At 27.1% G+C, this 65318-nt stretch overlaps 2 protein-coding genes across 3 annotated transcripts; both read right to left on the reverse strand.

Annotated features, from left to right (window-relative positions):
• Positions 1-11128: 11128 nt before the first annotated feature.
• Positions 11129-57969, reverse strand: LOC132921232 (enolase-like). 2 transcript variants are annotated; one of them, XM_060984132.1, is made up of 13 exons: positions 57540-57969; positions 36530-36610; positions 35342-35463; positions 35244-35272; positions 33395-33495; positions 33182-33263; positions 32934-33113; positions 32234-32388; positions 32041-32165; positions 31283-31520; positions 30989-31184; positions 30281-30514; positions 11129-11337 (listed from the first exon to the last, which is right to left on the reverse strand). In XM_060984132.1, the coding sequence occupies exons 1-13, from the start codon at positions 57599-57601 to the stop codon at positions 11248-11250; spliced, it is 1695 nt and encodes a 564-aa protein (XP_060840115.1). In that variant the 5' UTR covers positions 57602-57969; the 3' UTR covers positions 11129-11247. The 2 variants fall into 2 exon arrangements, with proteins under 2 accessions (XP_060840115.1, XP_060840114.1); XM_060984131.1 differs by lacking the exon at positions 11129-11337 and adding an exon at positions 29266-29707 and having other exon boundaries at positions 57540-57965.
• A 4087-nt stretch (positions 57970-62056) lies between these two features.
• On the reverse strand, positions 62057-64510 carry LOC132919129 (zinc finger MYM-type protein 1-like). The gene has a single exon (XM_060980475.1). The coding sequence runs from the start codon at positions 64508-64510 to the stop codon at positions 62057-62059; it is 2454 nt and encodes an 817-aa protein (XP_060836458.1).
• Positions 64511-65318: the final 808 nt, after the last annotated feature.

Consider the following 65318-nt stretch of genomic DNA (forward strand, 5'->3'; position numbering starts at 1 on the left):
TGTTTAGCAACGTACTGCAGTAGTAGATTAAGTGTTTCGATGAAAATCTCTCGGTGAATTAATATGTGTCAAAAAACTAGACACCTATTCACATTACAGTTTTATCTAAACTGATTTATGAGTTATGTTTAGAATAAATACTGTAAAGGAGTACACTCAGGCTAGCGTGGAAAAGTTAGTAGATCCTATTAGCTTGAGTTTGAGTCGATGCTATATGTATTATTAGAGATATAATATACTTTTAATGTAAAAATAAAAGAGAAATATAAAATAGCCGAACGAGGAGTAAAAAAAGTAGGCATTATATGACTTTCAGCAAAAAAATAAAGGGATCGATTTCAATTGTGTTGACCGGAAAGTTTGAAGTTTCGGAAATGTTACTTTGATGAGGTACATTTATTTAATATGTTCATGTTATTGCATATCATAATGAAATATTATTATAAATATAGTTCATAATATATACAGTGTGATTCCTTTTAAAGGTAACACTAAATAATTCTGTCCAGTGACATCGGATTAATATGCGGTTTTCGGGAGGGGATAGGGAATACATAAATACACATTTCTTGATGATTTTTACATTTTTAGATCTTTCCGTGTACGCATGCGTAATACAACTTGCATTTTTTAAATGGCAATAGGTGTTTTGAATACCAAATTCGGATAGACCGAATTTTTTTAAGTCGATTTGGTCCTTTTTACCATAGCTCTAAAAGTCTAAAATCAAAATTTACTAAATGGCAACCAGTCAAAGTTTCGATTAAAATTATTGAATTTTTCAACAATCGTACTAATTCCTCAAAATTAAATTTAAATTATTTAATAATAACTGCAAACCTACGGATACAAAAAAATACTTAAAATTTCATAATAATTCATAAAATTCTAGTACGATTGTTGAAAAATTTAATAATTTTAATCGAAACTTTGACTGGTTGCCATTTAGTCAATTTTGATTTTAGAGCTATGGTAAAAAGGACCAAATCGACTTAAAAAAATCGGTCTATCCGAATTTGGTATTCGTAAAAAAATGCAAGTTGTATTGCGTATGCGCACACGGAAAGATTTAAAAATGTAAAAATCATCAAGAAATGTGTATTTATGTATTCCTATCCTCTCCCGAAAACCGCATATTAATCCGATGTCACTGGACAGAATTATTTAGTGTTACCTTTAAGAGGAATCACACATGTATATTTACAATATTATATATTATGCAATAGTTGTAGAAAAGCGGCCATTTTATAGACATTCGATTGTTATGTTAATATATAAAAACAATAATATTAAAACTAAATTTAATCAAATAGAAAAAGAACAATTTGGTTTTTTAATTTCCATAGTTTTGTTTGAAATTTAAAACGGTTTTTGGTGCTTTTTATATTTTTCGTATTATTATATTATACATTATACATACTTATAATTAACTTTAAGTTATAACTTAATAATAAAGATATACTATAAAAAAAGGCAATTACTATAATATACTGTTATAAACAAGTAGTTATTAGTATACTGCCGAATGAATCTAAAGGTTAGGTATAGTTTATGTTACATTCATTTTTACAATAGTTAAATACGTATAGGTAGTTATATTAAAAACAATAAAAACATTAAACTATGTTAATTTGTATGAAATCATTTAGGCTATTCCCTTTATCATTAAATATATATCAAAAAGAAATTATTTTTTAGCCAAAGAAAACTATTATTGTTACCTGATATAAAAATAAAAAAAAGCGCTGAATAGTAAAATAATAAAATCAGAATTGTATGTATATGTATATAGGTATGTATATATATTTTCAAAAAAATATTATTATTAATTAGTTACACACTTAGTAAGTCTTGTATAACATAATCATTACTATAAATCTAAACTTATGATTCCATTATATTTTGTATTTTATGTAGTGTTTAATGTTTATCATTTGAAAAAAAAATGATTTAATAAGATTTGATTTTATAGGATTATCCTAATCCAATAATTATTATACCATACTTGATGTAAATTTTATTTATCATTTATATCATTTATATTTAGAATTTTTGGTCTTTTGAAGTCTAAAGTATGATGTAGGTACATTTACCTCGGATACAAATAGTAAAAAATACAAATTCATATTTGTGTATGTATTATAGGTGACCAATGATAATGTTTTGTATTATTTTTCTTTATACACGCGCCTATTGGGAAAAAATAAAATACTACTATACTATTATAATGTATAATGTGGGGAAAAATATAATTTTGTTTTGTAGGAAAGGGTCAGTAACATTCACTACCGCACATATGGGTGGACGACTTCAACCGATAAAATGTGATAACGTAGTATCGCACTGACACTGTGTCGGTTATCAGTGTTTTTTTCACATATTTGTAGTTTGAAACCTACCTATGTGACAATATTACGTTATTTAAATGTTCAATAGTAGAACATTATAATATGGTTAGAAGTTGTAATGATATGCAATACTCGTCGTTAACGTTATAACTATATTATGTCCATCTTTAGTTTTTAGTCTCAAAGCCTATAACTAGAATAATAGTCTTTACCCACGCATGTAGATTTTTAAGGTAGTTCATGTAAACATTTTACAGTAAAATAATATAATGCGCAAAGGACACATGATGCAAGTACGTCGTATTTTGTTTAAAACGATTACTTATAATATCAACGATAATTTTTAACCTCAAACATTGTTAGCGAGTAAAATAACAATAATATTCTGATATTGATAATACATACATACGTATATTATTTATGTACGGTGGACGAATTGACAGGGTAACGCATTGTAATTTGTATTAATGACTATTTACTAGGGAATTATATTTAAATCTAATATTTTAAAATTGATATAATACTATATTATAGTATATAATATATGGCATACACATATATGCATAATATGATGAGCTATCATTATCGTCGTATATTATATTATACATATTATTAGATGTTTAAAAATAATTTTCAATGCCGCCTCTCTTCTATATAAACAAAATATTATATATTATGATTTGTATCTTCAATTCTGTAAAAACTGTGCTTTATGTATAGAAAATTTAAATATCTCTTTATCAGAAACTCGTTATATTTTTAGTTAATGCGGTTCTGAATATATATGGAGAATAATTATTATGGACGAGAAGAAAACTATGTCGATTGCCGATCCACCATTGTGAACGATTGTTTTGTAAGCTTATGTTATAGGTAAGTATATTGTGTTCAAGTTTTAACCATATTATAAAGTGAGTACTTCGCATATTATCATAATACAAATTATTTAATTTTGTAATGTATATATTATGAATAGGGTTAGGAATTTTATGCACTAAAAAATGTATGAATATGTATGCACTTATGCATTAAAAACAGTTAAGTATGCATGACAATATTGAAAAATATGCATTAAAAAATAAAGAAATGTGGACAAAAAAAAAAATGCAATAAATACATAGACAAATCTAATTATTAATAGAATATAAAAAAATTGAGTCGGTACTATTTGTGTGTGTTCATTATATTACATATTTGAATATTCTTATTTATTATATAAAAAAAATATATTTTAAAAAGAGTTTCATTGAATAATTATTGTTTATTCAAATTTTCCGTTATAAATCTTCGTCTATTTGGTGCTAATACCAATATTACGTACTTTTACTTCGTATAACCATAATGAATTCCCAGCAATAAAAAGTGATAATTTGTAAAATACAGATAATCAAACTAATTTATTTCAGATTTGGTTAATAAAATATAAAATTATGGTATTTTTAGCATTTTGCATCGAAAACCGTCAAATATACGCTTAAAAACCGAAAAAATACAAATAATGCATTTATAAATAAAAATGGTAAAATATGCAATTATATGCAAAATAAAATTTTTATATTTTGGATATAGATTGAAAAATAAAAATGGAAGCTATATTGGATAACTTAAAAAAAATATGCAAAATCATAAACATCCTAACCCTAATATTATGATATTTACTAATTTCTTATACTATTTAGTATTTATATATTGATGATGAAATTTCACAAAATTGTCGACTCTTGACTTTAAATTACATAATAAAGCATAAAATATATATTTTTTAATAAATTTCAACTTTTATAAATTGACTGGGTTCTTAGAATAAAATTATTGTACGTTGAATAATTCACATTGTTAGTGCAAAGCTTAAAAATTTGAAGTTGATTGTTTATATAATATAGTCGTCTGAAAGTAAATCCAACTTGAGATTTAAATTGTAATAATTTAATATTCAGATATTCTTATATAAGTGACTATATGTGATAAAATTTAACGTGACTGGATCTTTTTCATTACGCCTTTGTGATTTCCTAAATATATTATACAAAAGCCATCAGTTGAGAGTGATCATGTTGATCTAATACATTTAACGTGACTATATGACGTGTACAGTACCTACACGACAGGATGAATTATACATACGTATATTTTTGGTCTGTGAAGCACGGTGTACCTACTATTTGAAAATTCAACTAATTACATAACATGGTATAGGTACTAATAGACCATATATTAAGTATAGATCTACTTGATGGGAAATGTTAAAAATAAAATAATTTTTATGTTAGACCGTAAGTCGTTATGATTATAGATGATTATTTTTTGTCAAAAATACTTAAACAATTTTGCTTATTTCAAATCTAGGTTAACTGAAATAATCATTTTATAGATATTATAAATAAAATAATGTATATACTATATAGTATTATTGGTGAGAGAACGCCATTGTGATTTTACAATGGTATGACGTATCGGTTGACACTTTTCTTGTACCAAATGCTACAAAAAGTTTAGGTGGTGGTTCTATAAATTGTTTTATCCAATATAAGCTTTACAAAATTTATAATTATCTACTTATTGTATATTATGTCAACTAGTTGTCTCAAAATTCAAAGTCTGCAGCCTGGTAAAAGAAAATAGGTTTCGTTATTTTAAATCACAAATAAAAAATTCACTATGCTCGTAATATAAGTACTCCAGACACCGAAACCAAATTAAATCAATTTGTTATTGTGTGATGTCTGCGATTTAATTAATGTTTGTCAAACAATCAATTTTTAATTTTTTAATTATCTTTAATTATCTTATAATAAATTTCAAAAAATATTGAATAATATTCATCGGAAGATAATTTTTTTTTGTAGATATTTTTTTTTAAGGATGATTAGAAATGGTATGTAAATTAATATTAGTAATTAATGATTAAAATAATAAATATATTTTGTCAACATTTTAATTATTTTTGAAAAATAACTAAAATCCGTATTTATATAATAAATATAAATTATAGACCACATATTATAAGTGTTTAGGATAGTATATTAGTATTTTTATTTTTATCTTTATCTTTAAATATTTATATCTATTTTTTGAAAAAAGATGTTTTGTATCTCTTCAAAACATTTCTTATAAAAATTCTATACTATTGATACTATGGTCTTAAGTATAGGTACTCAATAATTTCCAAAAATCAGAATTTAAAGAATTCCATTATCAAAAGAAAAATATGATTAGGGAATCACTCTGTATAATATAATATATATAAAGTCAATAATACATATTGTAACTGAAAAGTTAGATTTCTTATTAGCATATTTTAACTATAATGCAGAGATACATACATTTATGTTTTAAAAATGTTTTTATAATTTATGATATAAAAAAAAAAATAAAAAAAATATAGAATTATATAAAATATGTTATCTGATTTAAATTTCAAAATATTGTCGTCGAAAACTAAAGTATGAAAATTTGAAGTGGTTAGTTTCATTATTACATTTTTTTTTGTACTTGATATTATATTATAATATAATATATAGGTACGTCTTATGTGTGTGGAACGTTTCAAAATGCATTTTATATACTATATAAATATATAATATAGCTCAAAACAGCTGTGCCGTCTGGTTAGCATCAGTTCACGTCGATTTATTGAAAATAATTTTTGTTTCAAAATGATATTTTAACTCAAAATAACGCGTTTGTATAGTACCGTTCTTATACTTCTGAACATACACGCGTGCATATTGGTACCTACTTAAATATGTGTTAACTGTAATGCCTGTAACAAAAAACATTCTTTAGTCTTTAAACATCTTCATGCGGTTCGAGTCATTTGAATTAATATGTTATTACTACATAGTATTATTAAATTGTATATATATATATGTGTGTTTCTGTTTAGGTATTAAAAGTGCCAATCTCATTTTTTTGATCGATTTGAGCTTAATTTTTTTTTTTTTTTTTAGTTATAAAAACGCTTAACTCTATCATACATGACGATTAAGATACCATAGTTAATGTTGTAACACAATCAAATAAGTTTTATTTTAAAATGTCCAATCTGATAGGTAGGTAATTAGAATTAGTAGTTTCCTAAAACAAAAGTTGTAAAATATTAAAATTTGAGGTTGGCTCTTTTAAATCTATAGGTCACAGATATATATATGTTGAGGTCACTGTAATGATGTGTTCAATTTGAATTCAATGATAAATTATTGCATAAACATACAAACATACATACACAAATAATTCTGAGCAGGGGAAGAGTGACAGTTTCTATTTCTAATGATATTTTTTAACTTAATAATTGTAGAACTAAAAATTGGAAAAAAAGTAGTTATTTTTCGTAGAAAAATATCCAATTTGATCGAAATATGAACTTCAAAATGTTTATGATAAAAAATAAACTTAAAAAAAATGTTAACAATATAAATAGTATAATATAAAAAACAAAATATTCCATGACTTTATCAAAAAGAAAATCAATTTTGTCAAGAACTGATGTTGAATAAATATTTTCGTTTTTCTGTATTTTTTTCTTATTATTTTGATAAATAATTATAATTTTTTACTTTTGATCAAACCAATAGTACAAAACGATTCAATTTTTTACCTGAACTACTCTCAATATTGGAGTTGTTTTTTTATATATGTATACCAATAGTGAATTCAGATATAGGTACACACATCATCATTTAAACCTAATTTATTTGCGCTACGCTCAGAAACTAAAAGAGCATCATGTAAGGTAAAAGATGTACGTTAATTTAATCATATAGGTATAATTATTATACTAGCTCTTTATTGGTATTACAATATTACACTGTGTGTTTTCAGGTCATTGCCGTGCACGCGTGGCGTGCCGAGGATATAATATTATTACAATTTATAATAATATAATGTTTATATTAATTATTAGGCATCTATACTAATGCGTTGATGCGCGTATGGAGCGTCGGTAACAAATAAAAAATAGACGCTCAATCGAATTTTTTACGATTTTGTCACCTTGTCCTATCAGGTATATTATAGTAATGCGGTACCATAGATACTTACTCCGTTTGAATTAATTAGCACTTACAAGCACCGCTGTTTTTTTGCATAAGTAATTGATGGCACGAATGTACGCCTAACCTTATATTGTCACTGCCACTGATGAAGATACACCTTACCTATTACTATTGGGACATTATAATAAGGTTTCGAAAATAATGTCAACGTCGTCGTCGTCACCGGCTGCGAGATGTCACGCACGTCGCGTTCCATGATGCTAAAAACGATTGAAAACAAAAAAAGCACACAACAAACATTTGTGAAAACTTGAACGTATAAATATAGTAAATATACATTATGGCGAAGTTTCAAGTGAACTTTAGGTAGACGCGTTTACTATAAATATATTATATTATAATACCACACCTTGGAAAGTTGATTACAAACACGAAACACGATTAAGTAAGTACCTACAAACGAAATTATTAAAATATGTAGGTACCATTTAAAATGTTGTTAAATGGTACAGTATATTTCTGATAGGTGATACGAACACAATAATAATCCTTGTACTTTTGGTAGAAACTGTGGTAAGTAAGAGAATAATATGACGAATGACCATGTAACTTAATACCATGTAATATTTTTCCACTGATACCTCTTATAATGTGTGTTTATCAGCTACTGTGTTTGCTTAATAGATATAGAAATATAAATAAAACAGATATTATATGTTAGTCATTTAAATAAAAATGTGTACTCCTCATGTATATAAATAACCTGCATATTGGGTATATAATGGCTACGTCCAATGCTGTTATTTTAAATAATATTAAGGGGGATTGAAGTTATCCGATTTTTTTCGGCTATTTTTACCTATGTGGCTATATATTATAGTGAGGCAGTGAACTTCAAATATAAGTATTTGCTAGTCTTTGTGCGTTAGTTTTACGGCTAATCTGGCTATTTGTCAATGGAATTACTATTAGGTACCATAATTATTTATACTGCAGTATGTCGGTATATCATATATATTGTATGTACCACCTGCATACGATAATCAAACGACTCAATAGCCACCACATTAGAGCAGTCAACAATATTATAAAAAATAATACACTTAATTAAAGTCACAATTTATTAGAACGTTGAATTAAGTATATTATTATTATATACATAGGCAAAATATTAGCATGAACTACGAGTTGGGTTAAGCGCATTTCGAAAATTAAATGACAGTAATTAAAATATCACACAAATTAAAAAAAAACATTGATACAAAATTATTAGTTATATATTATGCGTTGCTTAAATACAATAATCTGATATTTTATTATTATTGTATATTATTATTTATCATCGAAAACGGGTCATTTGTCATTATAGCCATTAGAACAACCATCAACACATATACACAGTGATAATATATTATATGTTATTATATAGCTTTAAAATATAAATGAAAATATTGTTGTTATTATTATTACTTATTCTTATCGTGTGCTGGAATTGTTTGTTTTAATTATTTAGTTGGTCATGTGTATTTTTTTTACCGATTCCATGTAAAATAATAAAAAAATACATACATATTTATATATTACGATTATACGACGTTTCCTTTTGTTGTTTTAAAACTAATTAATATTATTGCGTCATAAATGACCATCCGAAGACAAATAATAATACGATACTTGTTCGATCGATTTTTGAATAGATTTAATTACTTTGCTCGTTACACAACAAGATTTGGACATTTTCAAAAAAAAAAATAATAGTTTATAAATTGTACGAATGAGTTAATCTTGTTTTGTTTTTACGTCTAGTAAATCTATGCATGTATATATATATATATATATATATATATATATATATGTATTATATGATTTATATGCATGTACAATACAATTGCTGCACGCGTATAATGACATAAAAACATCACTTAATGCGCAATAAATATTTTGTATTAAAACTTAAATAAAAAAAATCTATTGAAACCTAAGGAAAAAAATTAGATCGTTTACTGTGTTGTGCAGTGGAAGATCCTATAATATGTTCTGCAGTTACTATAATAGCTGGTACACCTTGTGCGCGTTTACTATTTATTATTTTCGTCAAAGACAATGGCGGTCTCCCGCGTTGAAAGTTGTATTATTATTATATATTATGATTATTATTATCGTTGTATAGAGTATAGACACACATACGCACCGTATTCAACAATGACGGTAAAATTAATTTTGTTTTTATCTCGTCTTATCAAATAGACCATATATTATCTATATTATAATACCATTCGACCCGATCAAAAGACGACGCGAATACTAATCATGATTCGAGTCATCATAAAAACACAATAATTATTGGGAACTTTTGTAGTTTGGTGAATTCCTCAATTTTTTGTTTTAATAATTACATTTAAATCAAAAATTTAATATTTTATATGATTTTGATTAATAGGGCAATTGTTTAATATAACTATAAAAAATATAAATATACATTAAAACAAGTAATTTGTTGTTTAAAAACTATTGTGTATAATGATCTATCTTTTGTTCAAATAGTTTTATTCGACTAAATCGACTAATAATAACTAAGAGGTCAAAAGGAAGTTTATTCCGTTAAAACTACGAACTGGTAGATACCTATAACAACACAGATGACAGATGTATCGATTGTGAAATAATTACTCAGACGAATTATAAGATTGCATTCTTAATATTGTGTTTTATGGTTGACATAAAAAAAATGAAATGTTTTAAGGGGCCGCTACGCCAGCATTTGTTTTCTGTCTATCTCCCACATAATATAGGAACAAAGATACTCCGTATTTCCACGATAACGACTCTCTGGTTCAGTTTAGGGCAAAAGCACCTACAATATATTTTATAAAGAAGAGTATTTCCTGTGCATTGACCGGATAGATTTTTAATATTTACAATTTTGGATAAATTATTAATGGTTAAAAATAATCGAAATTATTTTAAATTAAAACATATTTATATTTATAAAAAATGTAAATATTAAAAATTTACCCGGTCAATGCATAGGAAATACTCTTCTTTATAAAATATATAATAGTTGCTTTTGCCCTAAACTGGACCAGAGAGTCGTAATCGTGGAAATACGGAGTATCTTTATTCCTATATTATGTGGGAGATAGACAGAGAAAACAAATACTGGTGTAGCGGCACCTTAATTAAATAAGTATTATGTTTATATTTTTTTTTATCGATAAATATTATGGTTTGATTATTTTTATTTTCAGCTAGGTAAATTCAAATTATGTCATCTTTAATTTCATGTCTTCTAATGTAAAAAAAATTAGCTCTGCAATACTAATGTAGGGAACTATAGGAACCATTAATAAACAAGGTGTTTACTATGTAGAAATGAACAATAAATCATAGGTATTTTATTGAATAAAAATTACATTTATATTACATATCTAGTTTGCAAAAAGACTATTGATTTTGATTTTTTTTTTAAATATATTATTCATTAAATTTTTGTATATCGGGTCAAATAGTTTTAAATAATATATTTTAAAATTATGTTTGTCGTATGTTCCACGTAATGTAACCATTTTATTAAAATAAAAATATATATTTATTTATTTTTAATAGTGTTACAATAATTAACATGGTTAATATTGATAAACAATCAATAAGGTTATCAATGAACAAAGTGTTTCTTTGTTTATAACTTGTAAGATGAAATAATTTGTGTAGTTATTATTATTTTTTTTTTTAGAGTGATATTGGTCCATAAATTCGTGAAATGGTTGCATATCATTGTCCACTAGCATCTGTCATCATAGCTCGCCACAGTATAAATCCAAACAGTCTTGTTTTATTAGCTATATTGATTTAAAAATATCATATTGAATCGTCTATTTAACGTTTCACAACATCATGCGTCTGCCCTAAAATTTTAAATCGTGTAGACGGTCGCGTTTTTTTTCAAACAAGTAAAACTGGTTTTGCATCGGGTTTTGGGTGACACACTGACATTTCTGTAAAAATGAAATTATAATATCGGTAACACACACACTAATAAATAATACCTAATATAATATTATGTTGTTGGTAATATTTATTTTTATTTTTTTATTCTCAATATATTTTAGTGTATAACCACGAAGACGATCAAACGCTTTTAACAAATTTATAATACACATTACAAAACATGAGCATGTAACAAACTTCCTGGTTTCATTTTATTATTTATGAATAAAAAAATAAATAAATGTAATCAAAAAAATAACATCGAGGAACTCACTCAGTTATATATACAATGAATTTTGTAATTGAGTAGGTCACTATCCATTACGGACATGTTAAATTTGAAATTCGATTTCAATGATAAATAATTGCGTACAAAAAGCAATTCTGAGCAGAGACGTTTATCAGTCTATATTTCTCAAAATATTTCTCTGTACATTTATATTGCTTTAAGTTTTTTTTCTGTAAATAATACGGTAAACTAATTTTTGGTTAAGAACAAATCACACAGTATGTTATATAGGTGTTCCATAATATTATTTCGTACAATATTATTAGCTGTTAGTAACTATTATGTCGATAAAGACATCTATTTTTTAAGTACATTGTTTGTCCCGACAAACGTCAAACAGGACGTTTTTCGTTACGTTTTTAACAGATAGTCCCATTTTAAGCACTTAATCTCTATGTATTATATTTATAAATATAAAAGTAAAAGAAAAATCTGTACATGCAAAATAAAATATTTTACTGTTTTGTATTAAGTTATCATTGAAACCAAAGTTAATAGCTATAACTTATAAACAGCAGATTTTGTGTAACGAGCATGGATTGACGATGAACATTTGTTAACGTCATTAGCGATTAGTGCATGTCTTTTATTGATATAATACTGCTCAGTGTAATATATTTAATCTCCACAACGAGGTTGAAATGTATTATTTATAACAGTATTTAATATTTATTATAATATTTAATATTATTATTTTTGAATTAAAACAAATAATATTTTTGATTTTGTTAATAACTAGTTTAGTGTAAAAATTTCAGTTTTCCCCAAATTTATTTATTTATTTTTGTTTTTTTTTTCCAAATTATTTTCTAAATAATTGGGAGTTTTTACTTTCGTGTTTTCAAAAGTACCATTATTATATCTAAATTTCTACCAGAGTCTATCCTCATTACTTAAGTTAAAGGTCGAAGCATTTTTTCTACTATAAAATGTGTAAACTGCTTAAAAAAACCTCTTCATTGTAAATCAATACATTTATCGCTTCACATTGCAGAATCCCGTTGCTCAATGAAATTTGATGTTCTAAAATGTATGTTACAAATTTACTAAAAAAGTAGTCATGTATAAACCGTAGTATACACAATAAATTACTGTGATGAACGAATAATATTGATACGATCATTATATTTACATTTATGTATAATCAGTACCTATAATATAAAACTGCGTTTAAAATAAAACTAGTGGTGGATATAATAATAATATTTTTGATTATAAGTTAATATCATAATATGGTTCTTTCGTCCAATTCCCGTGTATGGTATTGTGGCATTTACGTATACCTACATTAATACATTAATACATTATACACGACATAACAGTTGTGTATTATTTTTTAATGGAAATGTTTGAAAGTGAAAGATGTAGTGAGTTATTAGTTTTTAAACAATATTTTGAGCGTTGTGTAACATTGAATCTCAAGAAAGAAAACAAATACTCGTAGGTAGGTAGTTACTATTATATATTGTAAAAGGAAATTTGCATAAAATACGAATTTAAGCTGACAACTAATTAGATTGAACATGTTAATTTTATAATAACTTGTTTCATAAAATTTTTTTCCAATAAAATATTTATTTCATCGCTTTCATATAATTTTAAGACAGTTATGTAATTTATACTCAAAGCATGTAGTATTAGTAAATAATATAACATGGGTTCCAATGTTATGTGAGCATTTTTTTTTCGGTAGATTGGAATCATGATACATTTAAATTATATGTGCATACAAAATGCAAGAAATGTCAAAGGAAAATTTTTTTTAGAAATATAATATATTGTTAAAGGCACATCGTTTGTAACTATCTATACTAACTTGTTTTTCATGATTTTTGCACACATTGGTCGTACTGTATCGGTACTATATGTATACGTTCCAAAACGCAAATCAAAAACATAATAAAATCTACGAGTATACGACTCAATTTACTGCGAAACGCCTCGTGTTCAGACTATGAATAAAATAAGTAGGGATACTTTTACAGCAAATTTGATAATATATGGCGTTATCGATATAATTGTTGTTATATTCAAACCACAGATTTAAAATATAAAAATACTAAAAAGCCGACAAAATGGCACAAATTATCTTATGCAAGAGCATTTTTATGTAACTGTGATTTAATTGTTAACTATTATTATTGTACATAAATGGGGTATATTATATTATTCGCTATTTGCAATAAATATACACCAATGACCAAACCAAACTGATTTTAACGATAATGACCTGATCCGCATCATAATTAATCAGCTACCTACACCGTATACAATTACTGGTGACTTTAATAGCCACAATGAGATATGGGTCTCTATATCAATCGATACAGAAAGGAAAAAAAATAGAGAAAATATATAACCGTTTTATAATGTAGCATTAATCCAGAGTCTAAATTAGACAGTCGTCACCGACATCTACAAACAGTGACTACATTTTAATTTTTATTTCAATAATACCAAGAAAATTCGACCCAAAAAATAACACAAGCTCAAGTTGCAATTTAAAACATCCAAGTTGTCAGCTATACACGGACACAATAGAAAGAGAAATACAAATTAAAAACTTAATAAACAATAATGTCACACCTGAACAACTATTTGAATTTTTCAAAAATTTAATTTAAAAACTACTGAAAGAACAATTGGGAAATACACTATTAATTATAAACCAAAAGCACTGCAATGGGGGAACGTAAAAATAAAAACTGCAATAAAAGTAAAAATAGGTCACTAAACCATTATAAAAAAACCCAAAAATTTAAATGATTTCATTATTTTCAAAAACTTACCTATATCCCATACCAGATATTTAATTAAAAATAGCAAAACTAATTCTAGGCACGATTTTACATCAAATTCAAACTTCTTGAATCAAATCAAATCCTTAAAAAAACTAAAACGTAACAACCAAATAAATATATTAAACAATGAAAACAGCACTATCATAACACATTATGAAACCTCAAAACAACTATGCGAAAACTACCGAAAAACAATATAGCAGGTAATTAAAACTTTAGTACCGAATTTAGAAATAAAAAAACGCTATGTCGAAAGCACACCAGTCTAATCCAAAGTCCATCCACACAACGTACTACACATAAAAATTAGAATACGGCGCAGAAACGTACTCCAACAAAAAAAACAATTTCTAAAAATTATAGATCCAATCCACAACACCTGTTTAGACCTATCAATTAGCACTTAAATCTAGCCCAGTTCAAATATTTATTTATAGCCATTTAACCTCCCCCTAAATCTGAAGCATTCAAATAGTTTTAAATTTCGTCGCAAAATTAATAAAAAATAACACCGAAACATTAATAAGGGCGACCGCCGACCGCAGACATTTTCAGCGGGAGGAGCAAAGTGTATAATATATTAATATTATACATATTTATATATATATCCAAAACATATAATACTATAGTATTTTATACTATTATAATTCATTAATGCTATGAAACAAAACAAACGTGAAATTTAGTAAACAATGATTTCTTTAATTGAAAAAATATAGCATTTAAAAATATTTATAAAAATATACCATAATAATATACAAACATTGGCAAAAAAGCGGGGGAGTGGGTATGGCCCTTCCCAGCCCTCCCTGTGGGGGTGCCTTTGAACATGAATATCGAACTACACTAAACAGTTAATCAGAAAAATAAAAATAAATCCTATTTTTCAAGTATAATAAAATATACTATCTGCCATTCAACTCTCATCCACGTGGTTGTTATGACAGCTCTTAAATACATCAAATATTGTTCAACAAGAATTAAAACATATTCACCGAATCTCTAAGCTCCATTATCAGCAACCAAAATAATTTCCACAGCAATGATATCGTAATAGATATCAAAAATTAAAAACCCAAAACCAAAATTTTCAGTTTATTTGGACATTAGGACATTGCAAAATACAAAAAAATGACTTAGCCAACCAATACACACACACAAAAAAAGTTATAGCAGTATCCGAACTCCGAAGTCCTGAAATTAAAACTTACAACAATTCAAAACACAAAAAATATCATAAAATTAACTATATGCATAATATTATCTGGTAAAACCACTGATCAAACAAAAAAACAAAATTACGAGAAATAAAATAAAAATCATTGGCAACAATTTTATGCAGCAAAAAAATCAGAAATAATAATGGACCTACTGATCAAAGGTTGTTCATCACGAGTCTACATTTTAATTTCGCCAAATTGTTATTTAAATCATATAAAATATAACTATAATGTAAACCTAATCGCCCATGTTGTCCAGGCTAGCGTTTAATTAAAAATAAAAATCATATTATTGTGGTTCGTATGAATCACAGATATTTATGATTCTCTATTTCTATTTTATCAATCGACGCACCATAATGCATCATACGTAAATAAATAATATGTTATGATATTAATTTATCATTGAATCGATATAGTGTTCGTTTACGTATGTTACATTATATTGTTATTATCATCGTTATTCACCCTATGATAGTGTATTTAATATTATTAGTTATTACTTATTAATATTGCTTTTTAAGCGGATATAATATAAGGTATAATAATATAATATATTATATATTATATGTACCTACCTATTCAAAAATGATAAAAATATCCAATAAAGTTTATTGAATAAACCGATAATATTATAGTGATGTACCTATTATTATTAAAATGTGCATTGTTATTATTCTCAATAATAACAGCTTTAATACAATATGGTGATTTAGCCCGTATTTGGATCCAATAGTTTTGCTCATCTGACGACGAAACACGCCCGACTCGCATTGGGACACGACGACACGATTGATTTCCATATCCGTTTTTTAAACATCAATTTTATAATTGTAATCTGGAAACGCTCGCGTAACAATATACAAAAATACTATGATTTATCCTATTACAGCAATAGGACGGATGTGTACCGTGTACACTATATCGGTATGATAGATACCTATAATATCGGGAACGACGTTTGAGAGTTTTTAACGCGTTACGTTTTTTTTTCCTTTTGTCGATACAAATTTTATTAGACAACTTTAAGAGATTACCGATGAGAATACGAACTGGTTTCGATATAACGCGCGCGTGGCAAAGACTAGCGCGCTGTGGATTCGTAATGATGAAATGTACGTATTGTGGCTGTGCTGCATTCGGTAAAGAATAGTATATATTTTACACGGGCACTTATGCAAATCAGAAATCGAAAGATGTATACGATGTGACATAATTATCACCGATAACAGTAGTATAGTAAGTTACTTTAACTACACAATGTACTGTAATATAATTTATAATCTCATGTATTATAAGTGCATGTGTGTACGGCGCATTACGCAGTATCAAAATATGAATAATAATAATTTGGGCATGTTTGTACATATTATATGTGTATAAATTATAAATTGTATAATACTTAAAACTACCATAACAAATCACAAACGTACATTGTGTTGAATAGTATTAAACTCACTGGTTTTTTACACAGTATAAAATATATTTCTTGAAAATATAATATTTATTTATTGATACATTGACGATGCTTTAATAATTTAGGAATGAATTAATACACAAGACAGTAAAATATTTTACAAAGTCCACGATTTTAAACCGTTAAGCATATATTTAATTTTCTGAGAAAAGGACACAATAGGTATTAAAAAAAAAAAAAATTATAAAACATACCATAGCCAAAAAATGGCCTAGTGTCTAGTTAATACATAAAGTGTATATATTTTGAAATTATAAAAAAGATAATATAGGTGTCAAGCATAATTTAGGTCATCTGTTTTTTTTATTGACTGATTATGCTAAAATAGTTTGTTTCATTTTTAGCACAGTTTCTCTAATATAGAAGAAATTATTTCGAAATCGAATTAAATGCATTTATATTATGTTACTTTAAATAATCGTTTTATGATAAACATAATAAAAGTAATTTATGAACATTGTCAAACCGATTACAGACACATGCGTGGCATTACAGTAACAGGTGTGTATTACATATGCGTGTATTTGTGTATTTGAATAAATACGTCAAAACATAACAACCCAAGTTGTACAAAACTTAATCAAAACGAAGTTTATATATTGTATTTTTTTTTTTTTTATTTTTTTTTTGTCAGCTTAACATTAATGTACAAAAAATAAAAATGAGCAGTTCTAAATTAAAATGAGCCGTTCTTATTTTAAATTCTGTACAGTGTACAAAAAATACCATACGGTACATAACTCATATGAGTTATGAATAATTTAAGCGGTTCATAATATGTTTTGCAAACTTTTAGGAATTGAGATTACTACGGTTGAGTGATTGTTGTTTGTTAGGTATTTACATCGATTGTGTTATTATTATTATTCAGTGTGCAGAATGCAGTTATATAATAAAATGGTATAATATATTTTAAACCATAGAAACAACTTAAAGCAATGTATGTTTGGGAACACGTGTTAATAATGTTGAACTTATTGTTTTTAATTATAGTGTGAATCTGGCTATTTATATTTTATTCACAAAACTGAAAACACAGTAACCAACGTTCTGGTAATTTTTCGTTTTTTAATAACAATATTATTACAATTAAATCAATTAAATACTGTGTATTTTCCAGTTTCACATCATAACCGGTCAAAATATTTAAATTTTTTTTTTTTGTTTTTAATTTTTGTTAACTCATTCGAATTTATGTTTGAAAGTTATTGACTTAATTATTTATATAATAAATTATTAAAACAATGTTCAATTGAATAAAAATATTATTATTTGTATTACTTAACGTTCTATTATATGAACGACTATCCCATTGCATGCGCAGTTGTTGAATCTCCTTAACTCTGTAAAACTCACTTAAGTATATTATAATATTATTATATTATTATAAAATATAAATCGCGTTTTGGTTGTCATCATAATAATGTGACGTAGAGTACGAAAACAAATTAAAAGAGAAACTAAATATACGCATACATGTATAATATGTTATTGTCCACCGCCGTCAATGCCGGTAAAGATTAGAAATTACAATAAGTGAGGTCGGTTATAAAAATTATTGAGCAGTCTTACTACACAACTATCGATGTTTGTGAGATTCAAATAATTTAATTGATTGCCGTTTTGAGTTAAGATATGCTGATTATTTTTCGAAGGGTTTTTTGACATAACGGGACATAGGTGTAGATACTATAAATTAAAAAATATCTTGGTATGAGTTTTCTCGTCAATTCGTGTTAAAACCTCTCAATCATTTGGTTATCGTATTCACATTTGAAGATTACATTATAATTATATCGTATTATTAATGGCACATAACATTCAACATAACCTACTGCGGTAAGTATATTATGTGCGATTTTGAAAAGATTGAAAATATTGCATATTATAGGTTACCTTGAACGGCATATCTGTCTTAGACTATTTTTTTGTAATATGTATAACGCAAGCCTTATTGTTGAACGACATAGTGTCAGTATCAGTGGATTGTGATCTACCTATTTTATCAAAGTATTGGAATCTGTCATTTATTTAGTCATCATATCGATGTAACCTGCATCAGGCTACAGTACTGTTCTATTATCTAAACTTGATTAAGAATAGAACTACTTCAGTGTAATACCTCCAACCTTATATTGGATTAACATTTGTTTAAACTCATAACAAATTTTCAATATTCTTCAACGAGATAAAACAAATATTTAGTCATTAATCACTATACAATGGTTGATAGGTACGTTGGATATTTAGTATTTGGCATCTTCCGGGTTTATTAATTTTCAATTGTCAATAACTGTTATAGACACAAGATTATTATATGTATTATAAAACGAAATTATATTATATTTAAATGAAAACCAATATTATTTTGTACACATATATTTTAAAATATACACGTGGGTTCTGTAAAGTATTGAAATTCAAAAATATTAAAATATATTGAATTTTTCAAATACTTGTATAGTTGTATGAAATTAATTTTAATAAGATGTTGTGTGATTTATTGCATCCAGTGATTAATTGTGTTTATTGATTGAAATGGTTCGATAAATTGTAGTAATTTTTTTTGTTTTAATCGTAACGAGGTTTAGAAATATAATTGATTAATATAATTTATACAGTAGTTATAAGTAATTTTTGGCCTATAAATAATGATAAGTATTTGAGGAGTACATTATTCATTTTAAAATTCTGATGAATTAAATTTTAAGAAAAAACCGTAGAAATCGCTCTGATGTATAATATATTATATAGTAGATGTCAATGTGTCATTGGAAATGAATATTCTATTAGTAGATAATACCGACTGGACGGTTGATAGAACTTATTTTTTCAAAAAAAAATCGCATATATTATGTATTATAATGATATTATATTTCTTATAATATTGCAAGCTGTCATCATCTTATGAGTCGAATGAATCGATGTACTGACATCATATACAACGGTGTAAAATATAAATTCGTAGTTGAAATGGAATCTAAATTTTTTGTACATTTCATTGCTTAAGTATTTAGTTATATTCATATCTAGTGGCAAAAAGTCTGTATTATTCGATAAAATAATATGTAGTTTTGGGTACTTCAAATTTGAAAACAATTTGGTTAAACTTATATAATATTACATGTATTATCACTAGAAAAGTTTTCCTAATAAATACGAATATTTAAGTTTATTTTAAAATTTCAATTTTCTCCCAATGGTGTTAATATTTTTATTTATTTTTTCGTTAAATAATACCTAAATTATTGCAGTATCACACTTTTTATTTTTTAGAATAAGAAGACTTTAGTAATGAAATACGTTAATGTTTTGTCAATAATATCTGATGTGTGAATAGCGTATATTATGCAGTTTTTATATTAAATTTTTGGTAAACGCTACAGTGTTAAATATTTTTTTTGTTTACAATCAGTGAAAATAAGAATCACACTTTATTATATAGTGTGTGTTTGACTTCTTAACATTATAAAAATTGTAAGGTAAGGTGATAGGTTTAGTGATAGTATAATAATTATAATACTTTATTTAGTATAAATACTTAATACCAATACGTCATAATATCAGATAATGTCCAGTGTTATACTTAGGTAGTACATAATATACTACATTACTACCTATATGGGCTATACTGGTATTAATAATAATTACCATACATTTTAATTTCGCATTATTTTGACAGAAATATTTTATATTGGATATAATATTTTGATTTGTCGCTGTTCGTTTCAGTGAAAACTAAAATAATAAAATAATAGGTATTGGAATTCAGTTTAAAAATGTTGAATGTCATGATATATAGATATATTATCGTACACGATTAAAGTATTACGTGACACATTTTTTCAGGGCTATTAGTTTGTCGTTGTATTGTATATATTATATATAGAATATATCATTGATTTTTAATATTTTTATTTTACGGACAGGGTTATATTGTTACAACTGTTACGACGTGTATTGTTATATCAATTCATAATTTTATTTCAATAAATACATTGAGATTTTATGGATAGTAGTTAAGCCGATAAATGGATGTGTATTATATCTAATATTTGTCAGAATGTCTTAAATATTTTCTGTTGTTTTTCTAAAACATTTAAAATAATAATATGCATTATGTTTTTAGATGAAAATACTTTATGTACTCGACGAAAGCTGACATGTAATTAGTAATTACAATAGCGCGTGTCGTATAAGAGTATAATAACGAGTTACTTTTGAAATAAGTATATGTTAGCTTTAGGTGAAAAGTATTTGTTTTTTAATACGAACGATGTGTAGAACTACGCCTAAATTAAAATACGTAAAGAAGACGAGAAACGTACCTACGATGATAATAAACTAATTATGTTATTAAACTATTTGTTTTCTTTTTTTAACCCATATGTAACATGGAAGATTTTCATTCTGCAGACCAAATTTTAATGTTGTGTATTATTAGCTTTAATATTAGAGTGAATAGTGCTGTTATCAAACTTAAAGGAAAAAAAAATTATACAGGCCACTTTTTAGGCTTTTGTTGATATATACTAATATTAAAATTGTTATATTATGACCGGTCAAAATATCTCCGACAAAATATATCCTGTTAAAAATGTCTCTTATGGAAATATCTCTCATGAAAATATTTTAATATTTAAAAATATGTTATTGTAATCATAATAATATGTGATTTTTAAAATAATATGTTATTATTATTATTTATTACAAGTACACAATAAATTATATATTATAATATAAATTATAATTCAGTGAGTTTTACATATTATATACAATAATGTTTCCACACAAAAACAGAAAATAAAAACTCATCACAAAATTAATATTACAACTTAATAAATATTAAATTATAATTTAAGGTTATGGACGATTGAGTAATGTAATAAAATTAAACTAAATTAAATAAATTAAGTAGGTAACTAATGTAATGAAAATTAAAAAAAATTAAATAAATGAATATATAATCGAATCAAGATATAAGTTAAAATGTAAGATTGTGAGAAATTCACATTATATTCTAAACATTATTACTAGAAAATGAACTTACGTCGGTAATCACTTTAGACATTAGTATTATTATAAATATAATATAATAATTATATTTTTTACCTACCTTTAATAATAATTAAATAATAAATAAAAATAAATAAAATAAATAAATAAATATTAAAATATTTTCGTGGGAGATATTTCCATTAAAGATATTTTTTACAGGAGATATTTTGTACTGGAGATGTTTTTTAAATCGGAGGTATTTTGACCTGTAACCAACGTAAGGGTAAAAACTATTTTTGGTTTTCTGATTTGGTGTATAGATGATATCTCTAACATATCAATTTTACATAACTGTCCCGCCTAGAGTTGCATTTTTTCAATCGATTAACCGATTATGTATCATTCGTTAAAAATAATCTATTATTCGAATAATCGATTAAATAATCGCACAGCCCTAAACATAATAAAGAGGTCATTGACTGGAATAAAAACTATTCTATCTTATGACGGAGATAAAATTACACATTGATCATAATTTCATCGAAATCGGTTGAGTATTTTCGGAATGTATCGAGAACATCATACTCGTCGAAAACCAATTTTTTAAATATATTAGTTGGATATTTTCGTATTAGTAGGTATTTATTTTCATTGAATATTACTTAGATTTAATGTTAAAAACGATACAATTAGGGTTATAAATAATAAAAATAATAATTATACAAATATATCAGTTTAATTTCTGAATTATCAATATATCACTTATAGATAGTGATGTAAAATTACGGTAATTATCTTTTGAGAGTATTTCTTAAGAAAATTTTTGAGAATATTCTCTAAGATAAGACATCAGTAATCACTATGGTGTACAACTGTCAGTGGTAAAATTCTAAATATTATCTAGTACAGTAGGTTCCACTATAGCAATAATTACCCGGTAATAATTTACAAAAGAATATTCTCTCAACGCATCACTACTTATAGGTATACAATTTACACGTTTAATATTAAAAAATATTTGTGGAGAGCCACCCTTTACACTTAGTGGTATGAAAAATAGTTTACATCACTCTCTCAGACCTACTGAATATACACACAAAATTTCATGAAAATCGGTCAAGCCGTGGTCATCGAGCACAAAAACACAACCTCTTATGACTTATTGGGATCTCTATATATGTTACATCTAACCATCTAAGAGATTAAATTTTGCACAGTGGGCACTCATTTATCCACCGACAGCGTCGCTGTCAGCCATTTTGCATGCGTGTGAAAGTACTGATCTCTCGTGGGCCGGAGTATAGTAATGATGAAATGCGAACTTAAATTGAAATGAATAATGGGTAAAAAGAAGAAAATAGTGCAATGGCAAATAAAAAATTTGAGAGATGAAAAAATAAGGAAAAATTATTGTGAAGACACTTATGATGCAATTATTGAAGAATCCCGAAATATTAAAAAAAGATGGCAGAACTTGAAACATACAATTATAAGGACTGCAACAAAAACTCTAGGAGATAACAACATTGCAGCAAAAAAGGAATGGATTACAACGGAAATAGTCAGGAAAGAGGAAATAGAGGAAAGAAGGAAATGCAAGAGTTTGAACAGTATAGATTGACAGGAAAGATACAGAGTACTGAGGAATCTAATTGTTAGAAAAATGAAGGAAAGCAAAAGAAAAATATTTGGAAGAAATGTATAGTGAAATAAAAACCCTCATAAATACAGGAAGTAGAGATGAAGCATATAAAATAGTGAACAAGTTTTTTGGTCAACATAAACCCCGATATGGGGGAATGAAGATTGCAAAGGAAGAATGCTATACGAACAAAATTATATAATAAAAAAACGGAAAGAATATCTAGAAATCGTGTACAAGGGGGAAACACTTAACGAAAATGAAACCGAAGAAAACGAACGAAGAAGATAATGAAATAGACCCAGTTATGAGAGAAGAGTTCGATAAAGCTTTGTGGAATCTGAAAAATAATTAAGCAGCAGGAATTTATGGAATACAAGCGGAGCTTTGGTATGAGCCGGGAGAAAAAGTTAAAAGGGAGTTATTTCAAATTATCTAAGTCATATACGAAACTGGTGAATTGCCTGAAGATTACGCAAAGAGCCTAATTATTATCCCCATCTCAAAGAATACAGCAGCAAAGAAATGTGAAGAATACCGTACCATTAGTCTGCTATCCCATGCCTTTAAAATATTAACAAAGATTATATTCAAATGTATTGAAGATAAAATAGAACAATCTTTGACGGAAGATCAATTCGGGTTCAGAAGGAATATGGGAACGAGGGAAGCAATATTGGCGTTAAGGATAATCATTCAAAAAATTATTAGGAAAGACAAACAAACATTTACATAGTTTGTGGATATCGAAAAAGCATTTGATAATGTAAACTGGAAGGTGATGTTGAACATGATGATGAAAAGACGGGGATAAAATACACAGATAGGAAACTTCTGTATAACCTTTACATTATATAAGGATGAATTAACAGTTATAAGGATATAAGACGAGGTAGAAGATGCAAAAATAAACATAAGAGTTAGACAAAGTTGCACATTATCCCCAATTATATTCAACGCATATATTCAAGAAGCAATAGATATATGCTAAAAGAAAATACCAATCTAGGAATAAAGATTAACGAACAAGAAATAAGTATGCTGCGTTTTTCCGATGACAAAGTTTTAATTGCTGAAAGCAAGGAAGATCTGGTACAACTAATTAAAACTATGGACGAAACATTAAAAAAAGTGTTAGAAATGAGAATAAATGTGAAGAAAACACAAGTTCTGGTATGTGAAAGGGAAAATAGTACAAGAATACAGATAAAAATACGAAACCAAATAATAGAAGAAGTAGATGAATTTACATGCGCAATCGCAAGGATGGAAGAAATAAAAGTGAAGTTATAAAATTTATCTGTCAAGCTAAAATAGCCTTTAACAAAAGGAAAACTATATTTACATCAAGAAGCAGTGGCGTAGCTGATGGTGGTGCCACGGGAGTACGCCTCCCCCATTGGCATTTAGATATATGTATTAACTTCTTCTTCTGAAGTCATTGTAAATATAATTTCAATTCTCAAGAACAACCGTTCAGATTGTGTTACTAGCATTCAATCTATTTGTAATGAATGCAAAGATCTGATGGAAAAACTAGATGTAGATATAAAAATACCAGTGTTCGGAACGTTCAATGAATTCGTTCACGTTCACGTTCAGTCCTTAAAAAAAAGGAACTCGTTCACGTTCACATTCGTGTTTTTTTTCAAACGAACGCGTTCACGCTCACGTTCTTTCAAAAAATGAATGCGTTCATGGGTCGTTCATTTAATTTTTTAATTTTTTTATGAATCGTTAACCTGCAGTAAATATAAAAACCCATAACAATATACGACTCGACCCAAAAATAAAAATACAATTTAGACTAGAGCATATACAATTTATAAAGTTATAAAGTATCTGAATTAAATTTTTAATATCTGACATTTTATTTGAGTTGCAATCAAATAAGTATCATAGGAATTATAATGGGAAAACACATATTTTATACATATATTTATTAAATGATAAATAAATTGAACGTCTTAAAAATCGATCAAATTCATTAAAAATATAAACGTCGTTTACACGTTCTACTTGAAAAAAACAAATGACGTTCACATATCGTTCACTAAATATTAACGTAAACACGTGAACGTGCGTTCATGAACGTTCATGTGTTTCCAAACACTGAAAAATACCAAGGATTGCTGGTAAACAGAACAATAGATCAAATCCACCCAATGTAAATACAATGATAACAATATCATAATATGAAAGTACCTCCTAAACCACTACACATGACAAATGACAATACTTCTATCACAGATAAACTCTCAATGAACCAAACCGTTGGGTATTCCCAATAAAAATAGATAATACAAATGTTTACTTTTTAGTGCTAATATACCAAATAATGTTGTTAACCCATGTCCTATAACTTTTAAACAAAAAATATACAATTAATTTGACATTTAATTTAATTTAAGTCGTCTTTTCTGTGATTGAAAATTCAATTATATTATTACTTTCATTACTAACGTAAAGAGTAAACACGTCATACGCCAACATTCATAATATAGTTAAAACATTTATTCTCTAATATAATATTGATAATATTGTTAAATAAGTAAAAATTATAATAATTATGAAGGGTAGTCATAAGTTTTTTTTAAGACGTATTTTGTTTAACTATTGATTTAAACCTAAGTTTCATTAAAATTGGTATTATGCATGTTTTATCAGTTCTATACAATTTTTATTCAAATTTATATCGATTGACAATATTATAGATCTATTATGTATTATTCATAAGTTGATAATGCTTAGCTTGTTTTAAAATCAAGTTGCATTTTAACTATACAGCTATTGGCTCCAATTAATCCAGAATATTTGTTGCATACTAAAATTCTAAGATAATTACATGCATGTATTAAGCATATTCATGGACAGATGACTTGAAGAATGTACGAATTATACACAAAATTCAGAAAATTAAGAATAGTAGTTTAGTTTTCAAACTAAAAAAATACAGCTAAAATACTATATAGGATTTTAATATTTTAACATGGAATAACATAAATTATAGGTGTGTATAAATATTTTATACTTGTAACATTACTCAATTTTACAAGCAAGTTATTAGGTTTTTACTGATTTTTTTTAAATAATCTAGTTAATTTCAAAGAAGTGTAAAATAATCAAGCCTGACCAACTATTTTCCTGAGGATAACTGTAACCTACTACTAAATAATATGTAAAGAAAATTAAAAATGATAAACAAATATTATTAGAGTCACTTAAATGTTACTATTGTTCTAAGTCTGGGGTTACTGAAAAATTTGTTCTGAATTTCTTAAACACATGTTTATCATTACTCATATTTTGCATAACTGCTTAACGTAAATTTTGATTACACTGTGTCATCAAATTTGGAAAAGATTTTTCATAATCCTGGACTTATAAATAATATTAACATTTTAAAGTGTTCTCTAATAATAATATAAATAAAATTAAGTAGAGATTTTTTTTTGTGACTAGGGTCCGGTTTTAATGCAAAAAATTAATTGTAGAATATAAACATATTTATGCGTTAACAATATAATATATATTGTTTGTGAATATTATATTAATGGCGTATAAATATTTAAAAAAATATATTAAGTATTTAAAGATGTATTTACTATAATAAAATTGAAATGTCATTAATAAATGTACACATGTATAACTGAGCTAAGTTAAAATTATTTTATTTAATGTTTATAAAATATTAAACATATCCAATAGGTATTGTAATTTTAATAAGATTATTTCAGTAATAGTAAGAGATTTGTTATTTGAAAAAGTTCGAACATTAAGTACTTAGGAATAATTAAGGTAAATTGTTGGGCGTATAAAGTAAAATATAACTTAGACGGAAATATTAATAGATTTAAGGCCAGGTTAGCGATAAAAGGATGTTCACAAAAATACGGAATAGATTATAAAGAGACATTCTCTCCAGTAGTTTGTTATGAATCAGTTAGGGCTATAATATCAAACTCAGCGAATGAGAATCTTAAATTAAGACAATATGATATAAAAACTGGATTTCTATACAGAGATTTGAAATCTATATGGTACCAACCAATAGGATATAAAGATAAAATTGTAATAATTTGGGGTAATTCTTTTATCATAAAACACTCATTATTTCAAAAAGTATTCATGTTTTTGAAAATATTTTTTTACATAGTTTCAAGTTGTTAAAAAAACTCCTTTTTTAAAAAAAATTATATTTTTAAATATTTTTTATTCTTATATATTTTTTAAGTTTTTTACTTTTTTGAATGACAACATAGAGTTTTAATTTCATATTCCAAAGCAGAATATTAGAGTATTATAGAGTATTTAGATACATAAAAACCGAATTTAGGGCTAGTAGTTTATGAGTTATAACTTTATAAATATTTAAAGTTTAGTGGCGCGGAGTGGAGTGGTACGCGGTTACCAGGAAAAATGTTTGTCCACTACTCCGCTTATCAAAACTTTAAATAAATAAAACTCATAAACTACTCGCCCTAAATTCGAATTTTATGTATCAAAATACTTAAACAATTTTCTGCTTTGGAATATGAAATTAAAACTCTATGTTGTCATTCAAAAAAGTAAAAAACTTTAAAAAAAATAACGTTGTTTTTTAACAACTTGAAACTGTGTAAAAAAATATTTTCAAAAACATGAATACTTTTTGAAATAATGAGTGTTTTATGATAAAAGAATCACCCCGTATATTCCGCCGAATTATTACAATTTTATCTTTATATCCTATTAGTTGGTACCATATAGATTTTTTCTTCCAAATCCCTTTATATAGAAATGTAGTTTTTATATCATATTGTCTTAATTTAAGATTCTCATTCCCTGAGTTTGATATTATTGCCCTAACTGTTGATAACAAACTACTGGAGAGAATGTCTCTTTATAATCTGTTTCGTATTTTTGTGAACATCCTTTTATCACTAACCTGGCCTTAAATATATTAATATTTCCGTTATATTTTAGTTTTATATTTAAGTTATATTTTACTTTATACACCCAAAAATTTACCTTAGTTATTCCTAAGTACTTAAAAGTTCGAACATTAAGTACATATGTAGGAAAAAGGTTTGTATTGATTCCACTGACTACTGTTTATAAATCATGTATATGGGGTGATTCTTTTATCATAAAACACTCATTATTTCAAAAAGCATTCATGTTTTTGAAAATATTTTTTACATAGTTTCAAGTTGTTAAATAAACAACGTTTTTATTAAAAAATTATATTTTATTATGCTTATATTTTTTTTAAGTTTTTTACTTTTTTGAATGACAATATAGAGTTTTAATTTCATATTCCAAAGCAGAAAATTGTTTGAGTATTTTGATACATAAAATTCGAATTTAGGGCGAGTAGTTTATGAGTTATACTTATTTAAAGTTTTGATAAGCTATAAAGTCATAAACTACTAGCCCTAAATTCGGTTTTTATGTATCTAAATACTCAGAAAATTTTTCTGCTTTGGAATATGAAATTAAAACTCTATGTTGTCATTCAAAAAAGTAAAAAACTTAAAAAATATATAAGAATAAAAAATATTTAAAAATATAATTTTTTTAAAAACGGGGGTTTTTTTTAACAACTTGAAACTATGTAAAAAAATATTTTCAAAAACATGAATACTTTTTGAAATAATGAGTGTTTTATGATAAAAGAATCACCCCATATACATGATTTATAAACAGTAGTCAGTGGAATCAATACAAACCTTTTTCCTAAATAGGTACTTAATGTTCGAACTTTAAAATCGATAACTCTCCGTTTTTAGGGGTGTAATTAGTTAAATTACATTGCTACTGATTTCTTTATCTATACAATTATCCAAATTTTTTGAGTTATCTTCGACGGTTTCTTTTATTTTTTTTTCCTTTTTTATTTCTCTTTCAATTCTAATTAGACGGTTATACTTGACGTTACGTTCTGAACGGCAAGGGGCGCCAGCCTTGATCTAAAATAAATTATGATTTACTTAGTTATGTACAATTCATATATAAAGTATTGTAAACAATCAGTTTACAACAGTATTATATCTTTTAACATTAATATTTAAATATTTTCTTATCGAAGTTTCTAAATCTGATATTTAAAGTTTATATGATATTTCTTTCGTTATCTTAGAAAAATTAAATACAAACAGTTTGATGAAAAACAGCCAAAAGGGATGAATCTTTTGTGAATTATATACAATTTTAAAAATGGATACGGGAATTTAGATTTTTGAATAATTAAGTTAAAAAAATCAACACTAAACTCACTAAGTACACACTACCAATGTATACTGTGTTTCCTTTTTATTGCTTAATAATATAATCACTCAACAAATATGAACAAAGCAAGGAAATTATTCAATTTCAGTTTCTATGCGAGTGTTTAACATTTTATAAGACAATTGTCTATAAATAGGAGCTAGTTCTTTTTTTCCGATACCGCGAAAATAAGAAAAAAAGAATACCACAAACTTAAAAATGAAGCAAACCAGAACTAAAGCATTAACAAATCACATCAGTGCTTAAAAACTTACTTCTTTAGCACCCAATCCAACAACTAAATCAGCAATAAATGTATCTTCAGTTTCTCCTGAACGATGAGATACCATCGTACTCCATCCATTCTTCTTAGCTAACAAATGTGCATCAATGGATTCAGTTATAGTACCAATCTGGTTGATTTTAAGCAACAAGCAATTGCAAGCTTTTTTATTAATAGCTTCGGTAATACGTATAGGATTGGTCACAGTTAAATCATCGCCAACAACCTATACATCCATAAATTAAAATATATATATTTTTTTATAAAAACCTGCAAGCTAGGATTTATAAATGATAATCATAAAGAATTTAGTGTTTTGCTAGTAAGGAACTAGTATAAATTAATTTTTATATCTAAAATAATTCTATCTATAATAAAGATAGTGTGAAATATGTTTATTGAGATTAAATATATAGAATATTTCAATTTAAAATTACTCATCATATCTCGCTTCAAAATTAAAATTGAAAAAAGAAGAAGAAAATGTCAATTTGAAGTTTAATGTTTACTATTAAGAGTAGGTATCATGCTTATATTAAATCTTTCAAAGCTAAATTAGAACAGCTGAATAAAATCGTACTATTTAACAAAATTATAAGATAGTGATAATACATTTTAAAGAAATGACCTCTTATACATCATTTAGAATTGTGAAATGATTTTAATAAGTATAAATAACTAAATTAAATGATAAATATACCTGGATGTTAGTGGATTTAGTAAATTTAGTCCACGCCTCCCAATGATTTTCATCAAATGGATCTTCAATTGTTATGACTGGGAATTCATTTACTATTTCTTGGTAATAGGCTAATAATTGATCAGTTGATATAATTTTTGTCTTATCTTTATTAGCAGATTTATTTTTAAAATCTAAATCGTACATTCCTCCATCACTGCAATTATTATTAAAATTATTTGAATTCATATTATAAATTAAATTATACAAAATTAAAGTTATTATATAAAATTTAAACAAAATAAATTGCTTTACACGTAAAACTCAGAAGCAGCGACGTCTATACCAATTTTGATTTTTTCCTTGTATCCCGCCTTTTTGATAGCTGTTTCAATTAACCGTAAACATTCTTTGCTATCAATAATATTTGGAGCAAAACCACCTTCATCACCAACTAATGTGGCATGCAATCCATATTTATCTTTGATGACATTCTTTAGATGCTGATACACTTCTGACCCCATTTGTATAGCCTCGGAGAAAGATCTGGCTCCTAATTATAAACATTTGTTTATTACAAGGTTACTATAGAAACTGATAATAGGATATTTTTTCAGCTTTTATCACTTTTATTAAGTAGTATTATTTAAAATTAAAAAAAAAAAATACTAACCCTTGTAGTTGAAAAATAAAGCTGTTTATTTAGTGAGTTTCAAAATGATTTTTTAATCTAATCTTACGAATTAGTGAGATAAAACAATACACAAAATGTTTTTCTATAACTTTTATTTAACGTTTTTAATTTTAATATTTATTTTATACTTTCCAAGCATTATCTACATAACTCATTAGATTACATAGTAGGCACAAAAGTGTATACCATTTCAGTAGTAAACCAAATTATTGTAAACATTTTATGAACATAAAATATCTGACAAAAAATAAAGTACATATTGTTCAATTTAAAAAAAATGTAAAATATTTAAATTCATTAACAAGTTTAGTTAACTAATTGAAATAATTAACATTGATTCTCAGTATTTATATTAATACTTAATTTTTTAGCTCATTACCAGTAGGCAGAATCATAAATTCTTGCATAGCCAACTTATTTCCTGCATGGGAACCACCATTTATAACATTAAAAGCTGGAACAGGCAAAGCAATTTGTTCGTTTCCAGCTAAGTTAGCTATGTGCCTAAAAATGTCATAATAATTAGTTAAATATGACTAATTTTTAATACAATTTAGTGTTTATATATTTACTTGTAAAGAGGAATGCCTTCCTGTCGAGCACCCGCATTAGTTACAGCTATTGAAACTCCCAATATAGCATTAGCACCAAGCTTTGATTTATTTGGAGTTCCATCCAATTTGATCATCAAATCGTCAATGGCTCTCTGTTCTGTGACTTTGAGTCCCTGTAAAAAATATAAATTATAATAAAACATGTTATTATATCTTGGATTTTGATTCGTAACAGTGAAATTTAAATAACTATTGTTTAGATTCTGGTAGGGGCAATGAATGTATTCGTTAAATAATAATATATTTTTTTATAACTATTGACTATTTGTTCTGGAAAAATTTTTTTTATCTTTAACTTCAATTGTTTTGAGGATTCTATTAACAAATCAAGATTTAAATTTCAATAAAATCATTTTTTTTTTTATAATAGATAACCAAATCTGAAGACTTGCAATTTTCATGTAATATTTATTTTCTATACATGATAAAATGTAGAAATAATTTATATATTCTTGAGCTATTAATAAAGATTTTAAATTTTTATTTTTACAAGGCATATGCATAGGGTAGATGACTTGTAGCATTTGCACATTTGTTATGTAATACAATAAATTACACCTATTTATTTTTAATAAAACACGAATTTTAACTAATATCAATTATCTCAGCTATTACATAGATATCATTGTAATATTTCAGTTAAAAAGTTTTTAATTACCGATTTTACAAGAGCAGGTGCGATAATGTTTTCTATGTTGTTAATAGCAGTATTTACTCCTTTTCCGAGAAAATAGCTTTCGTCATTATCACGCAGTTCTAATGCTTCATATTTACCAGTACTAGCACCAGATGGTACTGCTGCGTGGAAAACTAGACCATTTTTAATGGTTAAGTCAACCTAATTATTACATGTATATAATTAGATATATTTAATTTTCTAACAGAACTATAAAAATGAATACTTACTGCTACAGTGGGAAGACCTCTGGAGTCCAAAATTGTATAAGCTTCAATCTTTGAAATAGTCATATTATTGTCATCAGTAGGGCTGAAATTTATATGTAATAAAAAATGAAAAATGTGTACATATATATGTAACTAAATATATATATATCATGAATTAAAAAGTGAGTAGCTTAATTATGACTAATTTATACAATTGAATGTTTATATATTTACCAGTTAAAATAATTGGTTATCATGCCAGCACCATCTACAACAGTATCACCCAATTTTTTCAAAAATTGTACAACAGCATCTTTAATAGTATCGATGGATCCCTATAGAAAACATGAATAATAATTAAAAATCTTATTTTATTTTGAATCTTAATCTTAATTTTTTATTATGTCAAATGTACAAGACTGGGAAAATTCTGAGACATTTTAGATGTATTAAATGGTTAAAAATCCAACCAGTGTGAAAATGTTAAGACCCTGAGCTTGATATCAACTAAAACTAAAGTACTAACAATAATTGTAAGCAAAAGGATAAGTATAAGAAGATAGAAGCTAAGTTAGCGAACAATCAATATGGTTTCCGGAAGAACAAAGGAACCAGAGAAGCTATTTTAAATTTGAGAATAACACTCGAAAAACAAATTGAGAGACAAAAGAGAAAGCTTTCGATAGCATAAATTGGATCTCTATCTAAAATTTTAGAAGAAACAGAGATTGATTTTAAAGATAGGCCTATTCTTTATAAGATTTATGAAGAACAAGAAGGCAGGGCATACCATCCTCTTAATCAATTTTGTTTAAGGGTAGATAACTTTACAAGAATAAAATGATCGATAGTCTTAATACGCAGCCATACAAGTACTCCAGTTTTTAAATATACATACTTGATAAATGATAACTTTTTAGAGCTACAAGTTCTCTAACTAACAGTTAGTTAGTGTAAGTAAGTCGTAAGTGTTAGTTAGTTATCAGTTACTGATAAATTATAACATTTTCTAAGTGAGTAGAAAGCTATACAAATCAATAGAATACTTCTAAATAGCCGTACAATTATACAAAATTATATGACATATTAACATAATATACATTTTAAATTATTTTTGACATTTCAATACTTTTGTGTTCTTTTCAAATAAACAAATTTAGTACAATAACTCCCCAAACTATTTGATAATATGTACTCTAACAATTTTTGTGGGCATATACGAGGCTTCGCAAGTAAAGAATACATATTATATTAGTTCCTACACGATAGAAAAAGGTACATACGTAAGTTCCTATACACAGTAAAAAATAGGTACATATGTAAGTTACCACACTTATTAATTCGTGCGTATATTATTATATATTATCTATAAGTTATCAATCTAATATCAGTTATATCATAATAATATAATACTGTCATACATTTTAATATAATATTAGTTTATTTATTACGTGGTTATATTATTTCTTCACGCACTCTACACTAATATATTCTTCTAAATAATATTATTTTCATATCATCAGTATGATAATTTATTGTTATAATATTATAAAAAATGTAGTACCTATATATATTTTTTTACTAAAATGTATATTTATGTATGTCTATTTTTTTAAGACAGTATTATCAGTTTGATAACTTATAATATTATATATTTATGATATATTTTTTTTTTACATAGGTTGTCTTCCGCCGCGCCGTGTAGAAAATAACATACATAGGTTATTATTTATTTTATTTTTACTAAATTAATTTTGCTTTTTTAGCGTTAGCCAAATAAATTGTAAAACATATTATTTTACTATTTTAATACATTTTACTTACGAGAATGTTTGAATTGTTTTTTGAAATGTTTATATTTAAATTTAAAAAAATTATGGTAAACTGGGTGTATCTTATACCTATATTATTGATCAAAAAAAATACAATCAGTGGAATCAACATAAACAAATATCCGGCGGAATTGATATTGAAACGGCGGAATCGATAAAACCCCGTTAATATAAATACTAAAATAGTATTAATAAATATGCTACAATATTGCCGTAGGTAATAAATAATAATTTTTGAAATAACTACTTACTTCTTTAGGAGTTTCATCTTTATTTGAATCTATAATAGGGCAAAAATATAAATTACATTTTGTATACTATAATTTTAAAAAATTTGGCAATTTATTACTTTCTGGGAAAGTCTTAGAAGAATTACATTGACTGCTGAAAGCCATGGACCTGTGCAACTGCTCATTTCTGCGCCAGCACGGATGAATAGAAGCACGCCAGTACGGATGAAGAGACACCAAACTGAAAATTATTTTTACTTAATTTATCTTTTAATACGCATTAACAATATTCATTATCTTATGTTGTTTTAATTGAAGATACATCTGCAACTGTCTCATATTTGTATAATTAATATATTAATTATAGTAAATAGTTATAAGTATAATCATATTTAAAATTACTATTATTTTTATTTGTTTTTTTTTTATACAATGCGGCAATTATTATAAGTTAATAACCTTCTTAAAATATTGTAGGATTAGGTAATAAATTAGTAAATTATAATACAAAATACTTATCTGCTAATTTTATTTAAACTTACTAAAATAAATAATTTTATTACTACTCAAACTAGTTATTTGGAGGTGGGATGAAGGGGCCAAAATGGTTAGGATATTAGTAACTTCGATACCAAATACGAGAGAATGACGGCTATCTAGGCGTAACACAAACTATTCGTCAGTTTATAATATTATATACTACGTAGCTTTCCGTCAAATAATGAAATTAAAATTATAAAAAGTGAACGAGGTAAAGACCTAATATTATTAGATAGTAATAAATATTGACAAGGCACGAGGATGAAATGAAAGTCGCAATTTTGGTATATTTCGTAAACACTTTAAATGCTTAAAAACAAACATTGTGACTAACAATTTTTTACAGCAATAAGTACAACTTATAATTAACCTTGTATTAAATTTTAAAGATTTTTGGGACAGCCAATTTTTTTTATCGGCATTTCAAGAAAAAAATTTAGAAAAATCAAAAATTTCAATGGTCTATAAATAGTTTAAAAAACTCTAAATATGTATTTTGAAAATTTAAATGTAAATAGATAACGCTCAACATTTGGTGAAAATTTCAAGTATTTACAATAATTCGTTTTTGAGTTACAGCAAAATAAAAATATCAATTTTGTCCTAAACTGATTATGCGTAAAAATTCCCGTTTTCCGTTACTTTTTTAGGGTTTTACTGACGCTTTTGAATACTAGGACAAAAAGTTTAACGTTCTCAATCGTTCTGTAGCCCTTAGTAGTTAGTACTATTATAGAGAAAATTTGTTTAATAGTTCAGATATCTACCTTTTACCAGCGTCGGTGAACCTGGATTGGCGGACTGAATAATTAACGGTCCGCAATGGTGGTGGTGCAGAACTTGTTAATCTAAAAAAATAGACAAAGAATAGACAAGAATATTTTTATTTGTAGGTACGTACTTTTTAAAGATGGCTGTGGCTCTATACATTTTATTCCAGAACATTATAATGTAATATAATATAATATACGGTTATTTAATTAGTAATTATTATAGTATTTCACCTGCAGTGAATTATATATCTATTTACATAAATCGGTTATGATCGGTTAAAAAGAAAATATTTGTTAATTGTTTATTACAAACAAATCGAATCCGTGGTTACGAAAAACATTATTATTTTAAAAACAGTTCAATTATTAGTTTGATAAAATTATAAAACAAATAAAGTATAATATAGAGAAACGTTTTTAAATGATTTAAGATTTAGACTTAAAGTACAACGAATAAAATCATTTTTTTGTGATATAAAAGTTATAATTCATTAAGGTCCTCTAACTAATCTTTTTTTTTTTTTAAATACTTAACTATAATAAATAACACGCAGTAATTAATTGTTAGGAATATTATAAGTTCAATGATGTATATCACAAATTAAATTATTAATTTAAGTTTAATAATATAACAAGTTAAGATATAAAAATAATGAAATTTTTATTTAATACTGTATATAAATATTTGGAATAATTGTGTAGTACATATTATCTATTAGTTTAAAAGCTTAACATTTAAAACTTCGAATGATATAAAATATATTCACAGTTATAACAATACATTTTTTTATTTAAATCAAAATTAATTTTTATAAGTATGAATCATTTCGATTGTAGGACACTTTGTATGGTCTCAACTAAAAAAAATTAAAACCACGGACAGTTTGTACTATTTAAGGTAGAAAAAAAATATTCATATTACAAAATACAATTATTTAACAGACATAAATCATTATAATAATAATAATAGTAATGATAATAATTTTGTGCTAAGTATATTGGGCAGGCTTCTAGAGTTTTTAAGAAACTCACTGTCAATTATTAGTCATAATAATATATAAATTTAAAAATTTTAAGTATGGCAAATTATTTCAAATAATTGTGTGTTTATTATTATTTTATTTTCATTCTTTGTACAAAACTTCGTGAATTGTTATTTGTATATTTTGATTTTTTTTTCTTATATTTTTGTTTAAATAACTAGTACATTCGTTGCAATTGCAAAAGTCGCAAAACACTCTAGAAACTTAGTTTAGCCGATCTAACCAATTTATTGAATGAACTCTTCCATCCTTTGCTAAAATTATTTGTTGATACTTGATAAATTATTAATTATTATTATTAACGATACATTTTTAATCGCTTGGTGTCTTAAACTCCAAATTTGAAGAAAGAATTTAAGTGTACCATTCTTCCCGTTAATATATTATGTTGAATTAAAATAAAATATTAATGGAAATAGTTTTCGAGTTAATAAAAACCTTGGTTTTGGTTAAGAGTGCAATTTAGAGTATATAAAAGGTTATGTTCTACTGTGTCATCAAACTCATACTAGTCATATACTGATTGCGATCACGATCCACGATCAAAAGTCTTATGCAGTTTAATTTTATATTATTATGCAAAATATCTTTCCTGGTTTATGTATATTGTATACCGTACAAATTGTTCGCGATCAGTTTTTACCAATTTATTTTTACCGTACGAAGTGTCCATGGTATGCAACTCAAACAATATATAGTACAAAGTGTTCGTTTACCATCATTTTAATGCAATATACTTTATGAATAATTTGAATAATATAAATAGTCATAGATCTATTTAGTATTATTCATTTAATAAATTTCAAATAGTTGATTAGTTATGAAATTATCTACATATTACAATGTATAATTATTAATTGAGTAAACAGTAAACATTAATAAATTGAATTAAAATTATAGTTTTTGAAAACTGTATGCGTATAACTGTGTATTGTAGCTAGTGGGAATCTGGTTACCTATATGGTTATTCACTAAAAATGTTATAAGTAAGTGCAGACGCTTTTCACTTTACAGTACTACAGTACGGTGCATTGAAATCCACACGTTATGTCAATAGTAGTGCATATAAAAGGTAATATATAATTTGATTATCACAAACATCTCATAAGTATAATAATAATAAAAATAAATTACAAGTAATATCATAGAAATTGTTCAAACTATATAGGAGGCTTGTTAATCAAAACATATAAATAAAAAAAAATAATGGTCTAAAAAACCAGTTTTTTTAATAGTATATTAGTATCATGATTTTACTGATATTTATTCATGATTCTTAATCACAATATTATTATGCCAATAAGTACAAGGTTTAGGTAATATGTATATTATAATCTTTTTTCTTTCTTATCTTCTATAATAAAACGTGAAAAATAGTTCGTTTATTATATAATGAATGCGGTGCGGTCGCATAGAAAAAAGCTCATGTCATAAGGTCTATGTGCATTGTGCGCCGTGCGGTCGACTATATTAATTATTAATTATTATTATTATTTCTACTAGCGTGATTTTTCGAATATTTTCCACTTTTCACAGGATTTCAACTGGACTTTTTCAGAGTTTTTTCCAATTTGTTCTCTTCATATTCACGTAATGTGCGTCTTTTGAAAGCCGTACGTGTACAGTTTTTTCGCCGTTTGCGTTTGTAGCGGTCGCGATCGCGATACCTAACAAGTACGACTGCCGACGACGGCTTTTTTGCTTAGTAAAATAATACAAACTTGAATGTTGTTTATTTAAGAAAATAGCAGTATGAATACATACAATTAAACATTTTTAAAATTAAATTTTTTTAAGCAATTTTAAATTCACAAATTTATATTTAAAAAAAAAACACAACATTTTAAAACATCCTTACAAATTATGTTTGTGTATAATATTACGCCAATAAATACAAGGTTTAGGTAATATGTATATTATAATATTCAAATAAAATTAATGTAAATAATATTTTTGTTGCAATTTAGGTACACTAAAGATTTGTCATTAGGCAATTTCTATAAATCAAAACAAAAAATATCATTTCGACAAGTTCAATAATAAGTGTACGATGTATCGAACAATGGTTATAACTATTTACAAAACTAGGGAAATTGGCTACCACAGCTTTATTTATAATATGTAAAATGACCTGATAATTTTTAGTAATACATACGTGATACGCGTGACACAATATTGTAAACATTGAAACGAATTGCACGTGTAAATATATTTATAATAAATATACCTATTTACATATCTAAGCACTTATTGTTTCTGATTGTGAAGTAATATAATCTTCAATGTTATGAATTAATAACTAATGAAATAACGATTCTAACATTATATTGTTTTTATATTTCGTGTTGACTATTTTGTACGTAAATAAATTAACAAGTTTTACAAAAGAGTATTTAAATACAATCAGGTTTTAGGAATACTTAATTATGGCAATGGACCAAATCTCAATTGTTTAAAATTTTTCATCTTCAATTAACAAAACTGAAAAAATTACATTATTAAACTATCTGAATCCATTTAAATCTTAAAATAGTTAAAATCTCATCATTATAATAATATATTATATCGACTTATAATATCTTATGTAATAGTTAAATGCAAATAACTAAACAATATAATACAGAGATCAAGGACCTGTGTGGGTTTGACACAGGATAGTAGTGTATTATGATTTTAAAATTAAAGCAAAACAAATTATGCGATAGTATAAAAAAAAAAAACGATTCTAAATTGAACTTGGTTTGATATTGTATATACTTTTAATTTTAAAGGTTGAGGCTTTTTAAAAATATTTTAATGTTAAAATAAAATTTTTAAATAAATCCTAATCAGTAGGGCCCGGATTTAAATGCACTTAAAACCATACAGATATGCTCTAAAAAATAGCCAAAAATGCCCTTAAAAAATGCATTTTACCACAAAAATGACCTTAAAAATGCACTTAAAAAATACAATTTACCACAAAAATGACCTTAAAAATGCCATATATATTTTTTTATACAAATTGTAATTTATAAATGACATAATAATTATTTTATTAAAAAAAAACTGAAAATTTGAAATATTGACTGATATGATGTTGAAACGCATGTTTTGGCTGTTTTAGGGGAAATATTATTCATTCTAAACATACCAAAATATACACTTAAGATTATGTTAAATTCTACGTTAAGCTATTTTACCTATAAAATGTTCAGCATTGCATTGAACAATAATATATTGTTTAATATTTTCAAACACCAACGATCTTCTGTTGTCCGAAAGAATATTTTTATATGTTGAAAAACTTCGTTCGACGTCCACTGATGTTATAGGAGCATATTTAAAATGACAAATGTCATCTGGTGACAAATGTCTATATATTATACTTGTATATTATACAAATATGCATTAAAAACGAAAAAATGACCGAAAAAAGCTAAAATATGTTCTAAAAATGAAAAAATATTGAAATATGCAAAAAAAAGCAAAAAAATGCAAAATAAAAATTTCACCTTTGAAGTCTCTGTTACATGAATCAAATTATAAACTTGGAAAGCATTGTCTAGGATTAATCAAAAAATGATGCATTTTGCATTGGAATCCGGGCCCTACTAATCAGTATTGACTGTATTGCAGTACGCGGTTAATATGTTCAAGCGAAAAGTAAAATATTCTGAAAAGTCGTTATCCAAAACAGATTTATAAAGGAAATACAATTTTCACGATATACTATAATAATTTCTCTAGACAAAATCAAAAAGAACACTCGATTTTATTCATACCTATTCAAGTAGTCGTTGGATTACAAACGTTTACGAATTCAAACGAGATTAATATAACAGCAGAAATGCGCGTCACATATACGTTTGTTTTCATACAAGCGTAATATGATATTTACATTTAGCTCTTACTCAAGTTGTTTTATGAATCAGATATTTAGGTCAACGGACAAAAAAATGCACACGGGATTAATATAATAATAAAAAAAGGATTAAATGAAAAGAGATTTTATCAAACAATTAATGAAATGTTACTGACAATAGGACACAACATTTGCGCATATAAATTTCGATGAATTTTAATTCAATCAAGTGGTTTTTATACGCATGAGTTGGGATTTTTTTAAATTTTTTTTTACATGAACAAATAGGTTACTATAAAACACTACAGTTTAGAGATCTCTTATTGAAAATCGACATGTTACTAAAATTTGTGACTCCACGTATAAATATAAAGGAAAAGATTTCGTGGTTTTTAGTAAGTTTTTTTATTAAAATTATTAATTCACATCAAATTTTTTAGATAATAATTATACATGTCCATAATACACATTATATATTAAATATAAATAAAACTATATAGAATATTATAGAATTATATCGTTATAGTTAAAATTAACATATATGATGATTGGTGATGAACCCATAAGAATCAACTAAACATAATATTACTCTGTAATTTGGTAATCCATTTTCAAAATGTTTAAATCACTTTAGGTCTACTAACAAAACATTAAAGTTCTAAAATTGGCCAACCACACGTTATATTAGAAGCATTAAGACACCTTATGTAAACGATGTTGATATACGTTTTCGCAAGAATTAACGAGTCCACAGTTAGAATTAATTCTTTATCCACAAACCTTAAAACGTTATGTGTTTTGATGTCGACCAACTGATAATCGACCAAAAAAATGAAAAAATTTTGGATAACTTTAGAATTTTGGATATTTTTTTAATTAATAATAATGTTTTGTTGAAATATATTTACAATTATCAACTTTAATTTAGAAAAGAATGTACCTACGTATTTCCAACACCTCAATATTTACAATTTATTATAATAAATATGTAGTCAATAGTCATAATATAAACTAAAACTAATAATCAATTTTTTGTTAAATCTATTAACTTTATAAAATCTTAATTACTTAAGTTTTTTTAACTAATAAGCTGGATAAAAAAAAAGGCATAATTCAAAATTTCTAATTGAAAATAGATATATTAGCATTTTTATCGAGTAAGTCATTCATTTTTTTTAAAATTATGATTCAGTTTTTTGATAAACATCAGGAAATCTGCAGTTTTTACTACAAAAATTTGTTTTAAATATTTCTGACATCGCCAATATTCTTTAAAATGTGTTTATTCAAATGTTATATTATTTGTTATGCAGTTTTGCTTTTGTTTTATACTACTTGAGAAATTAACATTATTCTATTATAATCTTATCCCAAGTGAAAATTTATAAGCGAACTAAAAAATTATAGTAGTAAATATAGTATTTTGTTATTCGTTAACGCTCGTTAGGGCAAAACGTTTGGCATATCTCCAGTGCTCCCTTTTGTGAAAAAGGAGTAATTTTTGTTTTTCAGCCGAATACTAATGAAATTGTTTTCACATTAACAATTTATCATAGTTTACATTCGAAGTATGAAATGGGACAGCTAGTTTTTTTTATAAAACATATTACCTACCTATGTGAGTTTATTTACAATTATTGTAAAAATGTAATTTATTTATCATATGATAGGTGTATAAGTATTATTACGTTTGGCTACAAAGAGAACATCTTTACGATTTTTCATTCGTATTGCACGATATTGACCGTTTTAAGAGTCGAGGATATCGTTGTTTATGAAAGTGGCGGTATTGCGGCGTAGGTTATTTTCTACAGTGTTCAAGAGACTTTATAATATACACATTATGCCATGCATGTGTATAAATTCTCTCCGAAACCAAAATCATCGTATAGATAATAATATTATTATGATGTTATCTAGCTGGTCACCTGGGTTCGATAACAACCAATAAACTATTTATACTCTGTCCAGCGAGAAAACATGCCGCAAACCGACAAAAATCAGTTATTCTACGCATTCCACAATGATACCCAGCCTTAAGTGAACCAGTTTTGATAGCATGGTGACGCGAGATGCGCAGAATCGGCGCGTTCTCTCGCTGCACAGACCATAGCTATAGATACCCATGACGATTGACGAGCAACTACAATATTCGTCCTATAACCACGAATTCAAAGCTGCGGGCAACGTCACTATAGTTTAAGTCATCTCAAGACTGTGGAACGCAGCTACAGTCGCTGCGGTGCGCGTTACATATTATTATTATACGCGTGTAATAACGTATGTACCTGAGTACCTGGCAGGTTGACATCACTTATACTGTAGACCAGTGGTCTTCAACCTTTTTGGACTCACGGCCCACTTTTTACATTTTTCGCGCGACCCACGTGAGCTTTGAAAAAAGCTAAAATTGCTTAATGCTTTGCAGTAGTACTATTAAAACTGAATACAATACAACATTTTTTAAACTGTATTTTCATTTATTAATTTTCTAAGTTTAATAATTAAAAAATTATTTTTGTTACCTTATATAATTTTATAAATTTAATTTTTAGTTTAAAAAGAAAACTTACCGTGACCCAATTTTAAAGCTTACACGACCCAAAAATGGGTCGCAACCCACCGGTTGAAGACCACTGCTGTAGACAGTGTAGACCAGGGGTCGGCAATTAATTTATGTGGCGGTTGAGATATTTAATAAAAAAAATTTCGAGGGCCAAAAAAAACTTAAACTTAATTTTATCATTAATGTATTTATTTTTGTATTAAAAACACATTTTAAGACAAAGTATTTAATATTTAATTATTTATAAAGTAATTATACATTCATACTAATAATAACAAAATTGTACACTTAAGTTTAATGAGAAAAATGACATTTGTTTTCTTGAGCTAATAAACAGCGGTATACGATGGACGCTATCGTAATTTTCAAATAAATCATAAAAATAGATCGCCCGTGACTGCGGCACGTTCAACAACACAGATAATCATAAACCGTTATTATTGTCTCAGCGCCTAATGAAATCGATTTCAATATTAGTTTAATTTTTGTTATGAAGGGAGGGGGAGTGATACATAAGTTGCTCACTAAAAAAATACAACCAAAACCACCACTGCTTTAACGAACGGAAAATTAAGAACATTTTTGGTGGTCCAGTTATTTCCCTTCCGCGGGGCAGACATGGCCCGCTGGTCGCTTATTGCCTACCCCTGGTGTAGACTGTAGAGTATTCGCGTTAGGCCTAAGGATTCGAACGGCACAAACAAAATCGGCGAATATAATATTATAATATTATACACTCGTGACGTACGTATTTTTCGTACACGCAAACTCACTACTTATTGGGCATTATATTGTTAACGTAATCGCAGCAGCTATGACAACAGTGGTACAATATAATATGATGATATATTTTTAACGTTGCACGCGGCGTTTGAACAAATCGATTGGAAAGATATGATCGACGAGCGTCGGAAAAGTGTGAGTGTATATAATAAACATGCGCGATAATGTGTACCGAAACACAATGAATCGCTCGCCGAAAATTCCATGGTATATAATATACATATATTATATATTTTATGTGCCCAACAACTAATGTCGCGGACGAGTCGAAGGCTTCTCGGCCGACACGTCGTCGTCACCTTCGCGTGATCGGATCTATTCAGCGCGTCGTCGCGCTGTGCGACCAATAACGCGCAGCGGGAGGACGGCACGGCGGCGCACACGCGAATCTCGCACATTGGTTTCAAGGGCGATATTAATAAATCGGATCCCACCGAGAAGTGAAAAACAAAACGAATTGCGCCCACTGACCTATAAAAATACATCGTCGTCGACAAACCACGCGTCAGTAATAATAATATATGCCTAATGAATCTAATAATATATTAATTTGGTTTGACGATGATGATGATAATAATATAATATAATAATAAGATAAAAAAAAAAATCTATTGGGTTTTACGTATGAATACAGAAGACCCGTTTTAAGGCCTATATTTGAAATATATTTCGGTTTAAATAACCCCCATATTTTTTACCTATACATTTTATATAAATATAAAACAATATATTAAATTTTATTAGGACGTAAAATATATATTACCTATATTTTTCCATTGTATCAAACGTTTAACCAATTTTTCACATTATTTTGTATACGCAATTTAGTTTTTTATTTTACTACGGTTTCACGTATTTTCCTTTTGTTTAAATATTATTGGTGCAATGATAATTATTCGTATTATTATATAGCGATAATTTAATCAAAATCACTGCAACAGTGCATCAAACAATAGGTATAGCTAATAATGAAAACAGATATAATTTTTTTTTAATTTTTGAGTAGATTAATACATTAAAATATAATTTGTACTAAACTATAGTATTATGTCGCTGCATGAAGACGTTGGTTGATTGGTACTGCAACAGTATACACGGTTGACAAAATACGGGAATAATGCTAAAAAAAATAGTTCATTATTTTTAAAATATCTAATATTAATAGATAATATTAAATTTATCATAGCTTTAATTATGTTTAATTTTGTTTGCCACCTCTATACAGTCTCTAAAATATTACAAACAAAATTACGTAGGTATCTGAATCGCGTAGAACTGCCGCATTAAGATTAAATTTACAGTTTATAGTATACCTATACTTATTTATTCACGTACGTTTCAGCAGACGATGATGAGTTTCTTTTTTGAATTGTCGAATGAGGGTCGTTTATAAGATATTTTTCTAGGTAAATAACGATTTTTTCCACGGTCTTTCTGGCGCCGCCGTCTAGTTTTTACTCAAAGACGTATTTGTGTTCTATACATACTTGTGTGGAATTATAGTGAAATGTCGTGTTCCACGTGCAATTTGACCAGATTATTCGGATAATAACATTTATAATTTATACGTATAGAACATGATATGGTGAATTTTCCTTGGAAATATAATATACCAAAAATGCGACCGCACAGTAATCATCATATAACTGGTTAATCCATTTGTACGACGACCACCGCACTTATACGGTTTCTGTTCGCGATTAATACTGTACGCCAAATTAAAACTTATTAAGTGCACATAGGGGTACCGCGGTAGTGCGTCGTGTCGTTGTGTGTACAACAAACTTTTGAACGGTTAATATGATAACGAATAATATTGATAGCATACAAAAGTTTAAAATGGTTGTAAAAATGATAATTTAAATACAAAATAATATTTTTATAGGCTACCTAAAATAATATATAGATTTTTCTGTTTCTATAATATGTTCAAACTGCCATTAGTGCATCGTATATATAGGTACAATGAAAATAGACGGTTATAATAATATATACTTAAATATTATAAGTCATAAGTTATAACCTACTTATTCCTAGAATAATGCATTCCTCGTAATAATAATGGTGATACACACAACAATTTTAAATAAGGAATATAAAGATCAACGACGTTTTTGAGATATTATATTATGTAGTTTGAAATTGATTTATCCAAGCAGACGAACAATAATATAGTAATTAAATATTGCATTTCGTATTTTGTTTAATAAAATCCACGTGTATTTTCATTTTCGTGTTTTCAAGTTAGCGAATTGTAACAATATTATATTTTAATGATAAATGTCCTCCAATTACAATACCATTGCCGATTATAGGCAAATATAGAGATATGAAATGTAATAACATGTTCTGACGCCAAAACATAAATACCTAGCGAAACAATTTTCTGTGACATAAAAGCGCAGTAGATGAATCAGGAATTGATTTACATGAAAAAAAAAACGTATTTCCGTCGTGAGAATCGTAGTTTTTGCGTAACGATTTTCAACGTCCCCCACACACAATATTCATATAACTGTAATAGAAAATATTTTTTCATTTTTATGTTCTTTTATTATAATATATTATACATATTGCATATTATATATAGGTATATTACAGGTGCACGTATTCACTATCAGCGTACACAGAATGACGAAGTCATAATAATTTATCTGTAATAAAACCTAATCGCGTGACGTCTTCCATGACGAGAATAAAAACATCGTCTTGAAAATACGAAAAATAAACTTATTCATTTCAGAAATCGTTATAATAACGGCATATTATATTGTGTTCAATACGATTATCATTTATCACCAATGAGCAATGATCCTGAGATAATTTTAAAAGCTGTGACTTTCGATTACAAGCTGCAGTAGCTATGTATATTGTACACTTTGTATATTTTAGTTTCAAACATTCACACATAGATTTACAAAAATACCAAAACCATAATTATAACCTACTAAAAAATAAAAAAAGGAGGTTCAAATTATTTTGGTTACTAAAAAAATAATAATTCTCTTTGAATGGCTACAATGAGATACATAATGTGCATAAACTCAGTAGAACCTATATAGTTACCTCCTTAGCGTGACCGTAGCCAGGGGGTGGGTGGTTTAGGGTTTAGCCCCCCTCCCCTTGAAATTTTTTCTTGAAATAAGATTTTATAATAATATCATATTTTATTACATAATATAAGTAATATAACATATTTATACTCTAACCCCCCCCTCCAACGACCAAAAAAATAAAAAATATTTTGCTGGCTATAACCTTGCTCATTATAAATAGTGAATAACTATTTATTATTATTACCTATTCAATAAAAAATACTCTCAATATATCAAAGATTTTCATACTTGTAAGTTAAAAGTTCTAGGTCAAAAGAAAAAAAAAATTAATAGTAAAAATACAAGAAGCATAACATTATAGTTTATTTAAATGTGTATAATATTGTAACAATTTCCGGTAAAACTTTAAGAAAAATTACCGTGATATTAGAGAGGTATTATTTTTACATAAATAAAATAATTTTAAATAATATTCTAAGTTAAACTAAGAATACATTCGAAAAAATATTCAAAGTAAATAATTCGGGATAATACACACATGTCTGTTTGAGGCCAATTCACTGTTACAGCATCGTGAAAATTTACTTGTTGGCTTATAATCAAGTATCTATAATAGAATATAATTTTTCTACCTTAGAGCAACTAATGAATTTGCATATGCTTTAAGGAATAATAATAATAATACCATTAGGTATAACTATAACACATATATACTCCAGTGTATCGTATAACTTGTTAAAGTATTAAACTTAGTAAATTAATAACATTAAAAATGACCTTAAATTTATGACAAAGTAACATGCATACTAGTTGATTATAGTTTTTCAACGTTTTAATATTTTATAAATTCATGTAAATATCTAGGTAGGTACTTATGCAATAATCATATATGTAAATTATAATCATAATATCATAATGCAATATTATATATATATATATATATATATATATATATAATAAACACATTGATACCTAACCCGTCAAAATATATCCTAAAATAATGGAGATATCATAATTCTGGTTTTTAATAAGATTCACAGAGGCAAGAACTGCAAATATTTAATGTTTTGGTAAAAAAGTTAAAAAAATATATTTTTTTATTTAATTATTTTCAAAAAAATTGAAAAACCATTTTGAAGAATTCATTTTTTTGAAAATATTGATATTTCAACATTTTAATTTCATTTATTTCCTAATTTTTAATATTTTTTTGTTTCGAGAAAAACACTGAAAACGTTCGCGGCTGTAGAGCACGCAAGCCACATGTTTGATATAATGATAGTATGACACCAATATTGTATTATGATTCGCAGTTTTTTTTTTAAACTAAAAAAAATATTAAAAATCAGGAAATTAATAAAATTAAAATGTTGAAACGTCTATATTTTCAGAAAAAAGAACTCTACAAAATGGCTATCTTTATTTTTTATTTGAAAATAATTAAATAAAAAAATATATTTTTTAACTTTTTTACCAAAACATTAAAATTAATTAAAATATGAAATATTTGTAGTTTTTGTCCCTGTGAATCTTATTAAAGAAACCAGAATTATGATATCTCCATTATTTCAGGAGATCTCGTAATGGGTAAATCCTCATGGGATACCCTGTAGATAAAAAAAAATAGACAAATATTCTCCTTTTTATTTTAAAATTAAAATTTTAGGGTAATAATTGATTGAAATTCGAAACTATACACTTGAAGGTATCTAAACAATTTAGTGACAGAAATGTATGCGTATTATTATTAATAATACAATAACAACCATTTTATATTTATTTACTTATACTTAAGCATATATTAAAATTTAAAATACATAATATACAACATATTATATACTATATTATAATATACGTCTGTATGACTTTTCGTAAATTATGTTACGCTACGTCGTGATTATTTCTTTTACCGATTTTTGACTTTCCGCTACTCATCTGCACTATATTATAAATATAATATGATTTATAACTATTATGGTTTGCTTTAAGATTTCCCGATGATATTGAGGATCTATTTTATTTGTTTAATATATATGACAGTGAGTTTTATGAAGTTAAATTTTTCTGTTTACTTATTATACAGTACAGACTATATATCAGTGGTGTACTTACATGGGGGGGATTAGGATATTTTTTAATACCTCCCACTCCATCCAACATAAGAAATATGTGTTCACCACTGATATATAACAATACGTACGTATATAATATTTCATATATGCATTGAAGACGTGTAATCTTGAAATACTTAAACATACGCAATAATTATATGATATAGTAATTTATAAAATATATGTGTATAATTATATGTAAACAATACGTTGGTATATAGGTATTAAAGAAAAATTATTATATTTTAAACGTAAATGTAAAAATTATATATGACTGATATATAATCTACTTGGGCCATCGCGTAGTGTATTTATTATCATTAGAACGTAATAGGATAGGTATAACCATTTAGGGAAAACATAAAAATGTTAACTACTAATTATTGACCGTTCCGCTTTAAAACATTACAATAATATTATTATCTAGTCGATCGACCAAAAAAAAAATAAAAAAATAATTTAATATAGTTTTTGTAGGTATATTATACGTAGTGCATACCTGCATATTATAGTATATAATAATATTATATTATAACATACGCGACCGCGCGTACAAAAAAACTGGTACTAACACACTAACGCCGAGAAACGATACTAAAAATGCTGAATTATTCTACTTGACCCATTCAAATATTTTACAAAAGCCAATATTTTGCAATATTACAATTTACTTTAGGTTAAAAAAAATTATCAATTATAAACTGTAGCAGGTCATGACCAACATAATCAGCAGGGCTCGGATTTTATAGCTTTTGATAATTATTATAGGATACAGATAAAAATAGCAGAGTGAGCTATAAATTTGTTTTATGCACCAGGGACTCCAAATATGAAATTTTATAATGTTATTTTTTGCATATTTGAAGTATTTTAGGTTTTCAGTGCTATTTTTTTGCTAATTTGTATAATATAATGTTTTATTTTGTGTTTTCAAATTTGACAATTTGGCAAAACATTTAATCATACAGTGTAACTCAGGTAAAATAATTTAATATATTATTTAATTAATAAATAATTTATTTTATTTTATTCTTATTTCCAGATAATTTTGAATAGTCACCATGATTAATTCAATTAATTTTAGTAATCAAAAAATGTAAACAAACATTATTAGTTTTTAATTAAATATAAATGTACCTATTAATTCATAAATAATCTTTAGCTAATAAACATAAGTTTTTTTTAATTATGAACAGAATACATTTTTATTTTTGCTATTTTTCATAATTTTAGGGCAAATTATAGCGCATATTCCATTTATTTTTAGTGCTATAAAATCCGAGCCCTGAATTAATCAGACATACATAAAATAATAAAATGGACTTTCTGTAAGTAATTTTTGTTTCCATTTTTCTGTTTGAAATATAATATTTTTCGAGTTAGATCTATTAAAATATATTTACCTACCTACTAAGATTTTTTAACAATTTCAAAACGCTGGGTGATTTGGAAATTTATAAAGTGAGCAACAGACATAATCCATACATCTACGACAATACTCGCGCCACAGAGCCTTAGACGCAATCAACGCGTTAAATATGCGTACATTATTAATTATTATACGTCGTCTCATAATGAGACTCTCATTAAAAATCCTATATCGGTTTATTATACTTGCAATTATAATTATATTCATTAGGTTTATAAATATATTTATTTCATATGACAGAGGTACCTTTTTTTCACTTTGCCAATTGTATAATATGCTGTAATAATGTGCTGTATGTTAAATATTTAAACTCCTAATTGCACCACCCTCTTCAAATAAATATGTAAAAACGAATCGATTTTCAGTTAGAGTATAATTTATAATTGGTATTATTTGTCTACTGGAATAAAAAAAGAACAGAGGTTGTTCTTTTGAAGCTCATACAAAGCAATAATGAATTTTCAATTAGCAAAAAAAAGTGAATAAAATTTGTTATAAAAACTAAAATGGACACGAAAAAAAGCAGTTGTATACGTATCAAAATAAATTTTAAATTATATTTCCTACAATCTAATATCGTACTTTGAATATACATCATGATAATAACGTTCATTAAAAGATTTGTAACAAAATTGACGTAAGACAATATTACATTTTTTAAATGATTCGTTTTATCTAAGGTTTAGTATTTATGCTCAAAAATAGTAGAAATTTGATGCAAATAAGGTTGCCAACCAACCGGCATTTCACTTCGATAGACTTACAAAGCCTACTAGACTTACTATTTTTTTTTATAGTATGAATTTTTCAATGTCTTATAAAAAGTCATATAAATTCTATAATTATCATCATGCTATACTACAAAAATTCCCACAAAAATTCTTCTCGAATTTTTTTTTTAAGTTAAAAAACAAATTTTCAAAATAATTGAATATCAAGGTATACATTAATATGGAAATTAAAAAAAAAATAATATCAAAAAAGTACCCAAAAACAATAGCATAGTAAGTTAATATTATTATTATTGAGTATGAGTCAAAATTATTGAACGCACAATTTATGAATCTGAGTAATCTGACTAATTTAAAAAACATTTCAAATAAAATCACAATTTAAAAATATGATTATTTGCGCAAGTGATTCAATTAAAAAAATTGTTTAAGTACCTCAAAAACAAAATTATTGATAATAATCATTGAAATTAAAATAAACTAATATTATTTTCTTAGGATTTACAAAATATGCTATTTATACTAAACATTATAATCTTACCTCTAAAATATTCTCAAGTACGCAAAAACTAATTATCTTATAATCTCCATATTAAATTTAATTAATTTTTTTCATTTTTAACATCCATCAATCAGCATACACTCAATAAAGATTATTTGAAAAAACATAAAAATCCGGTCACTATAGTAAATTTTAATATACTGTATATAAGTCAAGTAATGTGTAGGTAGGTATAAGTGCTGTGAACTTATACAATAAAATTAATTCTGTAACACTTTTGCAAAAGTCGATGTTTAACGGTTTATAAATTTTAAGTGTATAAATGTAAAATTATAAAAAATTTTATAATAAATAAGTTAATTTCTTCTACAATTTGTGAGTATACCTAGTACTTTTTTTTTTACTTATAAGTTGTAACTAATTTCATATAGTAACAGCACAGTTATTTAATAAGTTAGGTAAGTAAGCGTAATTCATGTCGATTATTATAATGTAGTATAACAATGTGCAATATATCCTCAATTTGGGTAAATATAGCGATGCGCAGTAATAAGTGCCTAGATTATGTCTATATTATAACACATAGACGTCTGTTTGACTTTTTCTTTAACGAATAACAAGAAAGTGACGTAATAAGCAAAAACCCTTAAAATATTTTCGCGTGGGATCTCGTGCTTTTTTTTTCTTTTTAGAACTAGCTGCATATTTTGTAGTACTTTTATACTTGTTTTTATATTTTATATTATTTTATTTTATTTTATTTACAATTGTAACGTGTGAAGCCGCGTGACAAAAATAATCATCGTATACTCGCCTTGATTGATAATAACTATATAATTTATTATTACACGTTGTGACATAATTGCGCCATAAATCCCGCGTAAAGAATTAATTATATACCATCCCCAAAGAAAAATTATCTCTATCAAGTGGGTATAATGCCTAAGTATGTTTGTAAACATGTATAAGCAGTAAACTCCACCTGTTTCTGTTACATTACAAGATATATTTAGTTGATAAAATGTGTCATCGAGATCCTACCAGATTATCTAACATATTCAACGATATGTCAGTATATAGACCTTTAAGTAGATATATTTATCACAAATATTAGTTCAACCTGTCAACCTAACATAAATACATAGACTATCCTTAAAAATAGACGATGACCCGTTTCCCTTATACTCAGGATTGTTTTGTTTTATATTATATATTATATGCAAGATTATTCATCATTGAATTCCAATATAACACATCCATTATTATTGCACAGTAACCTACGGTAGATCACCTACCCGATGTCACGTACACAACCGAAACGTATAAAAAACTAAATTTTTAAAATCGAGTAAAAACAAAAACAACAGCTGACAAATCCTTATTTTAATTAGCTAAGCGTATTGTGTTACAATGGTAGCAATACTTTGGCTTGTTTCAATATTTAGTACTTTAAAATATTATATTATTACAGAATAAGTATTTATTATGGATACTATTGTAGTTAAATACACTTAACGGATGACGTTATATTATTGTGTCTTCGCTAACAACACACTACTACGCTATTATTATATTACTATAACGAATTACCAGCGACGACGACCGACGACTGCAACAGAGTCGTCGGGTTTTCGTGGAATCATTATAGGTAGCGTTATCGTAATAGTATAATACGAGGACCCCATATAGCGTCTCCAACACGCGCGCCGTGAGCCCGTTGCCGCTGAGCGCGCGAGGTCACCAAACTCCGATACAGTCATGTTCATCACATTGGTCGTGGAGACGTACAAGGTACGGGATATTCCACGCGTTCGCGTTTGTGCGACAATATACTTATAATAATGTTATTGATAATATTGCGTACTACACTACTATATGTAATGCGGTGGGCTTATCGCAATTGCGTAGTTTCAGTGTGTGCCGATTATAACATTTATAATTTTAAAATAACGACTGGCCCGATGATCAAACGATAAATAATATTTATCTATCCTCAAAGCAGTTTGATTCGTTCGTCGAATAAACGTTTGTGATAAATAAACAGCATTTTTCAATGCAATAGAATTTACTTATTTTACTTGTATAATATACATTTGTATATACACTGTAGGCACACGTTCCGTTAAATAATTTTAATTTTAGATATTCCGAAATATGAATTTAAAAAAAAATACAAATATTGTACAGAAAAATCATGGATATTAATTATAATGCTATATGGTAATTATTCATAAACAAATATCAACCATAACCATGATATATCTACTCATACGCTATAATAGTGACTATATTATATAGTACAATCGATTGGTATTATGATGCATTTTCATTAAACCAGATATTACCATGTTATATTTAATATTATAATGTGGTAACTATTTTTTGTTTATTTATTAGAGTTATTAGACTCATTTGGCCATGTTTTTTTAAAAATATTTTGTATTCCGACTGCATAATAATATAATCATGGTTACACGGCGTTATAGATAGGCGATTTAGGTACAGCGACGTCACTACATGTTAACTCTACATTTTCCCGAGTTTATTCAACAATACAAGAAATAGTATATTAACAAATGATTACTAATAAATTAGGTAAAATTAGAATATATATAATATAGTATGATGTTTTCCAATTAATTTGAATTAAAATATACAAAATAGAGGTAATTATTTACAGAAAATTTATAAGTTACTTATTATACATGTATGTATATATTTAATAATCCTCCCATTTATCAACATTCGCAATTAGAGATTGTTTTCTTTAATATCACTTACGTATTCTATATAAATATTTTATAATATATAATTATAACTTATATGTACTTGTAACCAGTAACCACATTTGCAATATAAATATGAACAATAGACATATTATAGTATACAGAGAACCTCGATTATCCAAACTAATTGGGACCGCACCTAGTTCGAATATTGGAAATTAAAAAAAAAATTTTTGTTTAAATCACAAGTTAAATATTTTATATTCTGTACATACATATTTATTATTATTATTTTATTAGAATTACATACATTATATTATTAGAAATACATTACATGCATAGGAACATGTATTGTTTATTATATTTTTTTGAAAAAAATATCGATTTTTATTTGACGATGAGCTGCAACGCGCTTTTCTGCAGCCAAGTCGCGGATACGAGTTTTAACGTTCGGATAATAGAGGGCTCATGTAACGGAGGTTTGGATAATCGAGGTTCTGCTTCTATACTATATAGTTTATATAACTTATAATAATATATAACTATTGAATAATAATAATATAATGATTTATAAAACAATAAATTGTTGTTAATTTGTTGGGTATTTTTTTTTGATATACTATTTATTACTCGTGATAACTATCTAATACAGTAATACAATATACAAATTAAACAATATCGATGATAATTATTAAGTAAAAATTATGATAATGATTCGTCTAAATTATTAAAATAATATTATCTTTATTAGGTAATATTTTATTACTTACTTATAAATCGTATATCTTATATAATCTATTTTATTTTATAAAATAAGACATTATAAGACCCTTATTAGACCGATGGGAACAAGTCTAGTTTAGCGGCCACTCGAATTTTTCGATTTTTTCTTCAGAATCCTATGTATTTTAACGAGTCTTAAACGATGGTGTAAAAATAAATTTGCGGAAACCATTAGTTTTGAAGTTATAGACTTACGAAGTTCACGATTTTCGGTTTTTTACCCATATGTGTGACAAATATGTGGGGAAACATTTGTATTTCAACTAGTTTAAAACGATAGTGTAAAAATAAATTTGCGGAAACCATTAGTTTTGAATTTATAGACTAGTTTAATCTAGTTTAGTGGCCACACGAAATTTTTACTGGCGTCATGCTAAAGCATCCATGAGCCAATACTGTCGTAAAAAACGTTTCTACACAGGGTACTTGGCAAAGTACATGTTTTTAAAATCGTGTCGGTTAAAAAATGTTGACCCTCTAGCAGAATTTTTCGGGTTATGTTCCGTAGTATACGACCCTATCGATGGAGTTAGAGACGACACTTCTGTTGAGTCTGCAGAGTCGGAATCTGGAACCGGCTCTGAGGTAGTCTGGAGATTTTTTTTTTTAATATAAAATATAAAATATAAAAATTGGTTTTACTTTTTGACAGTGTAACCCGTATCCTTGTATGGTTTTCAATGTAAAAAAAAAACAAAAAAATATCCCTCGACTTGCTATGTAACACCAGTACACCACCTCAAGTAGGTCACAGGGTAAGTTATGTCGTATAGTATGTGTAGTGATTACACGTTTTGCTCCTCGGTGCAGTCGCTCTGCTCCGCAAATCGAAAATATCCCGTCACGCGCCTGAGTAAAAAACCGAAAATCGTGAACTTCGTAAGTCTATAACTTCAAAACTAATGGTTTCCGCAAATTAATTTTTACACCATCGTTTAAGACTCGTTAAAATACACAGGTTTCCGAAAAAAAAAATCGAAAAATTCGAGTGGCCGCTAAACTAGACTTATGCCGACCGATGTATGAGAATCTCGGGTCGTTATGAAGCTGTTTATTTCGCAAGAGAAAGGATATTATATTATATTTTTTTTTCATTTGTGCTAATATGAGTAATCGAATCGAATTGTTTTTACTAGATATTGAAAGTTGCCACATCGATGTAATCGATTCGACCGCTCGCACCTTCGCCGATATAATATAAGGCATAAGCCACACAACTATTATAACTACTTAAACCAACCGTACGATTTATTACTATAGATAATAATAATATTATACCATATACTAGTCGTACCGATATAATGTGTATAATGTTTCGAGTTTTTGACAAAACGTTTATGAAATGCATAATATTATATATTATACATTATAGGACGCGCAACGATATTGCGATTTAATTATATACTTATTATTTAAACGTGTAGACTTACCTGATGGCTGATACATCAATATAGTCTTGCTGCGATGGTCGAACGCGATTATATACGCACATATAATAATATGACGTTACATAATATTATTATTATAATATTGTTGCATATTATTATTATGTATTATTTTAACGGGCGAGCCGGTACGAAAAGTGCAAACGCGGCAGCAAACTATAATATAATCAATGATTGCAAGTCGCTTATAATAATAATTATTATTTATTATCATTGAATAATATCAAAGTGTATTATAAACGTCCGTTTGCATACTGACCTTGGACTGTCAACGACTACCGACGAGCGTGTACCATAGACCGATCAACTAGTTTACAGGTCTATGGCGTGTACCTATATTTAATCTTTATATAGCCGGTGTTCCACCTTTTTGCATGTCCAAATCGTCCCCGGGTTTTGGACGTTTGTTCGGTGACCGCGCTCGGTCATTCGCAGTGGTGGCGACACTGACTCGCCTGCCGCCCTGTTCCGGGCAACGACGCGTACAACGCCGTTAACGTGCTTTTCGCACGTTCGTCACTCGTCAGTCGTCACTCTCTTTTTTGTCATGCTCGACTTGCACTACTGTTTTACGTGTTAATTACGCGTAATTTATGATAGCTCTCGTGGTGATCGCCATTTTATATGCGGTTTTTGTGCTCGTCGCGCTCCACAGTTAATATCGCTCTTTTTAACCTCTGTTGTATTGCTCACATTCGCTGACGAGCTCTGACATTTTATTTTGCGCGGCATTAATACCGCTCGCTCCGGTAATTGCGAATAACACTTAGCGGTTGCAGATCGTTCAATCCACGTGGTTCCAGCTCCGGTCGCTCCGGACTTCGGCAGATCCGTTCGCATTCATCATCAGTTCCGGTGTCCAGAACGGTGGTCCCCGTCTCCCCTTTTAATATATTTATATGTGCATATTACATCGTTATATACTGTTAGACATATGCGTTGTTATAATATAATTTTGTTCGTCTTGTTTATGTATATTTAGCTTATTATTTAAATTGTCCCTCTCACAACGGTCCGGAGGACTAAGCGTCTGACGTACGCCTTAGTTAGGCCCGTTAGCACAAACAACCGGATATACCATATAATACGTGTACATGATAATATAACAATATTATTATATACCATTTATTATACATGTTATAATAACATATTATATTGTACGATATCTTTGTATGTATACCAGCTCGGGATATATTATATATTATTATACATTATCGAACGTTAGCATATAACTATATTATGTATAAATTATATACTGCGATTTCATTGTATCAGAGTGTATTAGAAATAAACCAGTATAGTAGTACCTGTACCTGCCTGTACGAAGTGTCTCGAATCGAAATAAAAAACATGGTAATATTCCATAATATAAATATTATTATTATGTTGTATTGTACGCCGATACAATATAATATCGTGTGGCGCCGCCGCCGAAACGGAAATGTCTTTATATTATTATAAAATATATGATATACATACGTTGTTATTAAATAATAAAAAACGAGGACGCATGATGGATGATGAGATCGGTTTTTTAAAAAATTAATAAATACTGCGTTGGACGCTATAATTCGTATCGATACGTGTTGTATAATTATTGTCGTACACGATGTGCACCTATCGCATACCACGATAATTATTACCTATAAGTAGTGAATAGTATAAGAAGTAATTTTAACACTAATATACTATATATATACATATATATACTAATGATAACCGGAGTCGTTGCGGCACATTAAACGGGCGATCGTTAAAACGCGTTAGCATATTATTATTATTATTATAACGAGTTTTACAGCCCGCCCAGACTTGTAAAATATGTTTTCGATTTTATTTTGTCTGCCATCGTAACATTTTAGACAAATTTAATAAATTATAATATATTATACATAATATACCTAAGTATAGGACGACACATAGATAAATAAAAATCAAGCTTGGATTAAGGACCCTTTGGGCATTTGTGCAAACATTCCCCTCCAACTCTTATCGGAGCAAAAATAAAACTGTATAAGTATACAGAATTTTTATTTAAAAAAAAAGGCCCCTGTGTTGGAATATACGCTCCTACGCCTAATTTTATATAAATACAAAATAAAAGAATCAAAGGTTACATTTAAATAATAGATGACAGTTGAACAATATCATTATTTATTTAGAAATTTTTAAATTTAGAAATATTTTATAAAACAATGTACGCTTGTGTTTTGTGTACAATAACTTGGGTAGTGGCTAGTGGGTTAACTATTGCGAAAGAGATTTTGATGTATTAAATAATATTATAACTCACTCATCTGTCGTAATATTATAGAAATCGTTTTTTTTTACGTATCGAATTCGGTAGAACATTTTTAATATAATTTTAAAAAAATTCTAGATTGAAAGAAAAGGGATAGACGGGGGAAGAAGTACATAATTTGAAACTCATTTTTAAATTTTATTCTAGCGCTGATATTGCTGGTATAATAATATATGAATGAAAATAGAAACGCACTTGAAGGATCAAGGAGTATTGAAGCAGTTGTGTCCTCGTTCATTTCATGTGGAAGGGAACACCACTTTTAAAGAAGAGGAGGGGGCGAATTCGATATAAAATGTATTGCGTACATATTTACACATACATATTATATCTATATAATATTTATACTACGGGTGAAAAACAGATCGTGATCTGAAGACGAACCTGCTTTGCGGAGACACGTACGAATTTCTTTACTATAAAACTATAAAAATACATAAATACCTACGTACAGGGACATGCAATAACTTTATCTGACGTCCAATAATTCATTTTTGAGTAATTTAAGGGATGTATAGGAAACATAAAATTGTATATTGAGATATTCTAGTATTTGACCCAAGGAAAATACTATACAGTATATATATATATATATTTAAATATTTAATATAATAAAGTATATTTAATACATATTTATATTATATATATATATATATATATTAATATTATTATATTTTATATAATATATAGACCCTTATCAACATTAACTATAAAATACTATATTTTTAATACTAATAAAATGTGCTCCGAAGTATATTAAATTATAATTTTTTTTTTAGAAATTGTTATCGTTATGGAAATATAATGAAACTCAATGATAATAACATCAATTGTAACACACATTTATTTAATTAAAAACCATTTTGTGAATATTACAAAAATAAACCGTAAGGTCGATGTATACGTTCCGAGAGATAAAAAACGAATTATCTGAACTGAGCTGCTTTGACGGACCGATAAACAAGTCTAAGCCGAAAATTCATAATACTACAATATAATATCATGATTTCATCCACCGAAAGGATATCATCGCAAATGGTGAGTTGCAAACTTGCAAAAACGAGTGTGGAATGCGGATAGTATATGTATTTTAAGTATAGGCATTATAGTTACCATCACACTAATAATTTATTGAAAAAAAATCGTTATTGTAGACGTTATTTGCGGAACAATAGATAGATTTTCAAAAGTAGACGGTGTTCAACGATGTTCAAACGGTGTTTCAAACATTTTTATTTTCGAATCGCCACGTCACACGTCTATAATAATCTATTTTTACGATGAACGTAGTGTACGTCGCAAATAAATGTATTTTTTCTAAATTTTGTATCTTGTTTGCCGTGCGTAAGAGAGAATGGGGGAATGATGGTCAAGGGGTTATCGTGATCATCTTGATTGTCACGAAACTATGGTAACTAAAAATCAGCTGATTAGGTGGAATGATTTATTTTGTTATTAAAACCTTATAAATAAAATATAGTAGTTATCAGTTAAGTCTTACCGTCAAAAATTTTTATCAATGTTTTATTATAAATATTCTGTAAGGAGTCGTGTTCAAAAAACGCTTTGCAAGCTAAGTTTATTTTATTATATTTTGCTTTGAATGTAACATAAGTAATAAATAATTTGCGAGGATTACGAATCCGTTTTTAAAATTTATTTCAACACTTTAAATCAATTACCAATAAAAAAAAAATTAACGTTTTTAAAAATTTCAGAGTGGGGTATTCATCGCAGTCAGTGCTTATGGGGTGAGGTTAGGTTAAATGATTTTCAAAGTTATGTTACCCATATTATTATGTAGACTGTAGAGGCTATTCTTAATAAAGGCGAAATTAATAAAAATATTTTCATGTTTTTTTTTTATGAAAAATTGATTTTCATGGGTTTATGAATGACTATCATTACCCCTACCTAGGGGCAGGGCCGGATTTAGAACAAGTGCCGCCCTAGGCCCTTTTAAATATGCCGCCTCTACCCCAAGAAAAAAAAATTGTAATTATTACAAATAAATTTATTTCATTTTAAAGAAATTAGGTCAATAGTCATTATAAACAAAACAAATAATAATTATAAATCCTAATTAGGCATTATCAGTATACATTTTGAATCTTAATCTTAAAATAATCTTAATAATCTTTAATCTTATACCTAGTAATACTTAATAGTTAAACTTATACCTAATCATAACCTATGTTATCTATAACATTTTACGACGAACTTTTTTAGACGCGAAATCGTCGATTATATCATCATAATTTATACTTCGAAGCATCTCAGATTCTATGTGTAGTATTGATGTCGCGTTTAATCTATCTGACTCCAAAGTTGAACGAAGATGCGATTTTACTCTTTTCAATGCTGAAAACGACCGCTCTGCTGTACAATTTGTTGCAAACGTGCACAAATACATACGTAACGCTGTTGTGACGTTCGGATAAATATCTATTAAATCATTTGTATACAACATCTTACAAAGTTCTTGGGCGTTTCTTTTTTTATCAGATTTAAAAAAAAGATGATCACGCAAATGAAGACATTCATTTGTAAATGATTCTTCAATATCATTAGGATATTGTTCTATTAGTGCCCTAGTTTTTTCAGAAATTATTTCCTCGTCAAAACTACAAATATTTGTAAGAAAATCAAACTTGACACATAAATTTTTATATGAACTGCCTCGCCTTACGAGTTCAGCATTCAATTTATCCAATATAACGAAGAATACATTTATTCTGAAATCTTCCTTGCCTGTTTCTGTGATCACTTCATTCATTGTTTCGTCGAATTGACGTTTTCTCTTAACAGTTCTCCGCTTGTCTTTTTTGTACTGCATTTCACCGCATATTTGTATAGCTTTTCCTTCATATTCTTCAAAATTATTTCTAATTCTAGATATGTACTGCTCTAAGGATCCATATAATTCAACAATCATTCCTAACTCAATATTAACTGATTGAAGTTTTTTATTAACTATATGAAACCTTTCTAATACTTCATTCCAAAAAACAGTCATAAAGCACATTTCTATAGTATTAAAAGGTTTCAAAAGAACTGAAGCGTCAAATTTTGTTACAGGTTTTTCATTGGCATCGTCAATAATAGCCTGTAAAGCGTTTTTAATTTCACTCCAAGAAGTACATAAAGATTTACCCGCTTCGTATCTTGCTGACCATCGGGTTTGAGACAAACTTTTTACACACTTAGACTTTTTTAAATAAAATAGTAAAATTTCCCAACGATGGGTAGATGCTGTGAAAAAGTTATATAATTCTTGTAGATATCTAAAATATGTTGTCGATTTTTCACAGCAATCCACGGCAGATATCCCCACAAGATTTAGGGAATGTGCTGAGCAAGGGACATAAATGGCCAACGGAATAACTTCTTTAATTCTGGCTTGAAGGCCAGTGTATTTACCAGCCATGTTACTGGCATTATCGTATGACTGCCCGCGGCAATTTTTAATATCCAAATTATATTGATTAAGTGTATCAAAAACTGCATCAGCAAGTTGTTCAGATTTATGCCCAGTATTGGCAATAAACTTTAAAAATCGTTCTATAGGAGTACCATCTTTTGAAATGTATCTTATGATAAAAGACAACTGATCAACATGGGATACGTCGGGCGTCGAATCAACGCTTATCGAAAAATACTTTGAAACTTTGACTTCTTCAACTATTTGTTTTGTAATTTTTTCTGCCATAATTTGTATAAACTCTCCGTATGTCTGTGAAGATAGATACGATGTATTACCACTACCGATTTTACCGTAATGGCGAATATGCTCTGATAGAAAGGGATCAAATTCTGCTAAAAGCTCTAATGTCATAATGAAATTACCGCTATGATACGACCCAAATTTTTCTTCACTGCCTCTCAATGGTAACCCTCGAATTACTAAAGAACGTACAGTAGCAACTATTCTTTTTAAAATATTTCGCCAATAATTGGTTTCTTGTTCTAATTGCAAAACAATTTCTTGGTTTATTTTACCTGCAGTTTTCCCCCTTTCGATTAATGCAACTGTTGAAGTTTTATGAGGAATAGAATTTTCGTGATCGTTTAATTTTCGTACAGCATTTTTCCAATCATTAAAACCAATAGTTACTAATGTTGATAAATGTGCACTTCCAAAGAGTCGACATGGTGCACAAAACACTGTACCAGTAGATTTCGAAAACACTAACCATGGTCGTGACTGTACTTCACCATTTATACGTGTTCTAACAAATAATGATTTATTTAAAAATCTATTTTTGTCAGGATACTCACGTTTAGAACATGTAAAATCATCATTTAAATTTTGATTTATTCCGTGTTTTGCCACATAATCGCGAGTTACATCATTAATAATCCATTTAGCCGGATCATTATAATCAATATAAAATGTAGCCGGATCCATATTTAAAGTAGAAGTTGTTAAATTATTAATGACCAAATCCGATTCGCACTTACTCGTTTCAATCTCTTCTAAATCATGTTGATGTTGTTGACCATTATCAGGTGCATTCAAAGAAGACGGTGTAGCAGGTTTAAAGAAAGTACTTAGTTTAGGTATTTTATTTAGAACTTTACTCTCTTTATATTCTTTATCTTTGGCTCGCTTTTTATACTCTGAACCACTAAAACGTTTACGACCGTCACTCATAGTGAAAAAATGCTAAATACTGTAAATTATTAATTATTATTTATTAAATATATTATGTTGTAATATGCACTCCCGACAATGACGAACAATAAACTGAAATGAATTGTGGTCGTGTGCGATGTGGATACACAATATCTTTAGCCAATTTCTATATATATTATATTTTTATCGTAATTACTTTTAGGAACAACTTATATTATTATATACCTAGGTAGGTATCTTATCTTTATAGCTCACATTACGAGAAAATTGATTTCGGGTTAGTGACATTTTCAGTTTCATGCGCCCGTATATTTTACATACAGATATCTAAAAAAAAATCATATAAATATTTCATGCATTCATATGATTCTTTTTTTATTTCTTACAAAATTTGCCGCCCCAAAAAATTTGCCGCCCTAGGCCCGGGCCTCACGGGCCTAGGCGTAAATACGGCCCTGCCTAGGGGTACCGGGTAATGGTGGTCATTCCACATTTAAAAAAAAAAATAAAAAAACATATTTGCATTCGTTTTAAAAATCTAAAACGTAAGTATGTTGTACCTTACAAGCCAATAATTCTTTAATTTTTATTTAATAATGTTTTTGTTTAACTGTTTACCAGAAATCGAAGTTCTTGCTTAAGTGATCACCATTCCCTAATTCTCCGTTACCAATAATGAGCTTTCGTAATAAAACAAAACGTCCACCATAATGTAATATTATGTCATCTAGACTTTTACCTAAAACTGCTCAAACAGCTCACGAGATATGTCTTCATATTTGTTGAAAATGGTAAGTCTCTACAGTTTAAAAAAAAAAAAAATCGA

This window comes from Rhopalosiphum padi, chromosome 2, assembly GCF_020882245.1.
Source record: "Rhopalosiphum padi isolate XX-2018 chromosome 2, ASM2088224v1, whole genome shotgun sequence".
NCBI lineage: Eukaryota > Metazoa > Arthropoda > Insecta > Hemiptera > Aphididae > Rhopalosiphum > Rhopalosiphum padi.

What these genes read in the sequence shown, in the direction of transcription:
- LOC132921232 (XM_060984131.1), bottom strand. Translation starts at nt 57,601, where the DNA reads ATGTGCGTATATAATCGCGTTCGACCATCGCAGCAAGACTATATTGAT. An exon ending in ATTGATGTATCAGCCATCAG is followed by an intron (nt 36,611 to 57,539) that starts GTAAGTCTACAC and finishes CTATTTTTTTAG; the next exon opens with ATTAACAAGTTCTGCACCAC. An exon ending in GAGGTCTTCCCACTGTAGCA is followed by an intron (nt 33,114 to 33,181) that starts GTAAGTATTCAT and finishes TGTAATAATTAG; the next exon opens with GTTGACTTAACCATTAAAAA.
- LOC132919129 (XM_060980475.1), bottom strand. Translation starts at nt 64,510, where the DNA reads ATGAGTGACGGTCGTAAACGTTTTAGTGGTTCAGAGTATAAAAAGCGA.